This window comes from Beta vulgaris, chromosome 4 (genome assembly GCF_026745355.1).
Source record: "Beta vulgaris subsp. vulgaris cultivar EL10 chromosome 4, EL10.2, whole genome shotgun sequence".
NCBI classification, from domain to species: Eukaryota; Viridiplantae; Streptophyta; class Magnoliopsida; order Caryophyllales; family Amaranthaceae; genus Beta; species Beta vulgaris.
In genome coordinates, this window is record NC_079205.1 from 44,812,907 (window position 1) to 44,884,995 (window position 72,089).

The following is a 72,089-nucleotide window of genomic DNA, read 5'->3' on the forward strand; positions in this document are numbered from 1 at the left end:
AATGGGGGCTGCTCCTGGGATTATCTCGATGCTAAAATCTAATTCTCTTCGTGGAGGCATACCAGGTATCTCGTGGGGAACACATTTGGGTAGTCACAAATCACAGGTATATCAGCTATGGAAGGTTTAGGGGAATTTACATCTATGACACTACAAAGGTACCCAAAATAGTCAAACTCAGGCATCTTTTGAGCTCTCAACCCATACAATTTGGATTTGAGGTTTTGTCACAAACTTTTGGTATGAAATTCTACGCCCATCAGGTGCTTTAAGGGTCACACTCTGCTTAACACAATTAATGTCAGCCTCATATTTAGTCAACCAATTCATCCCCAAAATCACATCAAACTCAGATAACTCAAATTCTACAAGGTCAACTAGAAACTCAACTTTCCCCAACACAATTGGACAATTCCTATACATGACTCTACATCTCACAGTTTCACCAGTAGGTAGGGCAACATTTAGAGAGGAAAAGTCACATGATGGTTGCAAGTTCAGGCTTTTGGCAAACAATGGAGGAAATGAAAGAATGTGAGGCTCCAGAATCAAATAAAACATGGACAGGCAAAGAATGGATAGAGAAGGTACCGGTAATAACAGTGTCATCATTCTCAGCTTCATCTTGCCTCATGACATAGATTCTTCCTGTTGGTGCTTGTCGTGGTGGATTACGATATGCTCCGGCATTGTTGCTGCTTCGGTTGCGGTCAGTACCACCAGAAGTAGTCCCTCCTATGGCATTGGTGGTCCCTGGTGGCTTTGGGCACTCTCGAACATAATGCTCATGGCTTCCGCACCGATAGCAAGTGTTTGTGCCAATACGACACTCATTTGCTACATGACTCATTCTTCCACACTTAGTACACCCTTGGGATCTGTTTGCTGATGCCTTATAGTTGTTCTGGTGTTTGTTGCCTCCTTGTCCTCTGTAACCGAATTGATTGGTATCATTCCTCCTAAAGTTTTGGCCTCCTTGATAACCCTGATTCGGCCTTTTTGCTCCTCCTGGATTATCACTCCTTCCATCATTCCTCCTTTTAAAGTTACTATTTTGAGATTCTCGAAGCAATACTACCCGTTCCACATTAACGGCAACATCAACCATATCCTGATATGAAGTGAACCTTTGAGATGCCAACCTATCCTGATATTTGAGCTGAAGACCTCGCTCAAAGCGGTTCATCCTTGACTGCTCACTAGCTACTAGCTCAGGTGCGAACCTTGAAAGCTCCATGAACTTATTAGCATATTCCAAAACACTCATTGTACCTTGCTGTAAGTGAAGGAATTCATCTTCCTTCTGCTTCCTAAGTGAAGGAGGGTAAAATTTATCTCGCATCAAATCCTGAAGTTTACTCCATCCAAACCCAGGTTCATTTTTATTTCCTTAACAATCTTCCACCATAAACTTGCTTGGCCCGTGAGATAAAATACAACAAAGTCTACCCTCCATTTCTCAGGGCATTGCAAGGTTTCAAACAGCTGATCAATGCGATTAATCCAATCTTCAAACGCCACTGGATCAGGCTTACCATCATATAAAGGTGGGTTAAGAGATGAGAACTTTTTGAACATCGCAGCGCTCTCATTTTCATTAGTAACTACCTTCCTCCGGGATTCTTGGATTAACTCAGCTAACATAGTGCTCTATTTTCCAACCTTTCCATCCTTTCTGCATTTCTGTCTAAAGGTTCATAATCATCATCCTGGTCATCCTCTATATGCACATCCTCCACGTGCACATTTTCAGCATCGTTTGTAACATCGTTGTTGACATCAACGGTCGACATTCAGCATGTCAAATTACAGTTACGTTGAAATAAAATTATAAAATATTCCCATTTCCCACATCCTACGCTCACACTCATTATAAACATTTTAGTTTTCAATTTACTTAATTTAATTTAACCATAATTCCTTATTTTATCTATAATTTAACCAATGTACCTTTGAATCTTCTTTATAACTTAGATATTTTTATTTAACGTAAAACCATGGGGTTAAACGTTATGGTTCAGAACCGTTTGCTCGGATACCACTCTGTAAGCCCCGACTACTAATTCACTATTTAAGATAATCTAATTAGCAGCGGAATACCTATTTAGTCGAGGCATTACTGCCGCACCTTCGGTTAGGAAGGTGCAAGGCCACAATCATATAACATATTTAAACATTATGAGATAATAGTGATAACTTAAACATGTTATGATATAATAAAGTAAACAACGTTAACGTTACATGACATGACAATGATAATTTATATTAAAGTATATGGTCTTACATTCTAGTTAAGTTAACCTTACAAGTTAGTAGCACTATTACTAGATGATTTAATAAGGTGGTAATCCTTGCCACTACGCAGTACCATCGTCCCCAGCAGTACCTAAAACATAAATACAAAACGTTATGAGCCGAGGCCCAGTAACAAGCTACTCCAGCAACGTAAATTCATTTCAACTCATTTTATTTGAAACAGGGGGAAAGAATAACTCAAACATTTGTCGAAATACCATTCATTCAGCTTTACCTTTATAAGCCATTAATCCTTTTATCCATTTTTCTTACACTGGTTGCTGCAAAATCAGTCAGCTCTGGGACGTCTCCCAGCCATGTGTATGCACCACTGTGCAACGCTGTGCCCGGGCATTACCCTACACCAGTAACGGGCCAGTGCCCTAATAAACAGTAATGGGCCAGTGCCCCAATAAACAGCTCGGTACGTATACGACCGCCAATCAGCTCAGCAAACCAGTTCTTTCACTTTACGTTATCATGTTTCGTTACTTTTAATATTCATAGGTGATAAACATCAGTCATTTATCTCAGCTCTACCTCAATAATTAAGGTAGCAAAATCATTTCATCTCATATTAACTTTTCATAAATCATAGGCCATGATAATCCATCCAGTTCATGAAACTCATAGAATGTACTTACAAATAAATCATAGTAATCATCCCGCAACTCAAGAATAAACATTTTGATAAACTTTCACTAAATCACATTGTTCTCATGTTCATAAAAACATTTGAAGGGAATTGCGGGTACTAGCAGTAGATGTTACCTTGATTGCAGAATAATAATAATCCTCTTCTTATGTCCTTGATATCGTCCTTATTGAGCTCCGAGGAACGAGTTCTTTTAAGTTTCAAAACGAGTATTTTATAAGTTAGAAATTAATGGAAAATATTAACATAAGTGCTCCTTAAGTATGATTCTTAGTTTATAATATGGTTTATATTAGTTATAAAGTCTAGCTTATTTAGTGATTACGTAATAAACTGAAGTTATAATAGTTTATCCAAACCTTTATACTTATTTCTATAGATATTACTTAAAAATCGAATAAAAGTATTATCCTTCAATTAGTCATATTATTATGTTATAAGTTTTATAACTTAATAGGGCACTCATATAAGTTAGTTACTTATTAAAATTAGAAGTGACTATAATTTTTAAACTAGTTTAGAAATATATAAGGAAGCATGTTATAACTTAAATAATTTAAAGTTTGACTATTTATGTTTTTGAAGGACTAACTGTAAATAACATTTGCTGGACTTAGCTAACATATAATTTATAAGTGACTTAACTTAGTTATAAGCTTGCATTATCAACACTATTATTACATAGCCAAAAGGGTTTAATAAATTAGGAAGTTAGTATATATAAACATTATAAAGTCAACATTTTAGAAAACAATTGTAAAACATTAGACTCACCTCAAAAACAGAATACACACGCAGGGGAGGGGGCTCGGCGTCGCGGCAGGGGTCCGGCGAGGGCAGCGTTCCGAGGCGGCGAAGGCGACAGAAGGGCGGCGAGCAGCAAGGTGAGTGTGGTGGTGCTGTGCAGTTCGCGAAAGAGGAGAGAGAATGGGCGAGAGTGCAGGGGGGGGGTCGAAGGGTGCGCGAGAGAGAGGGCGACGGTCGACGGTTGGTCGGCTGGGTGTGGGCTCGCCAATGGTGGTCGGAAAGTGGGACGGGGTGGCTGTGAGGTGGTTGTGGTGGTGGCCGAAACAGAAGAACAGAGGAGTTAAAAGTTTTGAAAATTCTTGTCCCAAATTCTTTTAGTTGATTTATTTTTTTCTGAATTGTTGTTGATTTTTGTGTGGAAAATTTCAAACTCAATCTCCCTATTTATAGAGGAAATTGCTATCTCACAAGATGAATTTCAGAAATTAAAAATTCACCAAACCATGAGCATGGTATTGGTTTTTCAAGAAAACAAAGAAGCTTAACCAATTGTTTTTGAGTGAATTTCAGTGGGTTAATGAGTTTGTGAGGGAAAAAGTATAATTATAAAAATGTTTCTGGTTTTGTAAAACAAGGGAAGAAGAGGAATTCCATGGCTTGAGAGTTGTAGTCTTACACGCCATTGACAAAGGAGGAAGATGATTTTCCTCTTTTTCTTTTATTTCTTATTTACTGAGTTTGGTTGGGCTCATTTTATGAGTTGGAGTTTCTTTTGCTAATTTTATTACTCACCTTATGTATTCATTCAATTTCCAAATTACTTACAAGGTTGACTAGAGACTTTAGAATTTTAATTTATGAACCTCATTATCCAAAATTACTAAACATAATATCTTAGAAATTGACTTACTAATTTTTATTTACTAAGATTGGTTCACTTTTAGTTTATTAACTAAGATTAGTTATCAATTAAATAAAATTAGAACTTGGGGATATTACATAAAGACAATGGCAAAAGGATAGTTGCTGATGTTCATAATGAAGAACAATGTGCTTACAATACATCAAAATAGTCTCGTATGATGAATGTGGATCATATTAGCATTTACTTAATCTCATTGAAAAGACTCGACAACAATTATCATCTTCTTCTCAACCTGAATCTTTGGATCCTTCTTTACATGCTCTAATGACAGGTATATCTTATTGTTTTCTATCCTGTTCTAACTCTAAATAGATATTGGACAGTGGTGCTTCACATCATATGTGTTATACACTGCTAATGTTTGATACATAAACCTTTAAAAAGCATAAAGAGACTTATATTATGCTAGAAACCAGAACCACAGACAAATAACAGAAAATAGCCACAAGGATATGGATGTATTTAAGGACCAAGGATCAACCAAAATACAAACTAACTCACTTTCGAGAGGTGAGGACTCTCCCAGGAATAAGCTAATGCAAGATAATTTCATTCATGCCTTTTCTCTCCTAACATGCTACTATTTATAGGCTAACTACTGCTACCCTCAATGCACACGTCACTTCTTTCCTTTCCACTACTATGATACTATTTTTCAGTGCCAATCTTTCCACTACTCTGACACCTCATCATATCACTAGGGAATAATCTGTTATTTTGCTGAGTCACCTCTGGCTGCCCTTTTGCCCCTTCTAGAATAAGTGATGAGGGTCATTCCAGGTTGATTCCTTGCATATTACTATTCCCGACAGTAGGAAGATTTTGATACAGCATAATATTGGTATTATTTCTCTTGTTGATGGCATCAAGCTTCATCATGAGCTACATGTTCCTGATTTCCAATACAACTTGTTATATGTAAATAAGTTGTGCTTAAACTTGAAATGAAATGTCTCATTCTCAGCTACTCAATGTTTTATCAGGGCCCTTTGATGAAAAGGCCTCAGGTTCTTAGTAATGTGGCATTTTGGTCTATACAATGTGCAGTCTTCAAAAGCATCTATTACATCTAGTTCGCCCCAGGGAGAAGGCCAATGGCAGGTTTCAATTGCAAAATGTGGAACATAGGGTGGATTTTGGACTGTGGAGGAAGTTTAAGTTTATAGGCCACCGGTCCGATCTTCTCTAGGATCTCAAAGGGCCCATAAAAGCGAGGTGAGAGTTTTTCATTTGCTCTCTTGGCTAAGGATTTTTGTCTGTATGGTTGGAGTTTCAAGTATACAGCCTCCCCTACTTGAAAATGCACTTCCCTTCTACTCTTATCTTCATAAAACTTCTTGAGTTGTTGTGCTTGGACTAAGTGACCCTTCAAATCATCGAGCATCGCATCCCTCTCCAACAGTTGTTCTTCCACAGAAGACACAGGGGAGTGACCCTGGGCATACCTGGTGAGGTGGGGTGGGTCCCTTCCATACAGGGCTTTGAAAGGAGTGCATTTTGTAGCGGAATTTAGGCTGGTGTTGTACCAGAATTCAGCCCAATGTACCCACTTGGCCCATGGTTTGGGTTTGCCATGTGTGAAGCACTTGAGGTATGCTTCCAAGCTTTTGCTCACTACTTCCGTCTGTCCATCAGACTGGGGGTGATAGGCAGTACTGTAGTGCAATGTTGTGCCTTGTAGCCTGTGGACCTCCTTCCATAACAAACTCAAGAAAAACTTGTCCCTATCTGAGACAATGGACACAGGAATACCATGAAGTTTCACCACTTCTCAGGTGAAAATGCCAGCCACCATAGGAGCAGAAAAAGGGTGTTTAAGTTTGAGGAAATGAGCATACTTTGTTAATCTATCTACCACAACCAGGAGTGTGTCCTTACCATGTGATGTGGGCAACCCTTCAATAAAATCCATACTAATATCTTCCCATACTTGCAAGGGGATAGGTAAAGGTTGAAGCAACCCGCCCGGTTTCAGAGTGGATTGCTTATTTTGCTGGCACACTTGGCATGCTTGCACATATCTCTGGACCTCCCTTCTCATCCCCGGCAAATACCACTCACTGGCCAACCTCTGATACGTTTTCAAATCTCCTGAATGACCCCCTTGTGGTCCATCATGATACTCCTGGAGGAGGAGTTTAACTAAAGCACACCTGCTAGGCAGCACCACCCGTCCCTTATACTTCAAGATATCCTGTTGTACAGTTTAACCCAGCGGATGGTCCTTACCCTCACGTACCGCCTGTGTTAGATGCTGAATAAAAGGGTCTTGCTGCACCTGGGGTAACCAATCAGCCCACGCAAAAGTGCTAGTTGTGTTGATCACGTTCAGCTCAGAGTCATCTTTTCCCTGCCTTGATAAAGCATCCGCAACTACGTTGCTTACCCCGGACCTGTAACTTATGTCGAAAGTGTAGCCCAACAGTTTGCTTACCCACCTTTGATACTCTGGACCTACCTCCCTTTGCTCCATCAAGAACTTCAAACTCTGGTGGTCAGTTTTTTTTGATGAATTTCCTCCCTATGAGATAATGTCGCCACTTGAGGACAGAGAGAACAATTGACATGAATTCCTTCTCCTAGATGGATTTGTGCTGAGCTTTTGGCCCCAAATTTTGACTGAAATAGGCTATGGGGTGGTTGTCCTGTGAGAGGACAGCCCCTAAACCGGTGTGGGATGCGCCTGCTTCCGCCACAAACATCTTGGTGAAGTCGGGTAAGGCGAGTGTGGGTACTGTTGTCATAGCCTTCTTCAATGCTGTAAAGGCAAGGGTAGCCTCCTCCGACCAATGAAAACCATCCTTCTTCAATAATATGGTTAGGGGATGGGCCACCTTCGCATACCCGGCCACAAACTTCCTGTAATATCCCGTTAACCCCAAAAATCCTCTCAAAGCCTTTAGAGTCTTAGGCAGGGGCCATAGGAGCATGGCCTGAATCTTATCTTGATCCACCGAGACCCCCCTGGGCAGAGATAACATGGCCCAAATAAGCTAGTTTAGCTTGCCCGAACTCACATTTCTGTAGGTTGGCGAACAAATGGTGGTGGAGGAGGGTTTCAAGGGCTAAAGAGAGGTGCGATTTATGGAGTTCAATGGTGGGGCTATAAATGAGTATGTCATCAAAGAAAACCAGGATGAATTTGCGGAGTTAGGGCTTAAAAATCTGATTCATGAGGGCTTGGAATGTGGAAGGGGCGTTGGTTAAGCCGAAGGGCATAACCATGAATTCATAATGTCCTTGGTGTGTTCTAAAGGCTGTTTTTGGCTCGTCCCCCAGCTTCATTCTGATTTGGTGATACCCGGATTTTAGGTGTATATAGTTTGCTGAAAATGGTAGCTCCCTTAAGTTCATCCAACAGCTCATCGATCATGGGGATAAGATACTTATCCGGGACGGTGGATTTGTTTAGAGCACGGTAATCTACACAAAATCGCCAACTTCCATCTTTCTTCTTAACCAAAAGGACTGGGCTAGAAAAAGGGCTTGTAGATGGCCTGATAATCTCAGCTTGGAGCATATCTTCAATTAACCTTTCGATCTCATCTTTTTGCACCTGAGGGTATCGGTATGGGCGCACGCTAACCGGATCACTACCCTCTTTCAACAGTATTGAATGTTCGTGGCCCCTTAAGGCAGGAAGCCCCTTGGGTAAGGAAAAAACCGAGGAGTGTTTCTATATAATGGGTTGAAGGCAGGAGGGTATAGCTGGTGTGGGTATGCCGGATTCCGCCCCTTCTAACTTGTTCATCTCCACTAATATCCCTCCCCCTTCTTTTCTAATCGCCCTTAACATGGCCTTCAAGGAAATCAAGGTCCTACCCAAAGAAGGATCTCCCTTTAACGTCACCTTTTTTGTCCCCAGATTGAAACGCAACACCTGCGTTCTCCAATTGCTTGTCATGGTACCCAATTTAGCCAGCCACTGTATTCCCAGGATGAGGTCCGAATTACCCAAAGCTAAGGGTAGATAGTCTTCAACTATCTCTACCCCCTACAAATGCAAAACAACGGATTTACACTCATCGTGCCCTTGCACCTCATCGTCAGTGCCCAGCGTGACCTCGAAAGCTTTAGTGGCGGTGACGGGTATGTTGAGGTTTTGCACGACTTTAGTGGAGATAAAGTTATGGGTGGCCCCGGGATCCACCATAACTACAACCTCTTCCCCTTGTATCATTCCTCTCATCTTCACGGTCCGAGGGGTGGTGATTCCAAGCACAGAGTTTAAGGAAATCTCCGTTTGAACGGGGGTGGTCAGCTCACCTTGGGTACCCTCGTCGTCTTCCAACTCCACCTCCTATACCTCCTCCTCGTCGTCGCGGGCCCCGATTATCACGCCCAACTCCTTTCGCCGGCAAACGTGCCCCGCACTCCACTAGTCATCGCATTTGAAACACAAACCTCTCTCCCGCCGATACTGCACTTCTCCCTCCTCATGTTTGTAGCAGATATGGGCTGGGTGTTTTTTTGGCTACTTTGAACATAAGAGTGAGTGGGTTTTAAGGGTTGGGCTACGGATGTAGTGAATCCCCTGTTGGAGTAGGCGGGTGAAAATCGGGTTTGGGTATGGGTGATATTCAGGGTTTGTGTTTGGCTTGGGTTAAGGTATGGGTGTTTCTGGGGAGCAAGACACTTAATTTTGTCTTCAGCCCTAATAGCGAGGTCCATAGCGAAGTCCAGAGTCCTTGGGCCCAACAACCGTACTTCGGCCCGCACATCTTCCTTGTGCCCGTTAATAAACTGGCCTTTAGCCACTTCTTCTTGTACATTACCCAATGGGGCTAATAGCTCGATAAACTTGCGCCGTACTCTGTTACCCCCATCCTCTCTGTTTGGCGGTGGTTCAACCACTGTTCATGGAGTGTACCTGCCGCCGCCGGTCGAAATTGCCTCAATAACATTCCCTTCAGCTCCTCCCATCTCGCAATGGTCCGACGATTGTCTTCCCACTGAAACCAGAGTAAGGCGTCTCCTTCTAAGGCTACAACCGCCGCTTCCACCTTTTCCCCTTCCGTAATTAAGCCAATGGAACTTGAAATAACTCTCGGCTCTCATTATCCAGTCATCGGGGTTCTCGCCGTTAAAAAGTGGAAGATCCAAATTTTTAAACCTCGAGTTCCCTAGCACCGACGTTCCGTGAGGATTCCACCCCACTTCTTCTTCTTCTCCCTCGTTAGTGGGGTTCTCCAAGGCTTCTTCACGGAGGTTCCCCTCGCCATACCCTCGATGAGGCCTAACTTCTTAGGTGGGAGTTCGAGAGAGATCTCTCAGGGCTCGAACCGACATCCTCATTTCCTCCTGAAAAGCCCTCTGTTCTTTCCGCATCTAAGCAATCATCCCCACCTGAGTCTCTCGCACCCGATTAACTCTACCTTTTAAACCTTCTTTCATAGTTACCTGCTGTGCCCTGATGTCGGTGAGGGTGGTGTTTATGGATGTTAGGTTCTGTTCTAACAGGGTTATACGCTGCTGATGGTCATCCTCCATTGCGCCGCCTCCTTTCGCAACCTTGCTCTGATACCAAGTTGCTAGAAACCAGAACCACAGACAAATAACAGAAAATAGCCACAAGGATATGGATGAATTTAAGGACCAAGGATCAACCAATATACAAACTAACTCACTTTCGGGAGGTGAGGACTCTCCCAGGAATAAGCTAATACAAGATAATTTCATTCATGCCTTTTCTCTCCTAACATGCTACTATTTATAGGCTAACTACTGCTACCCTCAGTGCACACGTCACTTTTTTCCTCTCCACTACTATGGTACTATTTTTCAGTGTAAATCTTTCCACTACTCTGACACCTCATCATATCACTAGGGAATAATCTGTTATTTTGCTGAGTCACCTATGGCTGCCCTTTTGCCCCTTCTAGAATAAGTGATGAGGGTCTTTCCAGGTTGATTCCTTGCATATTACTGTTCCTGACGGTAGGAAGATTTTGATACAGCATAATATTGGTATTATTTCTCTTGTTGATGGCATCAAGCTTCATCATGAGCTACATGTTCCTGATTTCCAATACAACTTGTTATCTGTAAATAAGTTGTGCTTAAACTTGAAATGAAATGTCTCATTCTCAGCTACTCAATGTTTTATCAGGGCCCTTTGATGAAAAGGCCTCAGGTTCTTAGTAATGTGGCATTTTGGTGTATACAATGTGCGGTCTTCAAAAGCATCTATTACATCTACTTCTCCTATGGCTTGTTTTTTAGCTCTTGAACAAGCTCAGCTTTGGCTTCTCAAATTGGGACATATTCCTTTCTCTAATCTATATGTTTTAAGTTCTGATTTGACTCTCTCATCATGTAAACATGACACTATATGTCAAGCATGTCTTGATGCAGGACAAACTAGACAGTCTTTTGTTAAATATAGGAAGAAATATGCGAAGAAATATAGTTTGGAATTACTTGCTTACACACACCAATTTATTACGTAGAACCCTTGCCTTTAAATAGGCACTTACACTTAAGTTGTTAAACTAAGGAAAGTAACATAAGTGGGGAACATGTCCCACGTTCTATACTACGAAACTCAACAAATAGATACTAAACCTAAGCTAGAAATCTTAACTGACCACTAACTTAATCAACTAAACATTTATTCCTAAAACATAGGAAAGTCAAACAACTAACTTTGAATTACTTACTAATTATCCAACATACCCTCTTAATTCAAAGTTAGTAAAACAATTATATGAAGCACTTTTCTTCAAATATGATGCAAATTTCATCACCTCCGAATTTTCTGGGTACACATAATCACCGCCCACCATCAATTAACTTGGAGCACATCTCTCCATGGTGCACTTCTTACCCATGACTCTAAAATAAATTTTCTTCAATGGCCATTTGTGCCATAGATTCTTGCTCGTCATTTTTTAACCTACAATTTTTTGCCAAATGTCCAAATTTTTAATAATTGAAGCATTTTGGCTTTCCCTTATACCAACAATCTTTTTCGTCGTGATCAATTTTGGCCAATTGTTGCATTGAAGGGATTTGCCTTTCCCCTTTGGATTAGGATACTTTGATATAAAAACATTTTCACTCTTTTTTTCAACATCTTTATTTCTCATGGTCCTCCTTTGATCCACCGATGGAGTTAATTGATTATTTCTGAAAATGTTAACTTGGACAAATATTTACTATCTTCAAGTGAAAAATTTTACCTTCATAATTTTCATGAAGAGTGTCAAGAAGTTTGTCCACCACTCTTTGGCTAGTAAAATCTCCACCAAGTAGCTTGATTTGATTGACAATAGACATCAATCGACTCCCGTACTCCTTGACATCTTCACCACTTTTCATTTTTATTATCTCAAACTCTCTTTTTAGGTTCAAAATTTGCATTAATTTTGTTAGGCGATTTCCTTCAAACTCCTCTTTAATTTTCTCTCATGATTCTTTGGGAGATTCACAACTCATAATAGTTGTGAAAATTTCTTCCGACACGGCCCCATGTAGACACGAAAGTGCCTTCGGCTTCTAGCCATTTCTTCGTCATATTTTTTGACTTCGGTTGGTGTTGGATTTTGTGGAAGATGGGTGGGATCAATATTACTCTAAATAACATCCCATAAACTCATAGGTATTCAAGACATGACTTCATTTTGATAGCCCATGATCGATAATTTTCTCCTTTGAATATTGGAATGAAAAGTGAAAAGTTGTTTGAAGACATTGGAGAATACGTATGGAGGAGCACTCACTATATATATATATATATATATATATATATTATATATATATATATATATATATATTATAATATATATATATATATATATATATATATAATATATATATATATATATATTATATATATATATATATATATATATATATATATTTTTGAATACTCACATGCCCTAGGAATCAAATGGCTCTTGATACCAAGTTAAATATAGGAAGAAGATATACAAAGGAATATATTGTAACAGCGCGAATTTCCCCAACCAGCTTACAGAGAATCCGACATATCGGAAGAGACATTGGTCAAGATAACCCGGACTATTACCATCACACTCACGGAACAACATCGAAGAGTGTGGAACTCAATTCCCAACTCTATTCAATTCAAGTTAACTATTACCACAACGCCCTGATTCTCATACTTTATTCTCAGAAATTTCTATAAAAAATCCGGCAGAATATCCTTTGAAAATAGCCTCACTCTAAAGCGAGAAAAAATTTAAACTTGTTACAGTTTCAATAAATAAAATATTTCCAAATCCCAAAGCTCAACAACCTCAACGCTTTCGCAAAGCAACAACCAATAGAGAATCGAGCACTAACGACTCTTAAATATAAAGAACTAAACAAAAGATTGATAACTAACTATTACAAAGTCAAGCGTACTCACTTTGGTATCACGTATAACATTACATTTATTCTTCCAGAACATAACAACTTCAACTCCAGAATGATTACTCACAGCTTCAACCTGAAACATTTAGGATACTGGCACCCAGCAAGTGACGGGCCACAGAAATGACAAAACGACATACACACATCAGCAAAGAAGAGTACTAAACACGTAATCAAGAAAAACACATGCTTTGGTGGCTTTCACTTGAAAACGCCTCTCACGTAATTAACATAAGTTCAATAATTACATCCATCACAACATGCTTAGCAGCAATATTATTATTGAAAATACATATTATATCTCTATCCGATTATTTCTTTTTCACTACACCATCATTCACATAACAGTAAACCCAACAACGTGATTTCAAGCAAACTTGTAACAGATACATATTTCATATAAAACTAATTAGTTCACCTTTCAACGTATCACGATCCCATATAAGAAATCTAGGTTTACCAACATTGATATAAGTAATATACTTCATCTCCTTTAATTGATTTCTTATCAATTCCAAACTTATGATTTCATACTCTACCAATCAGTTCCTTATATTTTATAAACAACCTCTTATTAGGCAATAAATATCATAACCACTTTCACTATCATGATTCCTTATCGGAGATCCACATAACAAGATACGAATACTTATCGGGAATCTAATGTTGGTATCACTTACCATGATATGCCTCCTTATCAGGAAACCAATATCAATATTCATATTCGATTCTGAATAAACATTCATTACTTACCTGATATGATTGCTTATCGGTAATCCAATATCGAAAAAAGTTACCATAATACGATTCCTTATCGAGAATCCAATATCGATATAATTTTCACAATTTGAGATAACTTTCTTTTAACCTGGGGGAAAAAGAACGTGGCCTAGGAGACAAAGCTTACACTCTGACAATGGGGGTCGTCACCCAACCATTGGCTTTACTTTTGGCCAATAATCGCGACTAGTCCAGAGTACGTTTTTCCGCTGATTTCATCAACCATCCACAGGTTTCACATTACCTGATATATCACCCGATTTCACCCCACAAAGCAATATGCAGGTTTCCCTGTGGGGTCCCCAATGTTCACAGTCCATGGGGCACTGTTCATGTCACCTCATCCGTCGACTAGAACGAGGTTACTTTTCCCTTTTAGATTCCTTTCGATTATCGCTCATAACTCAATCAGATCATTCATATAACTCATCCATAATATTCGTGATTCTTAACATCTTTTGAACACCCAACCACATTCACTAGTAGAGAAAGGTTGATTTGTGTCGGACCCGGGACCCCTATTTGCGTCGGATTTGGGTCCGACGGCACAAGTCTCGACGCAGATGACCTATCAATGATCTGCGTCGAATGCGGAAACGATGCAGATATTCAGCTATTTGTGTCGCACGTTGTATACGGTGCGACGCAAATGACTCTCCCCAGCCCAACAAAGAACTTCAGAGGGTAATGTACGTCGCACATTGCCTGCTGCGACGCAGATGAGTGATTTGCGTCGCACCATGGGCTATGTGCGATGCAAATCGCTATTTTTAATAAAAAAAATAATTTTATGAACTACGAATGAGGTTGTTGCAAACTTGCAATAAAGATTTTGGTTTCTTAACAAAAAAAAATCGTAGATTTGTAATAACAAATTACAAAAAATAAAGAAAAAGAGATAATTACTTATAAAAAATACATAAATTACAGAAAATCAATTAAATAAAATTACAGAAAATCAAAAAGAGAAAATTATAGAAAAATAGAGAAGATTATAGAATTACTGAAAATCAGAAAAGAGAGAATTTCATGTAATCTTCGGGTGGCGGTGCTACGGAAAAATCTGATTTGGTTGAGACCTCAAACGCAAATCCAGATCTTCACCTCAAATGCAAGCTCTCACTACAGTCGAAATTTCACCGGAGAAAATACTTTGAGATGACGCAAATCCGGATCTGAAAACGAAAAAAGGAATTTCATAACTGAAAATTTAGAAGAAAATCCTAGATCTGAAAAATAAACCCTAGACTAGGATAAATGCCATAAAAATAAACAAAAAAATCAGATATAAAAGAAACAAAATGATATTAAAACAGATAATAAAACGCAATTCCATAGAACTTAGATCTGAATTGAAATCCATGAATCACCTGCCAAACACGAAATGAAACGAATAAACGAAGAAAAATAAAGAAAAAGAAAGAACACCCACAGAGTGCGACGAAACGAAACGAACCAACGGAGTGGTCCGCTAGTTGAGACGAAACGAACGGAGACTAAAGTGATAAGTCGCCGGAGATTCATTGGGAAGACGAAGACTAGAGTTGACGTGGAGAGAGAGTGCGAGCGAGAAGAGTAAGAGAGATATGAAGTAAAACAGCTGTTAAGAAAACAAAACGAGATTCATTTAGGTTAGTGAGGGTGTTGCGCGTGTTAAAAAAAATGGGTTGTGGGCTGATCTGCGTCGGATGGGCCAAGGGGTCCGACGCAAGTAGCCCTTTTGCAACGCATCCTTCACATGTGCGACGCGGATAAGCCTAATTTTTTTCCTCCAGGATGCATGAATATGCGTCGCACCCTGACGATGTACGACGCAAATGGCCCATATGCGTCGCACATTTTGAGGGTGTGACGCATGTTGCTCGTCCCTGTTACTTGTTTGTTGTTGTTTTGCATCGTACACAGGAACCCATGCGACAAACATAGTGTTTTCGCGTCGTTTCTATTGTTGTGCGACGCACTTGAGGGGACACAAATCGTCCTTTTTCTACTGGTGATTATAAGACGTCACTTTAGAAAACTATTATTCACATGCCATAGTTCCTCCATACGTAATTCACGTTTAATATATTTATGCATTTAGGTTCAATCCAATTCCAGTCATAAAACTTACAGCACAATTAATCCACAATCATATTCAATAGCACAACCAATGACAAAAGTCTCTCAGTTAGAATTAACTAACGAGAGTTACTAAACCATATACGCATTAACTCCATACTCTTGTATATTAATAGTTTATACTCTTTTACAAACTTTATGATTATCCATCTTCATTTACCTCAACAATGATAATAATCGTTATCAATCACCAACAACAATTACCATAGATCTCTCTCTTAAAATAATTATCTAAGGAGAGTTAGTTTACACATCACACTCTAGGTCATTAATCAAATATTTATTAATGAAAACAATCTGTTTTGATTCATATTATACCATTCGTGGAATTCCAAGTAACAGATTTAACAACAAACTCAACTATGGCATGTGGCTATAATCATATAAAACGAGTTTATCTCATTATTAATTAGAAAACCATTCCATTATCTGAGTGAGACTTTTTGAAGGTAACCAAGTTACATTTATTTATACAATTAAATACACTAATTTACTTTAGTAAAACTAGTCAAATAGTTCAACTTTATATATTATTCAATTTATATTTATCCAACTAAAATATTTTATTCAACACATCTTCACTAATCTCATCCATAGACAGGTAAACTAACCTCCATGCTTTTTATACTATTACTAGTAATTAATTAAACCTCTCTCCAACTTCATGTGATATTACTAATTAAGCCAATTCACTTTTGAAGTCTAATTCATAAGATACTCAACTCATTGAACAATTTCAATCATATACTATGCTCTTTTAGAAACTAATTCGCATAGCTCATCTATATACTTTTAAAGTCTACTCAAATATTATTCTTTCGGACACTATTGAACACTTCTAATTAGATACTCTGCTATTGCAGAAACTAATTGTTTTAATCCTTTATTAAATCTTAGAGTACGCTTTCACCAAAATGAACCTCTTCTTAGAACTTTACGAAATCAATTATAGAAAACCATTCTAGTTATAAATAAACCATCATCATAAGATTACACGTAATTCACATATTACAATAATGAAGACATTCACGATTTAACAACTCATAATTCTTGTTCCTACTTTATACTAAATATTTTATCCTCCAAAACTCATAAACCACCATTAATAACACATAACTAGATTCCACATATTTGAGAAGCAAAGATAGGAACTTGATCAATATCCTACATTTATACACTCGATATTTAACTTATCTGTAAACACTAACAACCATCACTTAAAGCATAAAGTAATTATAATTCAACTTAGAGCTCCATATAATTCCTTTACAACAATAATAATAAATTACAATAATCTCAAATAAAGAAACTTTACTTGATTCACTCATTACTATAGAAAATATTTGACCTTGTTATGATAATACTTAATTGAACTACATACATGAATAATGTTCATTCTTAAACTCAATAAACTTCCAAGAACCATAAACCAAATTCTAATTGAATACTAAGTGAGTCATTCACATAATCTCGCGTCAACTAAGATAATACCCAATTATTAATTGATACTTGCAGATTAGCAACCTAACAAAGCATAGTAAAAGCAACCTAATTCTTCACATGATTCCATTCGTAGATTAACTAATTTGAGATAAAATCTAATTAAGCTTGCAAAGGAATCCTAACCATAACAACAACAATAACATAGCAACAACACAACAACATAACAGAAGAACAACAACAATCAACAACTTATTAACATCAACAAGATCACCACAACGATAACAAGTTAACAACCAACTACAATTTTCAACACAAGGGAAAGTACCTTCTGTACTTTGCCTCAACCACCAACAGCAAGGTGTTGGTAGCATCAACCCACGACGACGCGAACAACAGCAGCGGCGACAACCGACAACAGCGGTACCAATAATCAACGGCAGCAAAGCGGGCAAGAACAGGGGAGGGGAAGACCACAACAACAGCAACAACAGCTTAGCGGCGATTGTGTTTCATTGGCGAGCAACAACAACGACCACGGTGGCTATCGAGCAGCAGCGCACGCACAGCAGCGAAAAGGAAAGGAAAAGAACGGGGAAGCGCCGACAGCAAAGGGAAACTCTGGCGAGCCCGGGAGAAACGCGGGTGAGGGTATGGGTTTTCGATTATCACAGGTTGGGGTTTGAGAGGGAACACGGGGGGAGAGAATGAGGCATGGGTTTGGGGTTTTGTTGTTGTGAGATGAAAAATCGAGCAGAGGGGGTGGATGTTTGGTTTATTAAGTAAACCGACAAAGGTGTAGAATTTGAAGTTTCCTAAATTAGTAGGAAAATGTTTTAGAAGAGAAATCAAATATAGTTTCATATTTGATCAAATACCATTCAACTAATTGCGCACGTAGCACAAAATATATTATAATGATATTAATAAGAACTTTATAAAATTAGGTAAATATATTACAAACAAGACAAAAATAAATAACCATTACTCTTAATTTCAAATAAAATAACAATATTCGAAATATAATAAACTTAACAAATATAACTAATATTTAATAAATCCTTTTTAAAAACGAGCATGTTACATATATGATGGAATCACTTGCTTACACACACAAATTCATTACGTAGAAACCTTATCTAATAAAAAACTAGGGGTGTCTCGGATGTTAAAGGGCGCGACGCAATTTTTGGATTGGAAACTTACGAATAATCTTCTGGACTTACCCTACCATGGAGTAAACTATACATGGACAAACAATCGATTAAATGCAGATGCAATTTACGAGCGCATAGATAAGGCCTTCTGCAATCCGGATTGGAAGGATGATTATCCAGAAGCCTCTATTTGGAACCTCCCCATTCTTTTGTCAGATCATAGTCCAATAGTGCTTCAAACTCTTCCACCAATAAAAGAAAAGAGGAGACGACCTTATCGCCTTGATGCTTGGAGTCTCCATCATCCAGAAGTGTGCGAAATTATTAAGAATGAATGGGAAGGAGTCCAGGAGGGCTCTCCTTCCTTGTGCTCCAAAGAAAATTGCAAGGTAGTCTAAGGAGAATTAGAAGTTGGTGTCTTTGTTATAAACAATCTCACAACATCAACTGGGTAGACATTAACAATAAACTTTCGGATCACCAATTGGGAATCTCTTCACACCTCCAAGCAGATAGTGACCAAGAGAGTCGTAATCAGGTCTTACTATCCATTGACACAAAAACTGAATACTGGAAGCAAAGAGCAAAATCTAGGTGGGAAGAATTCGGAGACAAAACGTCAGCGTTTTTCTATAAGAGTGTCAAAGGGCGGTCCGCGAGAAATGAGATTAGAGCTATCAAAAATGAAGAAGGGGCCTGGATTACAAATCAAGCTCAGATTAAAAGTCTCTTCCTTGAAAGCTTCAAAGAAATTTACAAATGTGAGGAAAGTGGCGGGGAAAGATTACAAGTCAATGATCCTTTCTTCTCTCCAGTGTTTTCGCTCTCCCAACACCACATTGACCTTCTCAATATGCCTTTTTCTATGGAAGAGATCAAAAAGGCGTGCTTCAGCTCTAAACCTCTTAAGTCTCCAGGCCCAGATGGTTCCCCTCCAATTTTCTTTCAAAAAAACTGGGACATTGTGGGCTCGGACGTTCTCGATAACGTGAACTCCTTCCTCACATCAAGGTTCTTGCTAAGAGAGCAGAATCGGACTTTTATCACGCTCATTCCTAAGAAAGATAGACCGCACGAAACGAAGGATTTCAGACCCATAAGTCTTTGCAATTATTCCTACAAGATTATAGCGAAAACTCTTGCTAATCATCTTAAGCAAATCATGGGAGATATTGTGGATAAATATCAAAACGCCTTCGTCCTGGGAAGGCAAATGTTGGATAATTGTTTTGTTTCTCATGAAATAATTAATTGGGTTAAGAAGAGGAAAAAAGGAAATAGTTTTGCTGGAATCCTAAAAGTGGACCTTAGCAAGGCTTACGATAGAATCAAGTGGGATTTTGTGGAAGTTATGCTAAGAAGGATGAATTTTCCAGAGAATTGAGTGGGGTGGATTATGCAATGTATTTCCACTGTTTCCTACTCAGTGTTGGTTAACGGTGAGCCTTCGAAGGTCTTCTTTCCTTCTGCGGGCCAGAGACAAGGAGATCCCCTTTCTTCTTACATCTTCATCCTCTGCATGGAAGTCTTATCGAGAAATCTTTCAAATTTGCAGGAAACGAAAGAGTTAGTGGGTCTGAAGATTGCTAGAAATGCCCCAAAGATTTCACACCTCTTTTTTGCGGACGATGCTCTGTTCTTTTTCAAAGCGAACCCCAAAAACTGCTAGGCAATAAAATCTATTCTTGCTACCTTCTGTGAGAAATCGGGGGAAATGATCAACTTTGATAAGTCTCACGTGGTGTTCAGTCCTAACACACCCCTTAAATTCAGGAAGATTATGAGGAAGCCTTTGGGGGTGCTGGATAAGAGGAAAATCGGTTCATACTTAGGTTGTCCTATGGAGGTGGATGGCAGAACCACTTCAGTTTTCAAGGATATTGTTACCAAAACAACCAATAAAATCCTTTCGTGGAAATTCACTTGTCTTTCCCAACCGGACAAGCTTATCTTGTTAAATACCGTTTTAACTGCCTTGGCTTCAAACATCATCTCTATTTATCTTCTCCCAAAAATCATCACCAGGAAAATCACCTCCTTGCTACTCAAATTCTGGTGGTCATCTTCATTGGATAAGAGACCCATATACTGGAGAAAGAGAGAGTTGCTAGAAAAGCATAAATTTGAAGGAGGGTTAAGCTTCAGAAACATTGAGCATGTAAATAAGGCTTTACTGTTCAATCAAGCGTGGAGAATACATAAACATAAGGATTCTCTAGTACATACTTTGTATGTAGCAAAATACAAAAAAGATCCTTTATCTATGGTTATGGAAAATGAATCTCCAAAGAACTGTTCTTTTGCTTTCCGAAGTCTTTTTGGAGCTTGTAAAGCCTACAAGGATGGTCTCTACAAGAAATTGGGAGATGGGCGATCGATTCGCATTCATCAGGATAGGTGGCACCCTCTTGTTGATCCTAAACCCAAAATCCAAGTGAATAAAGCCTCGAATCCACAATGCTTCTGGGTTTCAGACATGATAGATCAAAATAGAAGATGGAAACCTTCTCTCATCTGGAATTTATATTCATTAGAAAATGCAAGAGAAGTTCTTGCTACCCACATCCCACAGCATGAAACTAAGGATGAAATAGGGTGGAGGCATACCAAATCAGGGAGTTATTCGGTTAAATCAGGGTACTGGTTTTTGAATGGAGGAGCTAAAGATATCGATTCAAGTAACAACATGTGGAGAGATCTTTGGAGGTCGGACCTCTTTCCGAAATGAAAATTCTTTCTATGGAAAATCTTCCATAAAGCTTTGCCAACAACTGAAAATCTTTCCAAGAGACAAATTGTCGGCATCATAGGGACTTGTTCCCTCTGCAACATGAAGAACGAAACTCTAGAACACTTGTTTAGAGATTGCCAGATTTCCCAAAGAATCTGGAACAGTTCTTTAGGAATTGTTGCTTCGAACGGTCATAATCTGAGCATTCAGGAATGGATTAAGAATTTCTTGAACCTTTTCAAGAAGAGGAAGGATGAGGAGGGGAAAGAAATGGAAATAGACTTTATATCGACGATATGGGGTATTTGGGTACACAGGAATGAGATTATTTTCAAGGGAACCTCTGTCAATCCTGGGAGAATACTGACCATTATCAGAGATCACTCATGCAAAGCTAAGTGAAAGAATTGCGATATTATGGGAAGAGCAGGTTCCAGAACTCCAATTTCTACCGGAAACGCTACCAGAACGGTTGAGTGGACGATAGGAGACAAGGATACTACTAATATCCAATCAATAGTAGTAGATGGCGCATGGAAGAAGAATACCAGGACGAATGAGTGGCAAGCTGCAATAGCTTGGAAAAATCTTAATGGAGACGCAAGCGAGGAGTCAGCTACGAAGATCTTTGCCAATTCTGCAGAACAAGCCGAAGCGTATGCAATTTTAAAAGCGGCTTCGGATATGGCATGGAGGTCAGCGGAATTATCATCAAATCGGATAATAGGGAAGTTATTATGGCTCTCAAGAGTAAAGATGGCACGAATAAAAATATTGATAGTATAGTTAGAGATATTAGGAAAATAGCCACAAATTTTATGTTCTTTTCATGTTGTAAAGCTAGTAGGGAAGAGGTGAAATTAGCTCATAATCTTGCTATTCAAGCAAGAAGAAGCTAATCCTTTTTACTACTGTTTCTTGTTGGTTTTACCCTTTGTCAAAAAAAAAAAAAAAAAAAAAAAAAAAGAAAAAAATAGGCACTTACACTTAAGTTGTTAAACTAAGGAAAGCAACATAAATGAGTAACATGTCCCACGTTCTATACCATGAAACTCAACAAATAGATACTAGCTTAAGGTAGAAATCTAAACTGACCACTGACTTAATCAACTAAACATTTATTTCTAAAATATAGGAAAATCAAACAATTAACTTTGAATTACTTCCTAATTATCCAACATCCTTTCCCGTCAGTAACATCAAGAATGTTAGGAAATTTCAGATGATTCATTTGGATACTTGGGGACCATATAAGCATATGACAATTATTTTTTTTTGCTAAATAAGAAAGAAATATATTGAAACCAACAATTACAACATAGACATACCAAAGAGGAGGCAAACAACCTAGGTTGGACTCCCTCACATTCAAGGCATGAGCACTAAAACAGCAACCTAGTTACATATATGCATATTAAAAGTGAGCTCTCTTAACGAATATCTATATCCTCTTGTGATTTTTTTAGGTATGACACTATAAATTCTATCTATACAAACTCTTTGTATTATATTTACATGACTGTATATTATATCAACTTTACCATTCCACATAGCATCATTTCTTGCAAGCCAAATCTAGTAAATAGTAGCACTCAGCACAGTTAGTTGAACATTTTTTTTGAAATTTGGAGCTTCTTCCTTGTTTTATCTTCTAAATACAGTTTCTAGTATTATCTCCAAATAGATCCATCTTCATCCATCTTGATATCATAAGTGCAACAGCTTTGCTAAAGTCAAATGCAAAAAATAAATGAGCATGAGTTTTCTCAATGGACTACATGCATTACAAGCCAGCATATTAATATGTGCTTTGGGACCAAAATTCTGTTTCAAACAAAACATCTCCAGCTCACCCTGGGACTGTGTCCCACAAGTTTCTTGTAAAATTGTTGGATACAATTACACTACATAGTACTCATTTGTTATTTCATGTTAGCTTCATTATTTGGCTCCTCTTCGACATTATTTGTTTGGTCATTGTTTGGATTTTCTTCATTATGTCCAAGAGCATCAACAATCATGTCTCGATAAGGATTTGATGGATCCGATGGAGGTTCGTCAATAGTTTCCCCGTGACATAACCAATCAAAATAGTCATGACAAAATCCTTTTTTATAAAGATGTTCTCTAACAATATCAACATCAAAGAATCGTTTGTTGTTACACCGAAAGCATGGACATCTAATTTTCTCCGCGTCTTTGAATTTATGATTTTGTTGCGCAAATTCAATAAAATCTCGAACTCCATTCACAAACTCAGTCTTCAGAAAGCGTCCCTCACGCCTATCATACATCCAACTACGATCTCTTCGTTTCATGATCCTCAATTCTACACATATCAATTAAAACAATATTACTAACAAACTCTGAGAAAATTAGAGTAAAAATAGAAAAGGGAACTACCTATTAACTAAAAAGTAAAAAAAGATAATAAAAAAAAGCCTACTCTAACGGCCTAAAGCGCTTAGCCCATAAAAGTTGGTCCAATCACTTAGTAGTAAAATCACATTATTCATAAATTTAGTTTTTAGGTCCAAACTCCAAATGAAATCGAAAGTAAATATATTTTCTCTGATTTTTTATTGCACCTTTTTTTTAGGACTATTTCTCAACTAATGTTAGTACCACTTGCTAGATTTGGAGAATCATTGACTTGACCATGACACCTATAGAGACAGACATTGAAACAAGAGCAAACTGAACTAACATGTTTCTTCCTAATATGATAAGAGAGGCCCGACGAGAATGGAGCATTACTTCTCCACTTGGATCCTACTTGAAAGATGTGACATTTGTGTATTTTTTTGCTAGCAAGCCCAAACATAAACAACAATTGTTGGCAACAACAATAGTTTTAGCCTTGTTTTAAAAGTATTATGTCTAAAAGTTACACTATATAAATAATTTAACAAGCATCATTATTTTTTACTTATATTAGTGAGAATTCATGCCTAAGGTTTTGGCCATGTGAGGGTCTGGGAACATTAAAAAAAACAAAGGGGTTACAAAGATCACCATATGTCCATATCAAACATAATATATGTGGTTCAATTATTTCAATTTTATTACTATTTTTATACAACCAAAAAGAATGATGATAATCAAATAATGACCATTAATAGCAAATGATAACTTAGTGAAAGTACACTTATTACATAGAAGGTACGATCCCTGCCCCCCGTAGTGAGAAAAATCACTTGCATTAGACCAGCGAGAATGATATGCTTTTGTCCTGTACTATTATGATGAATGACATGCTTTTGTAATGAGAAAAATCACTTCAAAGCTTGTCATCTTTTCCTATAACTTGCATTAGATCTTTGCTGAGCGTGGAAAGTTGGGCTTCTAGACACATCAGTCTCCCTCACAGAGGAACCCATGTTTATAATTCAAAATTTTATAGGTGGTGGGAGGGACAGATGAAGAATAAAAGTAGTATACGGCTACTACCAGAAAGCATGCTAATATAATGTCAATTTCAAGATCTATAAGCCCTCCACCAATAGAGAGCTTTTAATCACAATTCACAGTTCAAGATTACTCACTCTTAGGATGGAGGTTGAGGTGCGTGAGAACTACAATAGCTGGAGGAGCTGTGAATTGGGGTAAGCTAAGGAATAAGAAAATTTTTTGGGATATATTTGCTTTCACCATGTTTAACAATATATCTAATTGAAAATAATTAAGGTTTTCTGTGCAAGTCAAATTTTCTAATGCATATTATAATGCTTCCATGATTAACCACCAACCATTAAGCATTACTCCTACATTGTTAATTTTAACTACATGTTTCCTTACAACCAAACATCGCCATTTAGTCAACTTCTATTATTTGCCTTTTCTAAACTTAGAAAAAAACTAGATTTCTTCATAAGCAAGCACCTATTACATTCATCTTCTTCAAATATACAAAAGTAAATAAAAAGTATTGGTTAACATTAACACAGCAAACAGATGACGCTCAAGCATGCATAATATAATCAACTAGTCTAACATGAACCAAATAAAGCAGTGGCAGTAAGCAGTAGCATAAAAATCAAGCTTCAGATTCCATATATCATAATTAAAGCCCAAATCTTTTCCATGAAGCAATATTAAATCAATGCAACAATATATATTCCATGAAGCAGTATATTTTGAGAAATTAAGAAATCAGGACAGTGAATTACCTGATGATGTTGATGGAGAAGAAGCCGGCGATACACAGCGAGCGGCACGACGACGGTGAAAGCTAGTGCGTGTAGATTTACAATTGAAATTCAAAATATAAAAAAAACAGATGAATGTCGCGAAATTAAGAAATCACGACGGTGAACTTACCTGATGATGATGATAGAGAAGTAGAAACAGGCGACGGCAGCGTGAAGATGATGATGATAGAGGAGTGGGAGGCGTCGGTTTCTCCACAAACGTTAGGGTTATTTTTAATTACTGGTAGAGTGAAAGGAAAACCTGGGAGTTTAAAAATTGAAATTACTAGTAGGAATTTACCGACCGTCAAACTGTCGGTCTTCTTAAGATGCGGTCCGTATTCACCACCCACTTTTAGAAGCCGTCGTTAATACGGTCAGTAATTAGCTTCCAGCATAAACGCGGTCTGTGAGATTAAAAAACAGACGCTAAATAACGTCCCGATTCAAAACGGTCGGTGTTTTGATTAATAACAACGGCAAAAGTGGCGGTCGGTGAAAACGGTTGGTGAAAGAGCTGATTCTAATAGTGAAATGATAACATCAGATATGGTGGTTAAGACTTTTGTATATATTCTCCTGATCATGTGGTCCAATCTTATAAAATGCATTCTCTTTATTTTTTTGGTTTATGTGGATCTTTGAGTTAAAGAGACTCCAAAGGAAAACATCACGTAACATTTTAATATATTAGTATAACTTGCATTATAAACCATTACTCAAGTCTGGTGCATTGTTTAATAAGATGAGTGGCAACCAAATCTGAATAAAATTTATGACTGCACATTGTATATTTTGTATTAGCTAATTAATGGTAAATAAATTATTAAAGAACATAATAACCTGATCTTTGGGATTTTAGAGAATGATAGAATATATGTAATGTAGATATTGTAATCCTGGTGTTTAGGCAACTGTATAATTAGTTTCCTAGTTTATAGCCTAGATTGGCTCATAGTCTTTTGTAAATAACTGAATTATATTAATGTGAATAATTAAGTGATTATATTAATTCATGGTATCAGTTAGCCTACCCTAGGGGATCTTCTTCTTCCTCTATTCTTCACTTACCTTCTTTCGCTGCCCAGCCCGCCGCATTAAACACCTCTCCCTCTCTCCCTTTTCTTCCCGTCAGTCATGGTTGACACCAAGACATCTTCTTCTTTTCACCCTGCTCTTGCTATCTCTAACATCAAGAGCAATATTCCCATACTTTCTTGAGATGGAGAATGTGCAATACGCAACTTGGGATGAGTTATTCAAGGTCCATGCTCGCTCCCACCGTGTTCTCCACCATATCATCCCTCCTAAGGATGGATCGGTAAAGACCCCTTTCACGGACGACGAGCTTTGGCAGACACTAGATGCTAGCTACTTGGAACCGCCTCCGTGACATTTTCCAAGATAACCGGAACACTCGTGTTGTGGCCCTTGAGCAAGAGTTTTCTCATCTCTCCATAGAAGATTTTTCGACTGCCTCGGCATATTGTCAACGTCTCAAGGAGTTATCCGACCAACTTAAGAATGTTGCTTCTCCAGTTTCGAATGATCGACTTGTATTGCAATTGGTTTCCGGCCTTACTTCATCCTATAGCACGGTTGGTACTCTTATCCGTCAAACTTCTCCTCTTCTCCCTTTCTATCAAGCAAGATCCATGCTTACTTTGGAAGAGGTCGGATTTGCCAAACAAGCTGCCACCAGTTCAACCGCTGCTATGGTGGTGGCATCTTCACCTGATTTGGATGAGTCTCCTGTAAACTCATCTCACACTTATACTCATGGGGGGAAAAAGGAGCAACATCGCCACAATAATAACAATAAAAAAACTGGTGGTGGTGGTCGTCATGGTGGCCGTGGTAATGGTGGTGGCGCTAGTGGTCTGGGTGGCCGACGTGGTGGTTCCTAACAGCCTGCGGGTTCTTGGCGGCAGCAGCCTTATGATGCTTGGCCTTGGCAGTGGCCCTGGCAAATTCCTCCTTACCCATATCCAGTAGCACCCCACAATTAGGCCAGGCCCAATTCGTTTCCCAGACCCCCAACCACTCATCCTAGCCCAGGAGTATTAGGTACTCGCCCATAAGCCTATGTTGCGGCAGATTCAGCGCATGCAGCCTAGTGCCACGGATATCGAGGCCGCCATGTATACAGTGGGCATCCCTCCACCGGATGCAAATTGGTACATGGACATCGGTGCGACGTCTCACATGACTTTCGGGTAAGGTAACCTCTCTTCTTATTTTCATTTGAGCAATAAATGTGGCATTCTTGTTGGTAATGGTCATTCAATTCCGATAAATGGTTATGGTCACACTACATTGCCCTCCCCAAACTCGCCTTTAACTTTAAACAATGTCCTTCATGCTCCCCAATCAATTAAAAATTTGGTCTTAGTCCGCAAATTTACCACTGACAACTCTGTTTTTGTTGAATTTGATCCTTTTAGGTTTTCTGTGAAGGATTATCAGACGGGGATGCGTTTAATGAGATGTGACAGTCGGGCGAGCTATATCCTCTTACCACCACAACAAATAATGCCTCTCCCTCTACTTTTGCGGCCCTCGCATCCTCTTTATGGCATGAGCGTCTTGGCCATCCGAATGATCCTATCCTTTCTCGTCTTCAGAAAAATAAAGATATTGATAGTCGGGCGAGCTATATCCTCTTACCACCACAACAAATAATGCCTCTCCCTCTACTTTTGCGGCCCTCGCATCCTCTTTATGGCATGAGCGTCTTGGCCATCCGAATGATCCTATCCTTTCTCGTCTTCAGAAAAATAAAGATATTGAGTGTAATTTGTCTCGTAGTTCTCATATGTGCAATTCTTGTCCACTTGGAAAACACATTAAATTACCGTTTATTGCCTCAAATTCTTGTACGTTGTTCCCTTTTGATATTATTCATAGTGATTTGTGGACTTCTCTAGTCTTAAGTACTTTTGGACATCGTTATTATCTTGTGTTGTTGGATGATTTTTCTAACTATCTGTGGACGTTTCCTATATCAAAAAAATTCTGATGTCTTCTCCACTTTTCTTAATTTTAGAGCTTTCATTCCCACACAATTTAATCGTGACATGAAAAATATCCAATGGTAAAGAATTTGATAATGGTCCATTTCAAAATTTTTGTAAGATTAATGGTCTTTCTTTCCGTCTTTCTTGTCCCTACACTTCTTCTCAAAATGGCAAAGCAGAACGGAAAATTTGAACTATTAGCAACATAATTTGCACTCTTATGTTCCATGTGTCATTTTTTCCATCGTTTTGGCATCATGCTTTGGCCATGGCAACATATCTAGTTAACATTCTTCCAAGCAAAGTATTAGACTACCAAACTCCGCTCAAAATTCTTTATAATCGGGATCCTATCTATTCTCACCTTCGGGTTTTTGGGTGTTTATGCTATCCACTATTCCCTTCTACCACTATTCATAAACTTCAGGCACGTTCTACTCCTTGTGTGTTTTTGGGGTATCCATCTAATCAGAGGGGCTATAAATGCTATGATCTCTTTTCCCACAAAATTATCATCAACCGTCATGTCATTTTTTATGACAGTCATTTTCCGTTTGCTACTCTTCATAAGCCCACACACTCCACCTATAATTTTTTTGATGAGGGTATATCACCTTATGTCCTTCATCAACTGGCCCAACCCGCTCCTATAGCTCATTTAAATGCCTCCCCTACTGGCCACCTCACGTGGGCGCTAGTGATCCTCCTTGTGTCCCCATCCTTCACACGCTGGATCAGCCCAGCTCGTCTTTACCAGGCCCCAATATTTCCCCTCATGTCTTGGCTCGCCATGTTGAGGCCCCGCCTGATCTTCCTCATACTCCTTCCCAGTCAGCGGCCCATACGCCTACTCCTCCTCCCCCTCCTTCACTGACCCAGCCCACTGTCGTTATCCCTCAGTCCACCCATTATCCTAACCCGCCTACCCGTGGCCCAATAACCAGGAGCCAGCGGGGTATTGTGAAGCCCAAACGTCAGTTTAACCTCCTTTCCACCACTATCTGCTCCCCTTTACCTTGTAACCCGGTATCGGCTTTGCGTGATCCTAATTCGAAATTAGCAATGGATGCTGAGTATAATGCTCGTATTGAAAATAAGACTTGGGAGTTAGTACCCTGCCCCCGTGGAGTTAATGTGATTCGTTCTATCTGGATTTTTGCTTATAAAGAAAATTGTGATGGTTCTTTTGAGAGGCATAAGGCCCGTCTTGTAGGTGATGGCAAAACTCAACAACCAGGTGTGGATTGTGGAGAGACTTTCAGTCCGGTTGTCAAACTGGCTACCATTCGGACTATTCTTAGCTTAGCCCTCTCTAAGCAGTGGTCCATTAATCAGCTGGATGTCAAAAATGCTTTTTCACATGGAGAATTGAAAGAGACAGTCTATATGTATCAGCCCATGGGATATCGAGATGCTACTCATCCTGATCATGTCTGTTTGATAAAGAAGTCGTTATATGGTCTTAAACAGGCTCCCCGTGCTTGGTATCAACGATTTGCTAACTATCATTCTACTATTGGTTTCTCTCAGAGCACCTCTGATAACTCCTTGTTTATCTATCGTCATGGTATTCCTATGGCATACTTGTTGTTATATGTGGATGATATTATTTTGACAGCCTCTTCAGATGCACTTCTCTGGTCCATCATTACTCAGCTTAGCTCTGAATTTGTTATGAAAGATCTGGGTGCTCTCAGTTACTTTTTGGGTATTGTTGTTAACCATGATCCAGGTGGCCTATTCATCTGTCAACAAAAGTATGCTACTGAGATCATTGAACGTGCCGGCATGTCTGCTTGCAAGCCCTCTTCTACTCCTGTGGACACGAAGCTTAAATTGAGTTCCAACTCCAATGTTCCTTATGCTGATCCATCATTGTATCGGAGTCTTGATGAGGCTCTTTAGTATCTCACCTTCACCAGACCTGCCATTTCTTATGTTGTACAACAAATGTGTTTGTACATGCATGATCCCCGAGATGCTCACATGCATGCACTGAAGCGCATTGTGCGCTACTTACAGGGTACTTTGGATCATGGTTTACATCTCTACCCCTCCTCTATCTCCAAGCTTACTGCTTACACTGATGCCGATTGGGGGGGTTGTCCTGACACTCGTCGTTCCACCTCTGCTGGTTACTGCATCTTTCTTGGTGATAACTTACTATCGTGGTCAGCCAAACGCCAACCAACTCTATCTCGGTCTAGTGCTGAGGCCGAGTATCGTGGTGTGGCCAATGTGGTCTCTGAGTCTTGTTGGCTACACAATCTTCTTTTAGAGCTTCATTGTCCTATTCCGACTGCTACCTTAGTTTATTGTGATAATGTTAGTGCTATTTATCTCTCTGGGAATCTTGTTCAGCATCAACGCACTAAGCATATTGAAATGGATATTCATTTTGTTCGGGAAAAGGAAGCTTGTGTTGGATTATGCTCCAAAATTAGTTAAATAGTTTTCCTAATAGGTAAGAGTAGTTGTTAATAATTAGTTAGTGCGCTAACAAGTAGTGGTCTACATAATGGTCTATTTAGTGGGATAAAAGTAGTGGGTTAAGTAGTGGACATGTTATTAGTAGTGTTTTGTAAGCCTATAAAAGACACTTATTGTATTGAGATTAATTGAGCAAGTTTAATGCAAAACTTCTCCATATATTATTTAATCTCCTCTCTACTCTAAAAACTATCATGGTATCAAGAGCTTTAGGTTAGATCCTTGGAGGCCAAAAAAAAAACAAAGAGAGAGGAAGTAAGAAGTAAGCCATTGCAGGCCATCTTCTGTTTCATGAGTGAAAAAAAATATGGGGTAAACCACCATGGAAAGAGTGGTTGAAAAGAAAAATATTTGTGATTATATGCAAAGTGGTGAAGAGAAGTGCTTCACAAAGTCGTGGTGAAGAGAAGCGCATCACAAGGTCGTGCGGAGACATGTGCTCCGAAAATGTGACGTTGGTAATGAGAAGTGCATTACATTAGGAAGAGAAGTGCTTCCATGTTAATGGAGAGAAGTGCTCCATGAAGATTAAAACCAAAAATGAAGGTCCATATATCATATGGGAAGAATTACGAACAAGCAAGATTGTGACACAATGTTTAATAATGTTGGCTCTTAGAAATTTTGGAGCAAGTGGGTGTGTTGGATTATGCTCCAAAATTAGTCAAATAGTTTTCCTAATAGGTAAGAGTAGTTGCTAATAATTAGTTAGTGGGCTAACAAGTAGTGGTCTACATAATGGTCTATTTAGTGGGATAAAAGTAGTGGGTTAAGTAGTGGACATGTTATTAGTAGTGTTTTGTAAGCCTATAAAAGGCACTTATTGTATTGAGATTAATTGAGCAAGTTTAATGCAAAACTTCTCCATATATTATTTAATCTCCTCTCTACTCTAAAAACTATCAGCTCATGGCCAGGTTCGTGTTCTCCATGTCCCCTCTCGCCATCAGATCGCAAACATCTTCCCTAATTAAGGGTCTTCCTTTAGTTTTGTTTGAAGATTTTCGGGACAGTCTTTGCATTCATCCACCTCCAGTTTCGACTGTGGGGATGTGATAGAACATATGTAATGCAGAATTTGTAATCCTTGTGTTTAGGCAACTGTATAATTAGTTTCCTAGTTTATAGCCTAGATTGGCTCATAGTCTTTTGTATATAACTTAATTATGTTAATGTGAATAATTAAAGGATTATATTATTTCAGAGAACTTTGAGGTTTCATTTTGAAGGAAAGGAATGGACCGAATACATAATAGCTCAACTATAAATGGATATAATAAAACTACATGAAATTACACACAGACGAATAATAAAATAAAACCAACTAGAAAGCACCCCAAAAACTTCATTTAGGCGGAGGAGTAGGAGGGGCCTGTGTAATTTGGGCCCTATTCGGTTCTGGGGAAGGTGGAACAGGCCTTCGTGCTGGGCGTTCTATGTGCGAGACTACCTGCAATGAGTGCAAACCATGAAATCTTGCAGCCTCCACCGAGGTAGTGTTTGATACTAATAATCCGTTTACGAAAATAAAGGTCAAAAAATATGCCATAATAGCCATTTCTTGTTTACCTTGCGAGCTGAATGTACCTACCAATCGGGAATGCAATATATGAATGATTATATATAGAAAATTTTAAGACAAGATTGAACAAGTTTAATGTCAATATTTGGTGGCAATGTTTATGAGAAAAGTAAACCTATAGAATTAGCACTTTTACGTGGTCAAGGAAGATGCTCTTCGTGACCATTTCTTTTCTCTAGAGGAATCACTTGAGATGTTTAATTACGCGCTGTTGCGATTGATTAACGGGTGTCTGTACAACAACAGTAACTAGATTTGACCTTATTAAGGTCATAAATAGAGAATGAATCTTCCCATATTTTTTTAAAGAAATGAATATTCCCATAGTTACGTAATGATGATATCATGAAATTAATAAATCTCCCTTTTATGGCCCACCATACCTTAAATACATTATACAAAAATTATGGGGGTGAATCTCAACACCATAACTTATGATTTAACAACCCACAAATCACCTCTTGTTTTGTAAAAAAAAAAAAAACTCAAATGACATAACTAAATGCAAAATGACTTCAGAATCATGTCATTATTTGTATAGTTGATCACATACTTGTTTACGTCATTATTATGTGTCATTATGTACAAGTGAGGTTTGTTACACAATATATATATATATATATATATATATATATATATATATATATATATATATATATTATATATATATATATATATATATATATATATATATATATGTTTTAGTTCATACGAGAACCACCCTTATGATGAAAACTATGAGAACCACTCATTTTATGAAGATTTTTCTCATTTCACAACGTTTTTGCTTAATTTATGTTTTACTTATTATTTTATGTTTTAGCTCATTTAACGTTCTTATGCTAATATGGCAACATTTTTTTCCCTCATTTTACGTTTTGCTCATTTTACATTTTTGCTCGTTTAACTTTTCTATTCTTAATTTACGTTTTCGATTTACTTTTATGCGCATTTTATGAAGTTTTTGTTCATTTCAATTGGTTCTCGTGGTTCTCACCATAAGAGAGTTCTCATTAGAACCCGACCTTATATATATATATATATATATATATATATATATATATATATATGGTTGAGTTCTAGTGAGAATTCTCTTATGGTGAGAACCATTTAAAATAAGCAAAAACATACTAAATGAGCAAAAAAAATAGAGCAAAAACATAGAATGAGTAGAAAACATTAAATTATCGAAAACGTAAATTGAACAAAAATGTAAAAGGAGAAAAACTTAAAATGAGCATAAAAGTTAAATTAGAAAAAACGTACAATGAGCAAAACATAAAATGAGAAAAAACGTTGCTAAATGAGCATTAATAAAATGTTAAATGAGCAAAAAACATATAATAAGTAAAACATAAGATGAGCAAAAAGATTGTGAAATGATCAAAATCTTCGCAAAATGAGGAAAAATGATTGGTTCTCACCATAAGAGTGGTTCTCAAAGAATTTAAACCTTATATATATATATATATATATATATATATATATATATATATATATATATATATATATATATATATATATACTAGCATTTTTTGCACGCTATGCGTGCGTGTCGTATTAATATTTTTTTGTTTTTCTTAATTAGTTATTCATTAGTGTTATGAAAAATTTGATTCGAAAATAAATTTATTATTATTGTTAACTTTTTACTATATTTTTCTTAAATCAATGTTTCATTGATTTTATTAGTTATTTGTTTATCATTATTGAAATATATTATCAAGAGAAAGAAATACATTAGAAGAAAGTCTATGGTCAAATAAAGTGGAAGAATTTATGTGTAAGGTTCAATTGTTGAAAAAAGTTTGAATTATATAATAGAGATAACCGAAGAATAACCAACATTAGGTATTAAAATATTATGAGTATAATTATTAATATGAAATTCAAGTTTTAATTTTTTTTTCTAATCGTGTTAGTCAATTTATATTATCAATTTAATTTTTGAATAAATTTTTTTCATACATAGGTAATAAGAGAAAATCATTCTCCTCAATTTAATGTTTAATTGAAATTTCAAATTCAATTCCATTATTAACTTGTTCAATACATATGACAAGTAGGAAGAAGAAAAGATTTTTTTATGACAATTTAATTTCATTAAAGGTATATTAGACTTTTTATGAGAGGACACCATCTTCCTCCCCCCTTCACTTATATAATAAAGATATATAATATAGGTACTTTTTGTAATATTTAGTGGTTATATGAAGAATGAAAACTAAGTTTATATTCATTATACGAGTGAATTTGTACGAAAAGTTGGTAATAAGATTAAAGGTATTGTTCCGATCCATGGCCTTTAAAAGTTTGGAATTATTGCTTCCATCGCAACTACTAGATTGAAACATGCACAGGTTTCAACTGGATCGTTACCAAGAGTAATTAGATCTTGTGAACCCTTGTTACGAGTGCGCATGCAACAAAAAAGACGGAAAGAAAAGAGATCAAACAACAAACAGAGTAACAATGATCGAACAAAAATAAGTTTAGCTAAATAAATCAAAGATAAACTAATTTAATACCGTTAGTTCCTCGGCAACGAGGCCAAAATTTGATAGGCGTGTCGCGCACCTAAGACCTAACAAACATAATTCCTAACTAACCTTGTAAATATGTAGCAAGGCAAGTCAAGGTCAAATCCATAGAGACAAACGGTATCAACCACTAGAAATCTCTACTCAAATTAACTAAACAAGTGACAAACAACAAAGAGATATTGAACTAATTATAACGCTATACTACGACAGCTAGTGAAAATACACGAGGTAAAATCAATCAATAAAAGCACCTAGTATTAAGTATGCCCACTAACATGAATACTACATGAATAATTCTCATCCCCATAAACATAATCAATGATCCAAAAGGAGTAATGCACCCGATAAATACCAAAGACCTCTCCAAGTACCTATGGCTACTCTAAACAAGCAATCATACCCTATTCCCATGGAATCATGCAAGTAAGAGACATTAAACATGACATCACTAACAAATTCCTAGTAATCCTATCTACTTATTCCCAATTCCCATAGAGATATTCATACTCTTGATTGAATAAACAAATCCATCTAAATTCAATTCCCACTGAAAAAAAAACCATAAGGAATCAATTCAAAATCACCTATCCCTAGTATGATAATGAAAATAAGCACAATTCAATCAAGGAAGGACAATAATCACATTAAATTGCGATTATTGAAGGGATTCATGCATTAATCATTGCTAGGGTTCAACTTAACCCTAGATTATAAAACTACACACTCATAATTGAAATAATAAAGCAATTGGGAAATAAAATAAAAGACATAACATAAAGGAAGAGAAGAAATTAGAAAAAAATAGTCATTACTTGAATGTATCAATCCAAAGTAGTACCCAGCTTGTAGTAATCAAGGTGCAATAATGGAGTTTCTCTAAAAAAGCTCCCTAAAAACTAAAACCGCAACAATATATTAATTACCTATTGATGCCCCCTTAATTGTTGCGCTGCCAAAACCACCGCAATAGGCCACTTAATGGCCGCAACAATAAGCATTTATTCTACTAGTGAAAATTAACTGCTCCAAAGTATGTTTAGAAAACCTGATTATTGTTTACGAAAAACTAAAAAAGGAAACAATGAAGTTCGCGAATTTTGTGTTGCCAATAGCTTGCACGGGCAAGCAGAAAGTGGCACGGACATGCATAGGTGGTGAGGCCTAAGTCGTATCGGCTAACGCGCAAATAAATCAATACTACCCTACACAAACGTAGTATAAGGAAGTAAGGTTCGAATCCACGGAGAAGGTAAGTTTGGCTTGACTAGACGTGTGCCTTGGTAAAAATGGGGGGGTTTTGAGGAATGAAAATTTAAACAAACAAAGCAAAAGCAAGGAAAATCAAATAATAAACGAGATCTTGGCAATCAATCTTCACAACCAATTCAACCCATGATCATTGAACAATCCAACACCTAAGTTACTTGAACGCCCTATTGTGAATCATAAGATTCAATCTCCCCTAACGTAATGGTATGACTAAGCGAGCGCTCTAGTCTTACCCTTAATGGCAAAACAACCTAGTCCAAGCGTTCTAGATTCAATTTAGCAATTAGATAACAACTAGGGAGATTTCAATAGGGTAATCTAGCATTCACACAAGCGGTCGAATGCGAAATTATATGATGATTCTTCTTATACTCAATCATCCACGAGCGTGCAATAATTGGGCATAAACTACAACCCTAGATAATCTCAAAGCAGACAATTATCTAGATAGTAGAGATTGCAATAAGCAAGAAGTTAATTGATCAAGTTAACTTAAGCACAAAAACAATCAAACATGAAGAACATGAAGAATCATCAACATTCAAGCAAATTAAAAGAAGAATTGAACTCACAAGTTGATTAAAATGGTTGATTCGATTGATACACCAAGAAGGAAGATTAGCCCTCCATAATAAACAAGATTACAATTTTATTTGAGTTCTCTCTAAAAACCAGATGAAAAACGATACAAAACACAAAGGACGAAATGTTCCTTTAATCAGCAAAACAAGAGAAGACGAAAAGCCGAAATCCGCGTTGCAGGTCTCCGCGACCGCGGAGGAAATCACCGCGACCGCGGAGGGGGTCCGCGACCGCGGTGAGGTCGCGGAGATGATGCTCACGGCAAAATCCTTTGATTTCCTTCGAAATTCGTCGCGACCGCGGTCATGTGCTCCGCGACCGCGGAGGCTGCCGGTACATCTTCCTCCATCTTCCTTGGATGCTTCCTCAATTGATTAACAAATTCTTCCCATTCTTGTTTCCTTGTCACTTAAATGCACTTTGTTGACTTATTCCACTTGTACACTTGACTTTGTGACTTGACATTTTCTTCAAAAGCACATTGTTACAATTTGACCCTCTCATCAACACAAAAGAGAATAAAGAACTTAAATACCATATGATGAGAAAGAGTACAAAATCATACCAAAATATGTTCAAGACCATACAAAAAATAACCAAATAAGTACTGGAAAATGCCATATGAACATGGCATATCAAATTCCCCCATGCTTAGACCTTTACTCGTCCTCGAGTAAAATCCTAACTCCTTTCTATCTCCAAGGTCTATCAAGGAAAGCATGGAGAAATTCACACAAAATCCAATCCTAACACCACTACTCCAATCAAAAGAGAAAAAGTGATGAATCGCAACTAGCTAAAGTTTGAGCGGAAGTAACCTCAACGCATCAAAACTCTAGCCATCTATCGCTCCATAATCCACAAGGATAGTTAACTTGTGTGGAAATGACCTCAACACACCCAAGCTAACTGCACACAAACCAAAGAGCAAGGGAGCTAACATGTCCTAGATCCCCCAAGCTCAACTCACACACTACTCCCTCAAAACAAAGCCTTGGTTCGGAATAACACCATCAAACCAAGACCTTACCTCTTAAAACAACCTCCGACTCCCCTTATGGCTCCAAGATGAAAAAAAGAGGCTTTCTAACCTACCACCATCTAAACCACAACCTCCTTATTTCAACCATGAGTGACCTACCCAAACGCCGCTTCAAACACCCTTCATATGCCACCACTCCGAGAAATAAGTGACATCCGAGTCCTCTCCTTTTGCCTAGGCGCCCTCCCGGGTTTTCACCTAGCCACTCATTTTTCTTTCAATATTATTTTTTTTTTCATTTTTTTTCTTTTTTTTTCATTTTTTTTTTTTTTTTTTTTTTTTTTTTTTTTTTTTTGAACTTACGAAATGAAAACAAATATTTACATTATAAACAAATCATCAACAACTCCTCTCCCCATGCTTAAAGGACACATTGTCCCCAATGTGTAAGAAATCAAAAGAGCAAAACAAGAGGGAGAAACATACCTCTAGGGATCACCATGAAATGCCCCACCGCTACCGGAAGCACCGGAGCCAGATGCTCCTCCAGGGAAATCACCATATGGAACATAGCTACCACCATACTGCTGCTGAAAGAAAGCATCTAAATGCCTCATGTAGCCCATGGTAGCATTACCCTGGAGAGTAAGAGCCTGCAACTGTTCCTCGATAGAGGAAAGCCTACTTCCTTCTCCTTGCTCCATCTCCATATCATAATCCCATCACCTTCCTCATCCTCATCCATATCATCCAAAATCCCACCGCCTACCTCGGGCCGAATAAAGAAATCGGCCACCGTGGGGCCAAAAGGAAAATTGCCCAAGGAAGAAAGATAAAACCATCACCACAGTGTATCTGAAATGGGGGACCATCAGAGCTCTTCAACATGTTCATTTTCAACAATGTGCGGGCATTAAACAAGAGAAACTTATCAGCCACCGGTTCACAAGCATTATTAGGAGGATATCCCAACCGCGTAATCAAATGTGTAATCATTCCCCCCATGCTTAGGTGACCACCCAATTTGGTTCGCACATCAATGCAAGACTTGAGCCAAAGGTCGGCCCAATCCGGAATACCAACACTACCGGAAGCAAGGAACGAAGATAGCACATCTCTAATTGGTTCAATTTCCCCGTCTCACCCTTGCAGAAGATAGTCATGCCTAGGAAGTAAGCAGCCATGCGTAGACCAGGGTGACGGATACTACTAATCTTCTCACCACCACTGCTAAGGGTAATCCAGAAATGCGATACCAAAAGACACCAACCTCCTCAGACGGAACACCCATGGGGACAAAAGGATTGTCGCTGGAGGGAGCGACCCAACCAAAAGCCTCTCTAATTTGGCTCATAGAAATATCACGCACTCGGTCATGCATCCTAAACCGAATACGGGTTTCTCCCCTATGCTTCACCAAGGTGAGAGTGGATAAAAATTCATAAACACACCTCTTATAAGTGCGAGGTGTATAATCAAGCATGCCCAATAATCCAGCTCTCCCATCATCTCTCTAAATCCATCTAAAAGCCCCAACTGAGCCAAGAAAGGAGTGTCAATAAACTTGGTACACTGGACCACTCGTTTCGATCGACAAAGATTTCTCCAAGTCACCTTTTGCTCCCTATTGAGTCCAGTCAACCCCATAGTGTCAATCATCACCTCACTAGCAGCAGGTTCCTCATGAACCTCAGGCTCATTGGAATTGGAACCTTGGGTACGACCACGCTTTCTTACCATTGCTAAAACAACCACAAATCTCACCAAGACAACCCAAGTAAGTCAAACAACAATTCCACCCTCAATTTCTTCAAATCAAACCTCCAACAATTTACTCCAAAATTCACAAATTCAACTCTCAACAATGACAACACAACCACAAAGAGTTCTAAAAACACAACAATTCTCCACAATCTCAATAATCAATCAACCACAATGAAAAATGAAGGGAACTTCCAAAAAGAGAGTGAAGAATTGAAGTTTTACCTTATGGAAGAATCAATAGAGTGGTTGATCAAGTACCCAAGTGAAAACAATGTCCCAAGGATGCTCCTTGCTCCTTTAATTGCCCAAGAACTCCAAGAATCAAAAATCCCCAAAATTTAGGGTTTTCAAAAGATTTTGTAAAAAGATGAGAAAAGTGGAGATTTTTGAAGGAGATTGAGTGGGAAATGCGATGAGAGAGTGAGGAAAAGGGATTGAATGAGTGAAAGAGAGTAATTTGAGTGAAAGAATTGAAGAGAAATGAAAGGGGATGGGTTTTGAGAGGGAAAGTGAAAGAGAGAGAGAGGGGGTCGAAATTGAGTGAAGGAGAAAGAAAGAGAAAAAGGGCGAAAAGAAAAAAAAAACGAACCTGGCGGAAAAACGATGTTCCGCGACCGCGGAGAAAAGGTCCGCGCCCGCGGTGGTTGTCAGCGATCGTGGGCAGGTTGCGGAATAGCTTGCGGCTCTTTTTCTTTTTGATTTTAGCTTGCAACCCGGGCCGCGCCCGCGGGGTCTGACGTCGCGCCCGCGATCTGCTGCAGCGCCCGCGATTAACCCGCGGAACTGCTCTCGGCAATTCTTTCTTTTTTTTTTTCTTTTTTTTTTTTTTTTTTTCAAAGGAAGTGGTGATGAAACCCACCCCTTTCAGCTCTCTTGATTTGCTTCAAAGGTTGTCCTACAAAAACAAAACACCAAAACACAAAAACAAAACATAACAACTCATCTCCAAATAAAATATATACAAAACACGGGTTGCCTCCCGAGAAGCGCTTAGTTTAAAGTCGAAAGCTCGACATCATGCAATCACCAAAATTTTACCTCATATCGAACAAATCATGAACACTCAGCTTAACCACATCAATAGAATAGATAGAGTGATCCTCTTTACCTCCCATGGCATCATGCATTTAAACTCAACGTTTTGACCATCAAACTGCATGGTCAAAGAACCGGTGCCACAATCGATCCTAGCATTAGCCGTTTTCAAGAACGGCCTCCCTAAAAGAATAGGGGCGGAATGCCTATCATGCTCCATGTTAATTACATAAAAATCAGCAGGAAAAATCATCTTATCAACTTCCACTAGAACATCTTTCAATACACCTCTAGGAATGGAAGTGGACCGATCCGCTAATTGTATGACAACATTAGTAGGAAGCAATTCACCAAGTTCTACGGACTCATATAAGGAATAAGGAAGCACATTAATGGAGGCTCCCAAATCTAGCATAGCTCTATCAATCTTTGTGTTACCAAGGGTGATAGGTATAGTGAACATGCCCGGATCATTGCATTTTTTTGGCATTCTCTTTTGAAAAACGGCGGAAACATGTTCACTAACCTTCACCTTTTGCTTCCCTTTTAAATTCTTCTTCTTTTGATGGAACAAATTTCCTTCAACCACTTAGCATACAAAGGCACATCTTTTATCAATTTTAACAAAGGAATATTTACGACACATTGACTAAATGTTTCATAAATATCCTTAGAAGATTCAAGCTTACGATTGTCCTTTAATGCTTCGGGAAATGGGGGTACCGGTTTGAAATCCGGAAAAGATTTTACCTCTTGGTGAGAGCTAGGACTCACCAATTTCTCAACTTCTTTTGATGGGACTAGAACCTCCACCTCCTCTTCCTTTGTTACAATCTCCTTCATAACCTTGCTCTTGCTAGGCTCTAGATCCACCAACTCTTTGCCACTCCTCAAAGTCATGGCACTCACATTCTTCTTTGGATTCACCTCGGTTTGAGATGGTAGCTTCCCCGAACTTTGGGCCTCAAGTTTATTCACGACACTAGACATTTGACCCACTTGTGTTTCCAAATTGTGAATGCTAGACCTTGTCTCCTGTTGAAATTGCACCATGTTGGACTGCATAGTAGTCACATTTTGAGCCAAGGCCTTGATCATATCCTCGGTGGACATTGAGTTGGAGCTAGAGGATTTCCCTTGAGCTTGATATGGTGCTATGTAAGGAGGAGGGTTATGACCTTGTTGAAAATTCTGATTTCCTTGAAGAGTTGGATTCCCTTGCTTGTAACTCAAGGCCGGATGATCTCTCCATCCGGGATTGTAAGAATTTGAGAATGGATCATACTTCCTTTGTCCTTGATATCCCACGGCATTCACCTCTCGGGTTTCCTCTTGCAAAGTCGGACAAGAATCGGTTGGATGATTGTTGTTGGAACAAATACCACAAGCCTTCACTTGTTGTTGATTGCCACTCACCAAAAATTGCCGGAACATGCCCTTAAGGTCGGACACTTCCGACTCCAAAGATGATTTAGAACTTGCCGCTTTAACTCCCCTAGTGGTATTTCTCTTAGAATAAGTGCGAGAACTTTCAGCAAACTCACTTATGAGCTCCATGGCTTGTTGTGGTGTCTTATTATCAATGTTACCCCCACAAGCAGCATTAACCATCCTTCTCTCATCAGGAAGGAGCCCACCAACTAAGTAAACACAAGATCTTTCTCGGCAAAACCATGATAGGGACAACAAGCAATGAGCCTCTTAAACCTCTCTAAGTAGTCATAAAGGATCTCATCATAACCTTGCTCAATGTTGCTAATGGCCCTCTTAAGCTCATTCAACTTGCTTGAAGGAAAGAACTTCTCCAAGAAAGCTTGCTTCATCCCCCTCCATGTGTCGATACTGTTGGGGCTCAAATGATAGAACCAATCATTAGCCTTATCCTTCAATGAAAAAGGAAAGGCCCGCAGTTTGATTTGATCCTCCGTAACACCCCTTGGCTGCATACTAGTACAAACAGCATGGAATTCAGCAAGATGTTTGATTGGATCCTCCCCATTTAAACCATGGAAGCTTGGCAGTAGATGAACAAGACCCGACTTCAGCTCAAAAGTAACATTCTCCCCAAACTCTGGATATTGAATGGCCAATGGTGCTTGGTCCAGATTAGGAGCGGAAAGCTCCCTCAATGTCGGATCAGCTCTAGGTGGCATTCTTCTTCCTCATACCAATGTAGAAAGGTAACTCACGGAAATGACCCCGAATCTCCTTTCTCAAGCTATAAAGTGTCCTTTCGATCTCTGAATCAAACAACAAAGATCCAATATGAGAAGCACGGGTGTGAACCATAAGACGGGTTCACACACCAACAATAAAAGTAAACAAACACACAAATAACAACCCAAACTTGTTGCCTTCCCCGGCAACGGCGCCAAATTTGGCGAGGCCTAAGTCGTATCGGCTAACGCGCAAATAAATCAATACTACCCTACACAAACGTAGTATAAGGAAGTAAGGTTCGAATCCACGGAGAAGGTAAGTTTGGCTTGACTAGACGTGTGCTATGGTAACAATGGGGGGGTTTTTAGGAATGAAAATTTAAACAAACAAAACAGAAGCAAGGAAAATCAAATAATAAACGAGATCTTGGCAATCAATCTTCACAACCAATTCAACCCTTGATCATTGAACAATTCAACACCTAAGTTACTTGAACGCCCTATTGTGAATCATAAGATTCAATCTCCCCTAACGTAGTGGTATGACTAAGCGAGCGCTCTATCTTACCCTTAATGGCAAAACAACCTAGTCCAAGCGTTCTAGATTCAATTAGCAATTAGATAACAACTAGGGAGATTTCAATAGGGTAATCTAGCATTCACACAAGCGGTCGAATGCGAAATTATATGATGATTCTTCTTATACTCAATCATCCACGAGCGTGCAATAATTGGGCATAAACTACAACCCTAGATAATCTCAAAGCAGACAATTATCTAGATAGTAGAGATTGCAATAAGCAAGAAGTTAATTGATCAAGTTAACTTAAGCACAAAAACAATCAAACATGAAGAACATGAAGAATCATCAACATTCAAGCAAATTAAAAGAAGAATTGAACTCACAAGTTGATTAAAATGGTTAATTCGATTGATACAACAAGATGGAAGATTAGCTCTCCATAATATAAAGGATTACAATATTTTCTTTGAGTTCTCTCTCAAAACATATGAAAAACGACACAAAACACAAAGGACGAAATGTTCCTTTAATCAGCAAAACAAGAGAAGACGAAAAGCCGAAATCCGCGTTGCAGGTCTCCGTGACCGCGGAGGAAATCACCGCGACCGCAGAGGGGGTCCGCGACCGCGGTGAGGTCGCGGAGATGCTCACGGCAAAATCCTTTGATTTCCTTCGAAATTCGTCGCGACCGCGGTCATGTGCTCCGCGACCGCGGAGGCTGCCGGTACATCTTCCTCCATCTTCCTTGGATGCTTCCTCAATTGATTAACAAATTCTTCCCATTCTTGTTTCCTTGTCACTTAAATGCACTTTGTTGACTTATTCCACTTGTACACTTGACTTTGTGACTTGACATTTTCTTCAAAAGCACATTGTTACAATTTGACCCTCTCATCAACACAAAAGAGAATAAAGAACTTAAATACCATATGATGATAAAGAGTAAAAAATCATACCAAAATATGTTCAAGACCACACAAAAATAACCAAATAAGTACTGGAAAATGCCATATGAACATGGCATATCAATAGGCAAGCAAAATCTTGATTGGGTGTGCACGAGAGACAGAAGGTTTTCTACTTTTTCTTCACAGATTCGCATGGGCAAGGAAAATGTGCTTGGGCGTGCGCCTCTTCGCTCGGGAAAGCAGAAATGTGAGTGGTCCCGCAAAAACATTATTCTTCAAAGATCATCATTTCTTCATTCCCAAAGAACTCAAACTCATCTACTCGCTTCCGGGAACCGCTATCCAGACCATCTACGAACCATCTTAACGTCTCTTAACCACAAACGGCCACAAGAACATGAAAATCATAAAGTTGAGGCAAAAGTATCTCAAAATAATAAAATTGTTCAAAGCTACTCAAATCATGCAAATAAACCTAAGATGCATTAAAAACTACATGAAAATGAGACTTCAATCCTACTAATATGCAACTAAAAACCGACTTATCACCATACGCAGCGAATAAGCTAACATTTTAGCTATTCCTGAATTATGCAACCTTCATACCTAAGTTCTTGGAGTATGCTAAATGATCAGTTAGTTGAACAATTGGTAATTTGTTTTCCATTTTACACTTTTACCGTTTCTACAATTTTTAACACTCACTTCAAGAACCAAACAACCAAAACCACCTACCCCATACTTGAAACCACTAAAATTCACCCACCCTTGCCTATTGCAAACTCGCACCCCCGCCCATTGAAGCCCACCTCGCTCCCCTCTCCCAGCCAAAAACCACCCCTTTCCCCTCACCCATGCCCCATAATCACCACCCCTTCCCCCCTCCTCCTGAAAACCACCAAACCAACCCACTCAAATTACACAACCTCCTCATCCACCTCCCACACTCCTTCACCTCCATAACCCACCCCAATCTCTCTATCATCTTCCAATCAGAACTTGTCACACTCTCTCTTTTCTCTTCCCACACTTTCAACCTCTAATGAGGTGGATCCACCGCCAACCACCATTGATGCATGACTTATTCTTTCTCCCACCTCTGTTATGCGTTGTTGCAAGTTGTTGTATTGAGACTTTCGGAGGAGGGTGGTTCAAGTGGGGGTTATTTCGGGAAAAGAGGAGAGGCTTGGGGGTGGTTTCGGTCATGGCCGCAAAGTTGGGAAATGGTTTAAGTGGTGGTCGTGGTGGTTTCTAGCTGGGGGATGGTTGGGCAGGGGCTGTGGTGGCTTTGGTGGGTGAAGGGTGAGGAAGGAGGGATAAAAAAATAAAGTGAACCAATTATTAGTTGACATGTATCCCCTTTTACTTATTGGATAAGTCGCATTCGGGTTTTACCCATTCATAAGAATTTTTTTTGGTTAAAAGTTGCATTATTCGAGAATAATTAAAAGGTTAGCTTATTCGTTGCGAACGGCCAAATGGTTGCATAACTAAAATCAAATAGTCCATTAAAGAATCTTAAGTTAATTAAAAGTACTTTTTGCCCCTCAAAAAAAAAAGTACGTTTCCTACAAACACTCTTAAAAAGATATGTAACAAAAGTATTTATTTAAAAGAAAATCTGATTTAAAATCTATCACTAACTTCGTTTCTAAAATTAAGGAAACATACTTTAAAACTATTTGAAAATATCTACCGACTAATATCTCTTCTAAAATACTAGTTATAACTTATGATTACTTATTAATTCCTTAGACACATTTCTAATGAACTAGACTTTTAATGTGTTTCTAAATCGTGTTTGTTACTCTAAGTGCAAGCGGCAGTTCCCAAGTAGGGAACATCTCCCTGTTCCTTTATGACATTCATAACTTGTTTATGCCGATTTTGTACCGAGTACTAAAAAGGTTAAGGTGCCAACAACTAGATCAATATATGAATTGCAATCAACATTATTAAAGAAATGAACGACGTAAATTGAATAAAGCAATAAAAGGAACAGAAAATTGTTGACGCGGAAAACCCGAAAAGGGAAAAACCGCGGGTGATGCTCTTGATCACCAATCCACTAATATGATGTCAGCGTCGTACAAATATCGAGCAAAGTAAAGAACTTTGTTTTTTGTTACAAGAGGGACTATAGTAGTAAAGAAGATGGTGAGTGTTCTGTTTTATATGCTTAGGGAGAGAGAGATAGACAAACTAGCTACTTTTCTAGGTTTACATGATATATATATACTAAAGAGAATTTCTGCCAGCTGAACTTGAGAGTGGCCCCATTATTTCAGCGCCATGTCAGCACAAATCCCCCTTAAATCTCAACAACTTAACTGCCACGTTTTGAACTAGTCTTCCCCATTTTGGCGGCCCATCTTCAACGCTCTCCTTTTTGAATCTTTTGCAATATAGCACCAAGTTGTGAAATTATGGACCCAACAATTTCCCCTGATTGACGCGTGTCGCCCCAGAAATCACCATTGGGAGAACCGTCAATTAACTTCCCTTGAAATACCCATTACCTTTCACCAACTTCCCACGCTACTCCTTTTTCAAAACCAGTCCCATCATTGTTTCGTCCTTTCAGTTCCTCCTTCCTCATTTCTCTCAAAAAACTCTCAACTTCCAAGAATCTCCAAGTCTCCGGCGTGTAGAAAGATTTCCGTCCTCCGTCAAACAGGTGATTTCTCTTCACCATCTTCAATTTTTCTTCCATGGCTCCGAAAGAAACCCCGAAAATTAGAAAATCCAAAAGGAATTCAAAGACCATAGAAAGCTCAAACGAAGTTGTTATAATAGAATCAAAAATAATTGGGGGAAAGAGAGTAAGTAGCGAATTTTCTGAGGAAGATGTAGAAACTTTTCTAGAAAAATCAGGCTTACCCATTTCAATGAAAATCAAGATTCCCCAAATAGACGAGGGTCCTGACGACTGCCCTGAGGGATGGGTTGTGTTCTACGAATACCCCTTCAAGATTGGGTACAAATTCCCTCTCAACCCCCTGATGACGCAACTCTTTTCAATTATGCAAATTAGTCCTGGCCAACTCATGCCGTTAGTTTGGCGAGTGATTCATGTGATCGACAAACTGACAGAACGCATGAACATGCCCTTCACCATAGAAGATCTCATTTACTTGTACGAAGTTAAAACAGTAGAAAACACTGGATACACCTTCTTTCTGAAACCCGGACATCGATCGTTGGTTAAGAACTCGGGGGCCAATGACAGGGGTTGGAAGAAGAAATATTTTTTTGTGGAAAAGAAAACTATGGGAAAAAACCTCAGCTTCCTACGCGACGGCTGGAATTCCGAAGGTAATTCTTTTTTCCTGTGTTGTATTTTTATAAACCGTATCATTGACGCCGTCTAATTTGTGATGTTGTTGCAGAAGTGCTGCCTCTACCCGTCGAAGATTCCCTTCACTCAAAAACCAAGATCCACCAACTGCTGAAAAACTACTCAGATCAAGAACGGACGTTCAAAAATAACTTCAAGCTACCGACGCCCGACGGAGAATCTCTGCCCCAGTCTACCGACGAACGCACCGTCACTACCACCGAACCTACCAACAATACATCACCCTCTATGGCATCAGGTAGATCTACTTCCCGTTACTTCTTTTTCTAGCAGCGAACGCTTAGCATGACGCCATTTGTATATCCCAGAAAACACCATGTCCAACCGATCAAAAACACCGACCGTCATCTTGTCCAAGGTAGAAATGTTGGAAAGGGCCAAGAAGAGAAAATAATTTGCTGCCAGCAAAACCATGACACCTCCTCCATCGATCTCGTCAAAGGCCGCCAAGACGGCAAACTCTACTGACGCCGCCAAGACTGCTAGGACACCACTTCAAGAGGGGGAAACATTCACCATCAGGCTCCCCAAGAACTTTGGAGAAATCACTTCGTCAGCCATTTTCCCAGCAGCGGAAAGATTGGCCTTCCCTGCTCCTCAGCGCGTCTGGCCAGCCTCCCCTTGACTACTGTCGCCAACGAGGGGCTTGCACTGCAAATACATGTAAGTAATCTGATAGGTATTGTGTTTCATTAATGTTTCGAAGAACATACCTAACAATGACGTCCGTTTTTACAGGCCGTCCAGAACGCCCTAGCAGTGCGCTCTGCTGCTCTTTCTCTTGAAAAGGAGTGTAAGACGTTAAAGGAGAAGGTAGAGAAGTCTGTGTTAGCACTGACGGACGCAGAAAAGAAGGCCTCTGACCTTTCTGCTGAGTTGGACCGGGAGAAGAAACGGAATGCTGATCTAATGGCTGATATGACTGCGCTGACGGAGGAGACCAACGCCACGGTGGCAAGCCTCCGGGAAGAATTAGTTGACGCTGCCAGTCGCTACACTTGGAGGACCAAGGCTAGATTGATGAAGCAATTCATGGACGGCAAGACGGCATCTTGGACGCCGGAAGCAGACGTCAGGCAATTCCTGGAGGTTTTTGGAACTCCAGAAAATCTGCTTCCTGAGGACGCTGCTGCTTCTGACACCATGGCGACGGTTGAATCTGACGCCAATGCTGAGCCAACCGACGTCGTCTGACCTTCTTCCGGATTTCTGCGAGGTGCTGCGTCACCTGTATCAAGGAGATAGCCTATGTAATAGCTTAGTTAAGGGTGCTGTGACACCGTAACCTTGAAACTTATGATGTATTTTGCTGCAACATCTTAACTTCTTGCTTTGTGTGTTTTGTTTTTTCTTTAACAATGTCATATTTGCTTTTATAACAATGTCGTGTTTGTGTTCAAGAATTACGTTTCGCCATGGTGTGTTTGTTTGCAATGAATGTCACTTATGTTCAATATATGAACTCAAGTATGTATGTATGTGCAATGTTGTAAGGTACCTTGTTAATGTAAACCAAGTGATGTTATCGTTGCGACGAAGGGTTAATTGCCACTTCCAATGAAACACACTGGTCTTGCTGATGTCGCAGATGTAAAGGTTGTACAGATTTGCCTGACGCGGAAGAGCGTCCATCTATTCATGTGGGTGTTGCCCCTGTGTTGTTAGCTAACGACAGCGACGCCAGACGTCCTGTCCCTTTTATTTGTATAACGGATGGACCTATAATGCTGTTAATAAACCTTATACATGGATGTTAGCAAAGAACACGAAATAATCTCAGCAACAAAATGAGATAAGAGCACGACAAGTTTAAGTAAGGCGTTACCTATTCTAACTATTTATTACATGCTGACTTGTCAATCAAAAATGATAATGTTTAAGGTGGACGGCACTCCAACTTCTTGGTATGGGCTTGCCATCCTTGGTGCATATACGATAGGCGCCATTGCCTACTACTTTCTGAATTTTGTATGGGCCTTCCCATGCCGGTGCCAATTTTCCCGCATTGAGCTCTTTAGTATTTTGAAAGACTTCCCTCAAAACCCAATTTCCGACGCTAAACGTTTTGGCCTTGACATTTTTATTAAAGCTTCTAGCCACTATCTGTTGTTGTTACGCCATTCGAACAAGGGCTGCTTCTCTTAACTCTTCACTCGTCACGATGTCATGGCTTAACTCTTCGTCATTCCTGTATGGCGTCAACAACCCATAACGCGACGTCGGGACGCGCACCTCGGGAGGGAGGACAGCTTCACACCCATAAACTAAGGAGAAAGGGGTTTGCCCCGTCGCCGTCCTTGGAGTAGTTCTGTTTGCCCAAAGAATTGACGGTAGCTCTTCCGCCCACTTACCTTTGGCTGCTTTGAGACGTCTCTTGATGACTTTGAGGATCGACTTGTTACTAGACTCGGCCTGACCGTTGGTCTGCGGATATCTGGGCGTCGCGGTGCTGAGTTGTATGTTCCACTTAGCCAAGAAATTCCTTGTGGGTGTGCTTATGAATTGAGAATCGTTGTCAGAAATGATTTCAGAGGGGACGCCGAACCTGCATATGATGTTACGCCGTATAAAAGTAATAACCTCTTTATCGCGTACCTGGGTGAAGGAGTCAGCCTCAATCCATTTGGAGAAATAATCTGTTAAAACTAACATGAACACTTTTTGCCCCGGTGCTTGGGGGAGTTTTCCGACAATGTCCATCCCCCACCTCATGAAGGGCCAAGGGGTGATGGTAGGGTGTAGCCTTTCTGCAGGTTTGTGTGACATGGCAGCATATCGCTGGCAGGCGTCGCATTTCTTAGCGTATTCGACGGCATCCTGACGTAACGTCGGCCAATAATATCCCATACGTAAAGTTCTGTTCGACAGGCTGCGTCCTCCTGAATGATTGCCGCAACATCCATCGTGCATCTCTTGTAATACTTGTTGGCATTCATCGCCGTCGAGGCATCGCAGGTATGGTCCTGCAATGGACTTCCGAAAAAGTATACCGTCAAGTAAAACATACATTGAGGCCCTGAAACGTACCTTTCTGGCTTGTAGCCTATCTTCGGGGAGGGTACCGTCTTTAAGGTACTGAATGAATGGGGTCTGCCAGCTTGTTGACGCAGTCGCGGCATTACTCACGTCGATGTCGTTGACGTCCGTCGCAATGTGGTTGACATCATCAGCTGTGGCCGCTTTTATGGACCGCTGGTGACGACAGATGCACTATAGGTATGCTTTTGAACCCTGACTTCCTCATGGCTGATCCAATGTTTGCCAATGCATCTTCTTGCGTTTTTTGGTCCTTGGGAATCTGAAAAATTCAAACCTTGCAAAAGATTTTACCTTTGATTGGACGCCGTCCAAATACGCCGTCATTTTGGAGTCTTTGGCGGCAAATTCCCCTTTTATCTGGCTGACGATGAGCAACGAATCATTGTATGCTTCTACTTCAGTAGCTTTTAGGTCTTTAGCCAACGTTAATCCTGCTAACAGTGCCTCGTACTCTGCCTCGTTGTTGGTGGCTTTGAAGTCGCAACTGATAGCTCGGGCTATGATGTCCCCTTGTGGCGACTTTAGCAATACGCCTAAACCGGCGCCCCGAAAGTTGGAAGACCCGTCTACATGTAAGATCCATTTACTGTTAGTTGTATTAACTTCAAGCATACCTACCTCTGCCTGCGCTATCGCCTCTAATGTAGGGCTAAAGTCAGCCACAAAATCCGCTAATGCTTGGGACTTTATCGCTGTTCGAGGTTGATAAGTGATGTCGTAGCTGCTTAACGTTATTGCCCACTTGCTCATTCTTCCTGTCAGTTTTGGATGTCTTAAAATAGACTTGACGGGATAGTTAGTTTTAACACAGATAGAATGTGCTTCAAAATAATGTTTTAATTTTTTGGACGCCGTCACTATCGCTAGGACGAGCTTTTCTAGAGAAGAATACCTGGTTTCGGCGTCGACCAATGACTTACTTACATAGTACACTGGCAATTGTCCATCTTGCCCTTCTCTGGCCAGGACGGCACTTACCGATGATTCGCTGACGGCGACATATAGCTGTAATGGCTCGTCGGCTATTGGCTTCAACAGCAACGGTGGCGTCATGAGGTACTGTTTGAGATCTTGGAGGGCCTGTTCATGCTCTGGCGTCCAGTTAAATCCTTTATTTTTCTTTAGGACGTCATTGAACAATCGACATTTGTCCGAAGACTTTGAGATGAAGCGATTCAACGCAGCGACACGTCCTGTTAACTTCTGTACTTCCTTTACATTTCGCGGCGATTGGATGTTGAGGATAGCCTTGATTTGATCTGGGCTGGCCTCGATGCCCCGCTTCGTGACAATGTACCCTTTCCTGCAGACATCCAAAAGTACGATTATGTTTCATGCCATACCTTCGAATGACGTCGAATGATTGCTGTAGTGGACACATGGTCATGTGAATTTTTGATTTGACCAGCATGTCGTCTATGTAGACCTCCATGGTGTCCCCTAGCTGGTCTTTGAACATGGCGTTGACCAGACGTTGATAGGTTGCGCCAGCATTCTTTAGTCCGAACGGCATAACCTTGTAACAATAAATGCCACGATCGGTGATGAATGACGTCTTTTCTTGATCTTCAGGATGCATGAGTATTTGATTGTATCCTGAGAAGGCGTCCGTGAACGACAACAACTCATGTCCGGTTGTGGCGTCTACAAGAGCATCGATGTGCGGCAAGGGGAACGAGTCCTTAGGACATGCTTTGTTGAGATCGGTAAAGTCTATGCAGACTCTCCACTTCCCATTTTTCTTACCAATCAGGATATTTTACCTCCCTTACCTTGCCGGTGTCAATCAGCTTTTGGAATTCGTCGTTGATGATTTGATTTCGCTTGGGAGCGAATTTACGTCTCTTCTGTTTGACTGGCTTATGGTTGGGGTCAACGTTGAGTCTGTGTGTGATCACGTCGGGATCTATCCCTGTGACGTCCTCATGGGACCATGCAAAACAGTCAGCGTTAGCTTTTAAAAAATCTATTACCTGTTGACGGACGTCGGGAGATAACGCAGCTCCTATTTTGACGGTCTGATCTGGGTTACTGGAGTCTAAGATGACCTCATCCACTTGTTGCTCGTCAAAGTCTTGTTCTCCCAACGTCTGCATCTGTAATTGCTATGCTTCTGCTTTCCTGGGTTTGAGAGACGTCTTGTAACATTCTCTGACGATCCGTCTGTCCCCTTTGATCTCTTGCACTCCCCATTTTGTGGGGAACTTTAAAGATTGATGGAACGATGAGGGGACAGCCGTCATGCTATGGATCCATGGCCTGCCTAAAATCACATTATAAGGGGAACGGCAGTCAATGACATAAAATTTAGTTGGCATATTAACTCCCTTGGCGAAGGTTGGCAGAGTCACCTCTCCCATAGTATGCTTGGACTCCCCACTGAATCCTATTAGGACAGTAGACTTTCGGACAACGTCACGCTCATCGATTCCCATGTCCTCTAGAGCGCCTCTCATTAAGATGTTTGCTAAACTGCCATTGTCCACTAACACACGTTTAAGTAAGCAAATACTGACAGTTAGAGATATTACCAGACCATCGTGATGTATGTCCCTGTCGTCGCCGAGATCGGCGTCATCAAAAGTGATTGGCATAGCCTCCAACTCAGCGTCACGGGGGTGATGGAGTTCCTTTGGGACGGCGTCCTGATTTGGGCCATCTCGTGCATGTCGTTTGGCTGCAGAGTATGTTATTCCACAAATATCTGAACCACCGCTAATAACATTAATTACCTTGACATGGGGTGGTGATGACGGCGGCTGACGTCGGTCGTCATTTTTTGACACCGTCTGCTTCCCTTTCTCCGTCAACAGGTCCTTAAGATATCCTTGCTTCAGCAGGTGGGACACCTCCCGCCTCAAGGCGACGCATTCGTCAGTATGATGTCCATGGTCTCCATGAAACTCGCACCATTTAGATTTGTCGCGATGGGTCGTCTGTTTTTCGTTCCTGAAATGCCATTTAACAGCAGAACCTAAAGAATATAAAGTATTAATGATACCTCCCATGGTGACGTTGAAACCATATTCGCTTAGCTTGGGGGGGAGGCCAGGATCATTTTTCCAGTCGCTGGCCGACCCGACATGACGGACGCTATGGACCTGCTGCGGGGGCTCGTAAGGCTTTTGACGCCATGACGCTTGCTTGTTGGACGCTGCTTTCCAGCTGTCAACATTAGCATAAGCCTTTCTGGACTGCATGTCCTCCTCCAGCCTGATTTGGGCCAAGGCCTTGGCTTGGGCATCTTCGAATGTCGGACAGGGATATTTTGTCAGCTCCTTGTAGAGGTCGGACTCCTCATCTAGGCCACGCCTGAAAGCTTCGATAGCCGTCCGGGCGTCGCAATTTGGAATAGACACCTTTTCCCTGTTAAACTTGTTCACCAATTCTTTGAGAGACTCGTCAGATTTTTGCACAATCCTGTGCAAATCGCTAGCTTGCTTTTCCATTTTGCGGCTGCTAGCAAATTGCATATTAAAAGTATTGACTAATTGAGCAAAAGAAGAAATAATCCCGTTATCGAGATTATTGAACCACTGTAGTGCTGGACCGGTCGACGTCGATCCAAAGCCCTTGCACATGCATGCTTCTCGCATATTTTTCGGGATCGAGATGGTGATCATCCTTTGCTTGTATTGTGCGACATGATCATTGGGATCGGTGGTGCCATCATACAGCTTCATGGATGGGACGGAGAATCGCTTGGGCACCTCAATCAATGCAATAGGATCTGCAAAAGGGGAATCAGCATAACTGTTAGGAGTAGCTTTTTCCATGGGTCGGGGGATGTCAGGGATACGAGCGATCATGTCTTCTAATTGCTGAAGACGCTGCTGGATAGGATCATCAAGACGGCCTTCGACGGGCCCCTTTGGAGGACCAGTGCCGTTATTTTCGCCGCCGTCGGCGTCTTCCTTTTCCGAATCATCAACATCTTCAGGATCAGCACGATTCACCGGAGTCTCGAACACATCGCCGTCCAGATCTTGCATCCTGGGGACGCCACAGATATTGCGAGGCTTAGACCCCTTTGAAGTCTTCTTGGCGGACCTGAGGCTCTGGATCTCCATGCACGACGCGGCATAGCTCTCCTTCAACGTCGCCATCTCCGCTTTGACGCGATTGAGCTCGTCAATAACTTCCTGGGTGGTGACCCATTGTCACGCCATTGAAAACACGAAAAGATGGAAGAATATGGAGAAATAAAACGAAAAGATGTGATTGCCAATAGATGCATAAAGATCTTGTTGTGGCCCCACGGTGGGCGCCAAATTGTTTCTACCGATTTTGTACCGAGTACTAAAAAGGTTAAGGTGCCAACAACTAGATCAATATATGAATAGCAATCAACATTATTAAAAAAATAAACGACGTAAATTGAATAAAGCAATAAAAGGAACAGAAAATTGTTGACGCGGAAAACCCAAAAAGGGAAAAACCGCGGGTGATGCTCTTGATCACCAATCCACTAATATGACGTCAGCGTCGTAAAAATATCGAGCAAAGTAAAGAACTTTGTTCTTTGTTACAAGAGGGACTATAGTAGTAAAGAAGATGGTGAGTCATCTGTTCTATATGCTTAGGGAGAGAGAGAGAGATAGAAAAACTAGCTACTTTTCTGGGTTTACATGATATATATATACTAAAGAGAATTTCCGCCAGCTGAACTTGAGAGTGGCCCCATTATTTCAGCGCCATGTCAGCACAAATCCCCCTTAAATCTCAACAACTTAACTGCCACGTTTTGAACTAGTCTTCCCCATTTTGGCGGCCCATCTTCAACCCTCTCCTTTTTGAATCTTTTGCAATATAGCCAAGTTGTGAAATCATGGGCCCAACATAGCTCTTTGCATTTACCATCATTTAGTCGATACATGAAGATATACATTTTACAAGCTAATGCATACTAATATTGGTTCCTTACTTGATTCATCATTGACGGAACAATTTTAGTTTAATCTTGATTAAGGGCCTGTTCTCTTCGGCATAAAACAACTGTACTGAACTGAAATGAACTGGTTGGAGCTGAACTGAACTGAACTGAACTGATTGGAGCTGAACTGAACTGAACTGAACTGAACTGAATTGAATTAAATTAAATTATATTTAATTGAATGTAATAAATATATAAATAATATGTAAACAATAATAATATGAATATTAAATCATAATTATAATGATAAGTAATAATAATGAATAATAATATTAATAGTATTTTGGATATTTTTAAATGATAGTTATAAATAAATAATATTAATAATCATAAACTAATAATAATAATAATTAATGATAATAATGATAATTAATAATAATTAGTTTATATTATTTGTACTAATATATTAATACTTGATGATGATATATAATAACAATAATATCTAAGAAGTAAATTAATATTACTATTTTAATAATTGAATTTAATAATATAATAATATTTAGTAATAAAAATAATAATATGGTTGGACCGCGAAAATTACATCATAAACCGTCTTGAAGCGATTTGATTGGTTTATGGGCTAAAAAACGTGGGTTTATTTGTGCTTTAACCTAAACCATGTTCATCCTAATAATAATGAGTAAAACTATAATAAAAAAAACTAATATATAGAAACACCAACAACAACAACAATAATAATAATAATAATAATAATAATAATAATAATAATAATAATAATAATAATAAAAATAATAATAATAATAATAATACTTAATAGTAATGATATAAATATTAATAATAATAATAATAATAATAATAATAATAATAATAATAATAATAATAATAATAATAATAAGAGTAATTAGTAAAATAAATTATACCAACATAATAATAATATTTAACAAAATGGTTATTAAAGAATGGAGCTGAACTGAACTCAACTGAACTGATTGGAGCTAAACTGAACTGAACTGAACTGAACTGATTGAAGCTGAACTAAACTAAATTAAACTGAAAATAAGCTGGGGAGAACATGCCCTAAGTCTTCTAATTAACCTCGACTTGAGTATTCTCGTTGTTATTCAATAACCAACCTTGCAATACGTAAACTTTTTTTTTTTAGGTTTGCAATACGTAAACTTAAACACACATTATATAATAACTAGAATGTCTTTTGTTTATTTAGTTATCTTGAAAACTAAGGGTCAACGAAGGATATTTATACAAAAGCTAGTCTAGGATAGAATATCATAGCTTGTTATAGACATGTAGTTTGTAACTAAAATATCCAACAAATAATTTAGATATTTTCATTGTTTTATTATTGAAAAAATAATTAAATTCAAAGATAAATTTGAAAAGGTTATAAAACTTGACATCCATTAAAAAAACGAAGTTATGGCTTCGTAACTTAGATGAGAATCGAGTTCACATTATTATACTCCATCTGTTTCTTATTGATGTTCCTAATTTGAATCTTTACACTATTAATTTGAAACAGCATAGAATTTCTATTTTTTTTTTCTCAACATATAAGGAAAAACTAACTAATATAGTTCTGTGGGAGCTTGTTTAATTAGTTTCAATCAATAATTTGATAATATTAATAATTTTTATAATTTTTAAAAATACACAATTCAAAATATTTATAATTAAAGATGTGCCATAGAGAAGGGAGAGAGTAGGTGCTTTATGGTAATAGTAAAACTTCATGGAGGAAATCTATAGATGCATAACTATAGTGGGTGTATGGGGGCTGACTAAGTCTCATACCGGTCCAGACGGACCGAGATACGCTGAAGAGATCACACGCCTTTTACAGCCTTATTGGCCTCACCATAACGGCCCTATTCTGGTACATTACCGGTATTTATTCCACGGGCCTTCTACCAAGTGTCTGGGCTAGATCCAATTATGTCTATCAATGCCTACGGGCAAGAGATAGATTTTATCCACAAGATAGAAGCATATCCTAAGGGATACCAAAGAATATTCTCCGTAAATACAGGGGCCCAACCTGTATACGGGCCCATCCGAGTTTCCTATAAAAACCCCCTTTGATCCTAGTCATGAGGTACGTACACGAATCCCAATATATTCTACCTGAGAGCTACTGGTCATAACCAAATATTGACTTAGGCATCGGAGGGGCGTTCCTCGGGTCAACCCCGAGGCTAGTTTACCTATTCTCTTTTGCAGGAATTCCAATCGGCTTCATCATAAGGACTTACCGGTTCAAGACCCTACACTTTGTCCCATACCGGAACAATTGGCGCTAGAAGGAGGGGCGAACAGTACCTTGTAGTCTAAGCCATTTCTTGCAAACAGAACCTTCATGGATCCTAAGCAGCCATTTGGGATGTTGGAAACAGATGAAAACAATGTTCTTGTTGAGAAAGCTCCCCCAGGATTCTCAACCCCGCTGCCGGCTACTAAGCAAAGCCGACCACCCACTGACAGGGGTAGAAAAACTCCAGAAACCCCTCAGGAGGACATCTTTCACACTTTGCAAAATATGTTCACCCCAGAACAACTCAAGAGTGCGGCAGAAGTGTTCCAGGCAATGGCAAGTGGAACCCCACCGACCGGTCCCCCGGCTAAGCGACCTCTGAGCAGAGCCCACAACCCAGTGAGAAAGCTCCAATCACTATGGACGGGCCGCCAGGGAGAGCGAGACCGGCAAGATCAGAATCAGGTGGCTAACTCTAAAACCCCCACAGAGCAGGTGGGGGATGAAGAAGAGGAGGAGGAAGAAGCGCATGATACGGAAATTCAGCAGCAATCCTCTTATCAAAAGAAAAGGAAGCGAATACCGGCGCAGGGCACCGGTATCTTTGCGAAATTCACCATTCTCTACTGCCATCCTTGAGGAGCCCATGGAGAAAATAAAAATGCCGACATGCAAGTATGACGGTAGAACAGATCCGGAGGACCATATATCGGCCTATGAAGGAAACATGCTGCTATACACCGACACTGATTCAGTATGGTATAAGGTGTTCCCCGCTACCTTAACAAGGCTAGGGCAAACATGGTTCAAAAGTATACCACTAGCAACGGTCTTCGATTTCTGACAGCTTACATCGATGTTTGTCACGCACTTCGTTAGCAACAAACGAAGGGAGAAAACTACCGGCGAGCTGATGTCGGTCAAGCAGGGAGAGGCAGAAAGCTTAAGGGATTATATCAGGCGTTTTAACACCGAGGCTGTCACCATCCAACCCTACAACAGGAAGTCACTGTTTTGGCTCTCATGACGGGACTAAAAGAAGGAACTCCCTTCAGAAATTATCTCGGCCGGAAAAAGTTAACCAGCCTCACAGAAGTTTTAGGCAAGGCCAACGATTATATCCGGGGAGAAGAGTTTGACAAGGCCTCAAACACTAAGAGGCCCGCAGCCGAGGAAAAGGATAAAGAAAAAGATCCAAAAGAAGATTAATATCGGAAGGATAAAAAGCCGGACACCTCTAATAGGAGAGAGGAGAGTAATTCTATGAAAAAAGGGTCAGAGGGTCGACCAGACAAGTATCACAACTACACTCCTCTCACCACATCCCGTGCCCAAATATATGAACTGCACAAAGATGACGACAAGTGGCGTAGGCCTCGGAAAATGTTTTACAAAGGCCGGGATAAATCAAAATGGCGCGAGTTCCACAGGGATCACGGCCATATAACGGAAGATTGCAAAGACCTAAAGGACGGGATCGAGGACCTCATTAGAAGAGGATACTTCACCCAGTACCAAGCGAGGGTCGACCGCAAGTGTCCATCCAAGGAGGATGAAAACGGAAATAGACGGCCTATTAAAGACAAGATCACTGAAATCCATGTCATATCAGGAGGACCAACCAGAGGAGGTAGCATACATGGTGCTTAAGTAAGTTTGAAGGAAGTAAGGCACCAAGTAAACTTCAACAACGCAGGAAAATGGCCGGCACCCCCGGCCATGCCGTCAATGCTGTTCATAAAGGAAGATGCCCGGGGGATAGTTTACCCCCATGACGATCCCCTGGTGATATCTTTGCGAATATCAACTGCAATGGTACATCGCGTGCTGGTAGACGGGGGCAGCTCTGCAAATATACTGTATAAGGAGACGTTTGAAAAGATGGGTTTTGAAGCTTCGAGCCCAAAGCCGGTCTCGTATCCAGTTATCGATTTTACTGGAGCCTCTGTAGTTCCAGAAGGAACCATCAAGCTGGCCGTCAAATTGGGGGAAGGGCCTCACTCCAGAGACCTACTAGTAGAATTCTTGGTGGTCAACGTTCCGGCAGCGTACAACGCCATCATAGGACGACCCCTGATCCATGACGCTCAAGCCGTCGTATCAACTTACCACCTCACAATGGTTTACACCTCCAATGACGGCAACCCCGAGAAACTCCGAGGAAACCAAGAGTCGGCAAGGTCGTGTTATCTGACGGCTCTTATGCACTCTAACCTCCACCATCGGAAAGAAAGAAGCACCAGCTAGAAAATAAGGCCAAAAAGGACTTGTCGATGGAAAATTTCGAGGGAAGGCCGGCAGATCATCCGAGACCTAGCCCAGAAGGAGAAACGGAGGAAATAAGCCTAGAGCTGGAAAGGCCGGATAGGACTGTGAAGATTGGTGCGGATTTGACCGAGGAAGTAAAAGTAAACTTGATTTCCTTATTAAGAGATCATGCCGACATATTCGCCTTCTCGGCGGATAAGATGCCGGGCATTGATCCAAAATTCATGGTACACCGTTTGAATGTAAACGAGGCTGTGAGACCGGTAAAACAAAAGAAGTGCAACTTTTCCAGCGAAAAGAACGCGACCATCAAGGAAGAGGTCGACAAACTGTTGGCAGCAGACTTCATTGAGCCCTGCGACTACCCGGAATGGCTTGCAAATGTGGTCATGGTAAAGAAAGCAAACGGATCCTGGCGAATGTGTGTGGACTTCACGGATCTCAATAAAGCTTGCCCTAAGGATTGCTATCCACTACCCAGAATAGACCAACTGGTAGACTCCACAAGCGGTCACGCTTTACTTAGCTTCATGGACGCATTTTCGGGGTATCATCAAATCAGCCTCTTAAAATCCGATAGAAATAAAGCAGCTTTTATCACAGAAGCCGGAGTGTATTCGTACAAAGCCATGCCCTTTGGTCTCAAAAATGTCGGTGCTACTTACCAAAAGTTGGTGGATAAAATCTTCGAGCACCAAAAGGGCCGGAATGTTGAAGTATATGTAGACGACATCATAGTCAAGAGTCTTACTGAAGAAGCACACGTTGTCGACCTTGCAGAGACCTTCACTACATTGCTAAAATACCAAATGAAGCTAATAAACCCCAAGAAATGTGTATTTGGGGTAAGGTTCGGAAAGTTCCTGGGATTCATGGTAAGTGAGAGAGGCATTGACGCCAATCCGGATAAGGTTAAAGCCATCAACGACCTCCCAGAACCAAAAAGCATCCGGGATATCCAGAAGTTGACGGAAAGAATGGCAGCCCTCACAAGGTTCGTCTCTAAGTCAGCAGAAAAGGCCCTACCGTTCTTTGAAATCCTTAGAGGTAACAAAAAGTTCGAATGGGGAGATGAACAGAAGCAGACCTTTTGAAGAAGTGAAAGCACACTTTAAAAAGCTACCAACGATCATCCGGCCAGATCTTGGGGATAAGTTACAGCTCTACGTGTCGGTCTCGCAGAAAACAGTAGCAGCCGTATTACTGGTAAACAAGAAAGGGCAACAGAGTCCCATATACTTTGTCAGCCATGTACCAATTGGAGCAGAACAAAGGTATGAGCTGCTGGAAAAGTGGCATATGCCGTCCTAATTGCGGCAAGAAAGTTATGACCATATTTCGACTCCCATACCGTCCAAGTGCTCAACAATCAACCTCTGGAGAAATCTCTACACAAGCTGGGTACAACCGGCAGACTCCTTAAATGGGCGATAGAGCTATCTGAGTTCGATATTGAATATCGACCTCGCACAGCCATCAAAGCTCAAGCACTGGCCGACTTCATAGTCGAGACCACATACACCGAGCCAGATGAGTCCACCGGCATCTAGAAAATAGAGGTTGACGGTTCAGCAACCCAAAGCGGGGCTGGCGCAGGAGTAGTCATGACGTCCCCTGAGGGAGAAATCTTTGAATATGCTATACAATTCAGCTTCAAAGCATCTAATAACGAAGCGGAATACGAAGCAGCCCTGGCCGGATTAAGTCTGAGCATAGCGGCTGGTGCGAAAAAGATTATAATGACAACAGACTCACAACTGGTCTCTAGCCAAATTGAGGGAACCTATGAAGCTCGTGAACCGGTGATGCAGAAATACCTTAGTAAGGTCAAAAGTGTGGTGGCGAAATTGCAGAGTTTCGAGGTCAAACTTGTCCCAAGGATAGAAAACATGGCGACTGATGCCCTGTCAAAACTAGCAAGTTCAAGCGCCAGCGACAAAAAACGAATTGTCATGGTTGAAACCTTGGGAGAACGCAGCATAGATATGCCGGCATCAACTGTTAATGTCATTGACCAAAATCCAGAGTGATATGACGGCATAATGGCCTACAAACTAGCAGGGACCCTCCCAGAAGAAAAGATGGCGGCCAGAAGCTGAAAAGAGACGCATCCTGGTATTGCATAGTTCAGGGCCAATTATACAAAAAGGGGCTCTCACTCCCACTTTTAAGGTGCGTCACAGCCCATGAGGCCACAAAGATAATTGAGGAGATTCACGATGGTATCTGCGGAAATCATACCGGTGGAAAAGCGCTGGCATTGAAGGCATTAAGAGCATGCTTCTATTAGCCAAGTATGTTGGCAGACGCCCAATTATACGTCAAAAAGTGTGATAAATGCCAGAGATTTGCGCCGGTGATAAACCAGCCGGCAAACGACCTATAGCCGATACTAAACCCAATCACTTTCGCTCAGTGGGGGATGGACATAATAGGGCCCTTCACACAGGCTTTCGGAGGAAGGAAGTTCCTAATCGTGGGTATTGACTACTTCACAAAATGGATCGAAGCAGAACCGACTGCGAAGATAACGACCAATCAGGTAAAAAAGTTTATCTGGCAAAACATCATTACTCGATTTGGGATTCCCATGGGGATAGTAATGGACCACGGTGTCCAATTTGATTGCGGTCCCATACGCGACTTCTTACAGCCCTATAGCATCAAATTCGCCTATTCATCGGTTTGCCATCCTTAAAGCAATGGGCAGGCAGAAGCGGCTAACAAACAGATCCTCAACGCCCTTGAAAAGAAACTGGACGAGCTAAAGGGAGCGTGGGCCGACATGGTTCCAGTCGTGCTATGGTCAAACAGAACCACGGAAAAAGAAGCCACGGGTGAAACACCATTCCGGCTGGCTTTCGGCGCAGAGGTCGTTCTGCCGGTAGAAATGGGTCTGCCTAATTGGCGAATCCTAAACTATGAACTGGATCTAAATGCTCAGCTACACAAAGAAGACCTAGATCTTCTCCCAGAAATAAGGCTGGCAGCAGAACTAAGATCAGCAGCATACAAGGACAGGATGAGCAAGGCCTACAACAAAAGAGTGCGAAGTCGACCTATTTCAAAGGGGGATTTCGTGCTCAGACGAACAGCAGCAACCGGTAAAGCTCACGTGGATGGTAAACTTACTGCCAATTGGGAAGGACCATATTTGGTCAAAGAGGAAATCATGCTCGAGTCCTACCGGTTGGAAGACATGTCGGGAAAACTCTTGAAAAATAGCTGGAACGCCAGTGTCCTCAAAAGATACTACGCATAGTCAATAAAATAGGCATTGTTGCCAGTAGGGTTTAATATTTCCTAGCATCCTTGTTTTTATCATTGTAGGCCATAAATCCGGCATAGCCGGGAAAAGCCGTTTTATTTTAATAAAATGAGCATCTTCTGCATACAACTCTTTAACTACTTAAACTTGTCGGTCAATGACCCTCGCGGATCTGCCGGCTAAAAGCGGAAAAGCACCATCATTCAGTCAATGACCTTGATTGGAGCTGCTGAATAAAGTGCGAAACCGGTCAATGACCTTCGTGGATCTGGCAGATAAAACGGACAGGCACTACCATTCAGTCAATGACCTTATTGGATCTACTGAATAGAGTAAAGTGCGAAACCGGTCAATGACCTTCGTGGATCTGCCGGATAAAGTAGACAGGCACTATCAGTCAATGACCTTATTGGATCTGCTGAATAGAATAAAGTGCGAAACCGGTAAATGACCTTCGTGGATCTGCCAGATTAAGTTAAAAAAGCATTACTAATTACTTAATCAATGAGTAATAATGACAGCACCAGGTTAAAAGTTAATTCATGACATCTGTAATTAAGCTGGTTAAAATTTTGTTGGAATAACGGTCAATGACCTTCGATAAATAAGCCAGTGGCATTAACGGTAAAATAGAAACATGTAAATAATTGATAGAACGACATCAGTGATGAGCAAAAAATGGGATTTGTATTAATAGTCAAAAAGACGAATTACAACCCTAAAACAATTTGCCACAAACGGCCCACTACAAAACACTAATCGGTCACAAACGACCATATTATCAGAACGGTAAAGATAGTTTGGCTGCCCAAGGGAAAAGACGTTATAATCGCAGAGGCTGGAAACCCACAAAGTGGCCCAGTACAAGAAGGGTAAGGAGGGAGTCTAAAATAATTTACTTGACATGCTCTTCCTCCTCAGAACCTTCAACAACTACCACTTGCTCTTCCGATTTTTCAGGACTGGTAGCAGGGTTGGCAATCCTAGCAGCGTCATTGACGGTTTCCTGCACCTCTTCCAACTCAGCCCTGGGGTCTGCATTAGCGATGTCAGCCTCAGTAACACCATGGTCTATGACTTCTCCCTCAACCGGTAGCGCATGGACTTGGCGGATGTGGGAATCCTCAACCCGGGCCCAATCAATGTCTGGGAAGGTGTGCCTGACACACCTCATAGCCGCAGACCAGCCACTATTATACCGGTTTAACAGGCGAGAAACGAAGCCCATACCATTTTGGTATTCCTTGACGGCCTCACGCTCGTGCGTCTTTGCCTCAGCAATCTGGTCCCGGAGCAGCCGGATTTCGTGATCCTTGTTGGCTAAGGCCAAGGAGTGATCCATCACTGCCTTAACAGCCTTTTCCCTCACCAGCAAGGGCGTCATTCATCTCGGTCTTCGCCGACAACAGCGCTTGCTCCTTAACCGCCATCTGGCCCTTCAGCTCACAGTGAGCTGAAACTTCGTTGTAATAAGAAGTTTGGAAGAACCGGTATAGATCACAAATCTCCTTGCCGGACTGAGCTGATTGCAAAAGCGAACGAAGAAACCGGCAATAATTAGCACCAAAGAGGAGATGGCATGAAAATAAGTAACAATAACAAGAACACTTACCAAGGCCAGATTGTGGGCATGTACGGTAGCTAAAGCCTGGACCTCGTCCACCGGTACGTCAAACTTTAGCTGGGTCGCCTTTAAAAGACGGTACCCAAGATTTTCGCCTTCGAAAGGACGGTCCAGCAGTAAGGACTCGTCGTCTAGGATGTTGAGCTTGGGCTCAAACTTTTCACCATCCTTTACCGGGGACCGGCACCAGAGCTTCCTCACAATCTCCGGCAATTCCAGCCGGGCGCGCTCAAGGAAGCCCACTTTCCTAGGCTTGGCAAAAGGCTCCAACCCCGGCACCATCTCCGGCAAAGTCAACTGTTTGTAAATCTTTGGCCGCAGGGAGGAGCTGCCAACCTCAGAAACCCGTCCGGAGATCAGGCCGGTAGGTTTGGAAACCACAACAGTAGTGGCCGTCTTGGTAGCCACCTTTTTAGCGGCCGGCTGTTCCTTTGTCGGTTCAGCTTTCCGTTTCTGAGGAACGGAAGAAGAGATGCGATGTTGCAGGGGCATCGAATCCTTGTCATCCTCCTCTGTGCTAGAACCCCTACCGGCCCCACGGCCGCCACGACCTCCTCGGCCGCCAGATGGTGCCGGGAGGGGAGTAAAGTGGCGAGCTGGTTTGGAAGGCATGTTGCTTATCGGTCTGTATTTATGATCAACGTGAAGCGCATCCCGAATTAAGAAATCCCGGCCTGCAAACAAACATTCAAAGGCAAAAAGGCCGAACTGATTAGCAAAAGAATTAAATTACAACCAGAAGCAAGCTAATAGAAACGATTAAAACTTTACACACCATAGGGGTCAGTACGGCAGAATCCTAAAGTCGGCAAGGCCGGGTTGCTAAATATATATGTGGCATGGGGCAACCAATGTTTAGGTACAGCTATTTGTTTCTTGCCCCTCAAAGACGGTATTGAGGTTGAGGCAAAAAAGTCATACGCCTCTTTTTCCCGACGAGTAAGACCCCGGTCGCGAATATGCTCCATACGAGATCGCGGTTTGGTCCAATGCCGACGTATGGGATAGCTATAACACCCCAAATTTCTCTCTTTTTGAAGAATATATTTTAATATAAAACACTTGAGAAACTTGAGAGTATTACCGCCACGTGATAACGTTAAAGACTAAAACTACTAACTACTAACTTAACAATGCAACGGAATTAATAAAAATAACTTCTCTTTTTTGATAAATAAAAAGTATTGTTTCTACTATAACAAAGGGAAATGTAAAAAATAATAACTACTAAACTAAGCTATGTAGTACTCCTCACTAGCTCCCCCATACGTAGTATGCATCAATCAAGCAGAAAAATTTGCTCACCAAAAGGATCGTCACAGGGACAAAGCCATAAAACAAACAAAACAAAATGCGTGTCAGTAAAAATACTGAGTACATGTATATGGTGAAATTTAAATACTTTACTAAACATTCAAAATACTCATATAAACCTTCCTTGGATACTTGAAATAAATTGTATAATATAAAGTATATAACTTTAATAAAACTCCTTTTCCTTGCCTAGGTACCTTGCCTAAAGTGTGCACACCCCCCAAGTTTAGTATTCCTTAATGAGTCTATTACGAGGGGAACTACCTTATCCACATGACTTATACAAAAAGTACATGGGTAAAATATAATAGCTATCGTTCTTGCTAATAAATAACAAGTTGTGGCCTCTTTATAATTGTGATCATAAAAGATCATATAACTAAGAAAAAACTCCTTCAAATATAATACTCCTTTAAAAGAATAGTAATTCTTATATAAAACCTTGGCCACTTAAAAAACATAATATTAATAACTTGCTCATATCAAATAATCTTTGAAAATATTCTTTCTTTATAATTAATAATAATACTAATACTTATAAATTTAGCCAAATAGTGGCATGTAATAAGCAACTCGTTTATATATATAAAAACAAAAATGTTCTTGAAACTAGTTTATCATACTCGACTTACAGTAGTGTGAAGAAATCTCAAGTCAAACCAAAAAATGTTATCAGGACACCTAATATATATTGTTCTGCCATACTAGTGTTGTCTAGAAACTCATGAGTAGGATATCACACATGCACGACAACTTCAATTACATGATTCGACTTGGAAATAATAACAGGTTCTTAGGTTCTTAAACGAGACCAAGTTCGCTAGATTAAAATTAAGAATTTTGTTCATTGTAAATTCCTAAATTTAACGTATTCATAGAGCTCATAAAGATCACAGTAAAAAAATGCGGAGATGAGTTTCCCGCCTTCTTTTTCTCTCGGCGCAAGATAAGAACACCCTCTTTTTATCGTGCGTCGTCGCCATGGCAAGGAAAGCTGGTGAGAAATCTCGAAGTTCTAATAATGGAAAAGGTGCAGGCAAGCCTCAGGGTCCATCTTCGGATTCACAGGAATTGAAAACTCGATCATTGGATGAATTGATGGGAGTGGAGGCAATTGATTTTGGGTTAGGAATTGGAGAAGTAATGACACCGAAATCCTCGCTTCATAGTATACATCAGCAAAGTGAGATTCGTCGTACGTTCAATGATTGGTTGCAATCTTTGCAATCGAAGAAATCTGGAAGAATTCCGAATGATGAATCAGGTATGATTTTTGTGCCTATTCTACAACAATTAGATGAGGTAGCGAGTGATGATGATGAAATTGAGCAAATAGTGGATAAGAATAAGGAGCATGAGAATGAAATCATGAATGAAATTGAACCTGAACATAAGAATATGAACGGAAATGAACCTGTGAGAATTGAAATGGAAGAGATAGAGGAGGAGATTAACTACTGGAATTCAGCATTAGTATGTTATGTAGTACGAGCGAATCCTCCAATTCAAGTGATGGAAGGTTTTGTTAGGAGAATTTGGAGGAAATTCAAGGTGGATAAGGTTGCAGTGATAAAAAAAAGGGTGTTTCTGGTGAGGTTTAATGCTATGGACTCTAGGGACTCAGTTCTACAGGGGCATTATTTCTTTGATAATAAGCCTATGATTATGAAACCATGGCATCATGATCCTGACCTTAAAAAGGAAGACATTCAGACACTGCCAATCTGGGTCCAAATGAAACTGGGGCTGAAGTATTGGGGAGAGAAAACACTACACAAGATAGTAAGTCAGATAGGGGACCCAATTAAAAGAGATGAAGCTACTAGAAACAAAGAGAAATTGCAGTATGCTCGAATTTTAGTAGATGTTAAACTGAACAAGCATTACCTGATTCAATCTCGTTCATTAATGAGATTGGGAACAATACAATAGTGCCAATACACTATGAATGAAGCCAGATAAATGCAGTAATTGTCAGGGTATTGGGCATGATACTCAAGACTGTAGAGTGCAGAAGATCAGGAAGATGTGGGTACCAAAAACAAAGGTATTCAAGATCACTACAGAGGCAAGAGTAATTGAGAAGGCAAAGGAAGTGGAAGTGGATCAAGAGGGGTTTCAGAAAGCTCTCAAACCAATTATGGTGAGAATGGCAGCAACTGAACCAACCACAATCACTAATCCATTTCAGGCACTACATATGGAAGGTACAAGGGAAATGGTGGGAGATAGTATGCAGCAGAAAAGAAAAGAAGGGGGGAGCCCTTCTAAGCCTAATGGATAGAATCATATGTTGGAATGTGAGAGGGCTTAATTTAGCTAGAAAACAGAATGAGGTTAAGTCATATATTAATTCTCATGCTGTTGGTCTAGTAAGCCTTCTGGAGACCAAGGTGAAAGCAAGGATTCTGGGTATGGTGTATCAAAGAGTATTCCCAGGATGGTGTTTTACTTCTAATTCTAGTATGCATGATGGAGGAAGGATCTTATTGGCTTGGAAAGCTACTAGTTTCAATGTGACGATTGTAAAGATAACTAGCCAGCTAATCCACTGTCTTGTGCAGCCTATAGGCAAGACTACTGGGTTTTACTGTTCTTTGGTGTATGCTTATAATGATAGGAAAGGGAGAGAGGAACTATGGAAGGATCTGAGAAGTGTGAGCACTTCAGATCCTTGGTTATTGAGTGGAGATTTAAATTGTGTCATGAACACAGATGAGAGAATTGGTGCAACAGTTAGAGAGGTAGAAATGGTGGACATTAGAGAATGTATGAATGTGTGTGGATTGGAGGATATTAAGAGTACAAGGCATTTTTACACCTGGAATAATAAACAAGAGGGGAAGCAGAGGGTGTTCTCAAAGTTAGACAGGGTGATGGCAAACATAGGGTGGCAGGAAGCATTTCCATCTCCTGAAGTTTGCTTTCAGGAAGAAGGTGATTTTGACCATTCACCTGCTCTTATCACTGTATATCCTAGGGAGGATACAGGTAGGAAACCATTCAGATATTTCACCATGTGGAAGGATTCTTCACAGTATAGAAGTGTAGTGCAGCAGGCTTGGAACTCAAGCATACAAGGTTCCAAAATGTTCAGAGTCATGAAGAAGCTTAAGCTAGTAAAGATAGCACTGAAAGAGTTGAATAAAGAGTTAGGAAATGGTGACAGCCCAAAACTTGATGCATCAGTTTCCTAGAGATGAGGAGCTAAGAAATAAAGAGTTGATTGCTCTACAAGAATATGTAAGAAGACACTCAGTTTATGTCTCATTTTTGAAACAGAAGGCAAAACTTGATTGGGTGAAACATGGGGATGAAAATTCAGCACTCTTTCATCAGAGTATAAAAGCAAGAAGGATCCAAAATCACATTTATAGCATCTATGACATGGAAGGGCAATGGAAAGATAATAGTCAAGATGTTTGTGATGCTTTTCTGGATTATTATAAAAAGCTTTTAGGCTCCACAACTGAAACAATTGAAGTGGCTCCTCAAATTATTCAATGCGGGCCTTGTTTAACAGAAAATCACAAAGCTGCCTTAGAGGCTCCTTACACAGTTGAAGAGATAAAGAGAGCTTTATTCTCAATACCAGGGGATAAGGCACCAGGGCCATATGGTTTTGGTACACATTTTTACAGAGATTCATGGGATATAGTAGGAAGTGAGGTAATAGAGGCTGTCATGGATGTACTGAATAGTGGTAAGTTGCTGAAGGAAGTGAATGCTACAACCATCACTTTAATTTCTAAAGTGAAATTCCCCAAAACAGTAGCTGAATTCAGACCTATTTCGTGCTGTAATACACTTTATAAATTTATTACAAAGGTCCTTTGTAATAGGCTCAGAGATATACTTCCTGAGATAATACTGGAGAATCAGGGGGGATTCATTCATGGAAGGTACCTTGTACACAACATCATGGTGATTCAGGATTTGGTTAGACATTATGGGAGGAAGAATGTGGTTCCTAGTTGTCTTTTGAAGATTGATATACAGAAGGCCTATGACACAGTTAATTGGGCTTTTTTGAAGCAGATGTTGGTGCAGCTGGGTTTTCCTATGAAATTTATTCTCTTGGTGATGGAATGTGTTACCACACCTAGGTATTCACTTCTTATAAATGGGGCTATGACAGGTTTTTTCCCTGCACAAAGAGGGTTGAGACAAGGAGACCCTATGTCCCCTTTGCTTTTTGTTATCTGCATGGAGTACTTGTCAAGAGTGCTTCATAAAATGAGTGAGCTTCAGCAGTTCAAGTTCCACCCTAGGTGTAAGGAACTCAAGCTCACTCACATGTGTTTTGCTGACGATTTAATTTTATGCTGCAGAGGAGAGTTTGCTTCAATATACCTTTTAATGGGAGCTTTCAAGTTGTTCTCACATACATCAGGCTTGAAGGCAAATATTCAGAAATCAGCAATGTACACAAGTGGTATGCCAGATGATGAGGTGCAGAGAATTGTAGAGGCATCTGGTTTTACTCTCAGTAAATTGCCTTTCAGGTACCTTGGTGTACCTATATGTTCTAGGAGAATATCTGCTGGACAATGTGAGGTGATTCTAGACAAGATGATGGCAAGGGTCAAATTGTGGAGTTCCAGGAACTTGTCCTATATGGCTAGAGCACAACTGATAAATTCAGTTCTCATTAGCATACATACATACTGGGCACATGTGTATGTGTTGCCTGAGAAAGTTCTTCAAGATGTGATTAAAATATGTCGAGCCTTCCTGTGGAGTGGGGAATATTACAGTAGCAAACCAGGCTATATAGCATGGGAACAAGTTTGCTCAAGGAAGGAAAATGGTGGACTGGGGTTCAGAGATGTGAGAACATGGAACATTGCTATTATGGGCAAGTATGTGTGGGCAATATCTACCAAACAAGATAATGTTTGGATTAAATGGGTGCACTCAGTCTATATTAAAGAAGCAGAATGGTGGTCATACTCACCTAAGGCTGATGCAAGCTGATATTGGAAAAAGATTTGCCAAGTGAAGGAAATATTAAAAGCTTATTACACAAGTGATGAATTGAAAGCTATGCATAGCTATTCAGTTAAAAAAGTATATGAGAAACTCAAGGGAGAACAAGAGAGAGTGTTATGGGGGAAAATTGTATGGAATAGGCTGAGCATACCTAAGAATAGGTTCATACATTGGCTGGCAGCTCTGGGGAAATTGCAAACAGCAGAAAAACTTAAGCACATAGGAGTTAGTGCTAATGATCTATGTTTGCTATGTGGCAGCTACGCTGAAACACATCAGCATTTGTTCTTTAACTGTAAATTTAGTTCAGAATTTATGCAAGGGATTAAGCTTTGGTTGGGGGTGAAGGCTAGAACACTGGAGCTTCATCAACTGTGTAGAGGGATCAGAAGAGGATCAAGGACAAAATTTCAGAAACAGGTGATTTTAGCAGGGATAGCTGCTGTCATCTACTATATTTGGAGAGTCAGAAATGGTTGCTATTGGAACCACAAGGTTGAATCTATTAGTAGTAGCATAAAGAGGATACAGGCTGATGTAAAGCTTAGACTTGCTGCTGTGCTGCCCAATAACATCACTAATAGAGATAAGCAATGGTTTTTGTCTTTATGAATGATGTATAGTACTTGATGAGCCTCTTCTTGTTCAAAGAGTCCAACCTAATTGGTTTGTTTGACTTGAAGTTGGCTAGGTTGTATGGATGATTGGTTGTTTGAATGAAGAATCTACTTATTTAGCAAAAAAAAAAAAGATCACAGTAAAAATATGTACTTCAATCTAACATAACAA

The 72,089-nt window shown here is 40.0% G+C and overlaps 6 protein-coding genes and 2 long non-coding RNA genes across 9 annotated transcripts in view; 3 read left to right on the forward strand and 5 right to left on the reverse strand.

Moving 5' to 3' along the window:
- The window catches only part of LOC130591274 (uncharacterized), a 2,438-nt gene extending 1,052 nt beyond the window's left edge, over positions 1-1,386 (reverse strand). Inside the window, exon 1 of the mRNA XM_057394317.1 lies at positions 1-1,386. This exon is cut by the window's left edge and continues 1,052 nt beyond it. Within this exon, the coding sequence (XP_057250300.1) occupies positions 479-1,342 (864 nt within the window). The 5' untranslated portion in view covers positions 1,343-1,386 and the 3' untranslated portion in view covers positions 1-478.
- An 828-nt stretch (positions 1,387-2,214) lies between these two features.
- Positions 2,215-3,367, reverse strand: LOC130591275 (uncharacterized). The gene is made up of 2 exons (XR_008969076.1): positions 3,067-3,367; positions 2,215-2,386 (listed from the first exon to the last, which is right to left on the reverse strand). It is a non-coding gene; the product is annotated as an uncharacterized LOC130591275 (long non-coding RNA).
- Positions 3,368-22,953: 19,586 nt separating this feature from the next.
- Positions 22,954-25,982, reverse strand: LOC109136486 (uncharacterized). Of its 2 annotated transcripts, XR_008969077.1 has the most exons (3): positions 25,551-25,982; positions 25,400-25,461; positions 22,954-23,559 (listed from the first exon to the last, which is right to left on the reverse strand). It is a non-coding gene; the product is annotated as an uncharacterized LOC109136486 (long non-coding RNA). The 2 variants fall into 2 exon arrangements; XR_007273488.2 differs by having other exon boundaries at positions 25,400-25,982.
- Positions 25,983-26,784: 802 nt separating this feature from the next.
- LOC104907551 (uncharacterized) lies at positions 26,785-27,327 on the forward strand. Its single transcript, XM_010696493.2, has one exon. It carries the CDS (start codon positions 26,785-26,787, stop codon positions 27,325-27,327), a length of 543 nt encoding a protein of 180 aa, XP_010694795.2.
- Positions 27,328-40,532: 13,205 nt separating this feature from the next.
- LOC125496708 (uncharacterized) lies at positions 40,533-42,295 on the reverse strand. The gene is made up of 3 exons (XM_057394090.1): positions 41,459-42,295; positions 40,758-41,111; positions 40,533-40,544 (listed from the first exon to the last, which is right to left on the reverse strand). Exons 1-3 carry the CDS (start codon positions 42,293-42,295, stop codon positions 40,533-40,535), a joined length of 1,203 nt encoding a protein of 400 aa, XP_057250073.1.
- A 10,481-nt stretch (positions 42,296-52,776) lies between these two features.
- Positions 52,777-54,777, reverse strand: LOC125496709 (uncharacterized). Its single transcript, XM_048642242.1, has one exon. It carries the CDS (start codon positions 54,775-54,777, stop codon positions 52,777-52,779), a length of 2,001 nt encoding a protein of 666 aa, XP_048498199.1.
- Positions 54,778-68,256: 13,479 nt separating this feature from the next.
- On the forward strand, positions 68,257-69,505 carry LOC104901151 (uncharacterized). Its single transcript, XM_048642243.1, has 2 exons — positions 68,257-68,515; positions 68,628-69,505. The coding sequence occupies exons 1-2, from the start codon at positions 68,257-68,259 to the stop codon at positions 69,503-69,505; spliced, it is 1,137 nt and encodes a 378-aa protein (XP_048498200.1).
- A 1,849-nt stretch (positions 69,506-71,354) lies between these two features.
- LOC104883063 (uncharacterized) lies at positions 71,355-71,912 on the forward strand. Its single transcript, XM_010667509.2, has one exon. The coding sequence runs from the start codon at positions 71,355-71,357 to the stop codon at positions 71,910-71,912; it is 558 nt and encodes a 185-aa protein (XP_010665811.2).
- The last annotated feature ends 177 nt before the right edge of the window (positions 71,913-72,089 follow it).

Excerpts from the sequence above, each read along its gene's own strand:
- LOC104907551 (XM_010696493.2), top strand. The coding sequence starts at position 26,785 with ATGCTAGCTACTTGGAACCGCCTCCGTGACATTTTCCAAGATAACCGG.
- LOC125496708 (XM_057394090.1), bottom strand. The coding sequence starts at position 42,295 with ATGGTTAATGCTGCTTGTGGGGGTAACATTGATAATAAGACACCACAA. Across the intron at positions 41,112-41,458 it reads CAAAAGAAGTTGAGAAATTG|ATTGATAGAGCTATGCTAGA; the intron begins GTGAGTCCTAGC and ends GGTAACACAAAG.
- LOC125496709 (XM_048642242.1), bottom strand. The coding sequence starts at position 54,777 with ATGGCGACGTTGAAGGAGAGCTATGCCGCGTCGTGCATGGAGATCCAG.
- LOC104901151 (XM_048642243.1), top strand. The coding sequence starts at position 68,257 with ATGAAGCCAGATAAATGCAGTAATTGTCAGGGTATTGGGCATGATACT. Across the intron at positions 68,516-68,627 it reads TCAGGCACTACATATGGAAG|CTAGAAAACAGAATGAGGTT; the intron begins GTACAAGGGAAA and ends GGCTTAATTTAG.
- LOC104883063 (XM_010667509.2), top strand. The coding sequence starts at position 71,355 with ATGCATAGCTATTCAGTTAAAAAAGTATATGAGAAACTCAAGGGAGAA.